This window comes from Vigna unguiculata, chromosome 10, assembly GCF_037176805.1.
Source record: "Vigna unguiculata cultivar grain cowpea cultivar isolate G323 ecotype 2 chromosome 10, ASM3717680v1, whole genome shotgun sequence".
In the NCBI taxonomy this organism is placed as follows: Eukaryota; Viridiplantae; Streptophyta; class Magnoliopsida; order Fabales; family Fabaceae; genus Vigna; species Vigna unguiculata.
This window is the reverse complement of record NC_140801.1, coordinates 5,750,244-5,822,332: the sequence shown is the minus strand read 5'-3', so window position 1 is coordinate 5,822,332 and position 72,089 is coordinate 5,750,244. Positions and strand designations below refer to the sequence as shown.

The following is a 72,089-nucleotide window of genomic DNA, read 5'->3' as shown; positions in this document are numbered from 1 at the left end:
GCTGCTATACCAGAGGAGGCTGTAGCTAAAATAATTTGACCGTTGCTCCTACAATGTGCAATTAAAGTACGATAAAGAAATGTTTTGCCGGTTCCGCCTGGTCCATCCACAAAAAAGACTTGACTTTGATTACGGTTGATTACATCTAAAATGGTATTGAAGGCAATGAGTTGGCATGATTCAATCTGTGTACATTGTCAACATCTTCATTAGGTATCTGTATTGATAATTCTTCTTGTATAATTCTTGGTACTGAAGTAGTTGCCAATGCATCATAAGATAAAGGTGGCAAATCAAAATCCTTGATTGTTTTACCATGCTGAATTAAAAGGTCATTTAAATCCCTCAATAACATAGGAATCAAGTTCTCATTGACAGAAGTGTTGGTTGAAGTATAATCTTCTAGCATATAGGTGTGGAAGTGATTCCAAAGGCTTCTAACATCAGTTGGTTCACAAAAAAGTAATATGGTCACAAATAGTCTTCGTAAAGCATATGGCATTTGTAAAGTTGATGCTTCAACTAAGCATTCATGAATACTATTGTCACTTTCTAAAAATCCCCATTTCTCAGCCGCCTTTTTGAATGTGTGACAATATGTTTCATTTGGTGATAATAGATATTCCCAACTGGTTGGTCCTCTTATGTGAGAAAGCAAAACCCGCAAGAAGAACTTATCTCCTTCAGAAGGAGATACAGTATACATTTCGCCGATAACTTTCTTGTTTGACCTTCTTGGATACCACTCCTTATGTCTATTATTCCAACAATAATGCTCTGGAATTTCCCGATACAAAAATGTTCTAGATTGGGGATCTCTTTGATTGAGTGCAAAAAATTGTGTGAGCATGGTTTTGGAGTTGTTATCATCATTCAACACGTCATTGATGTTTTGGTGCTTATAAAATCACACTTGTTGTCGATTTGGTAAATGAATTTGCAATCTTTCAACAGCTGGATTCATTCGATAGATTGTAAATCTGAAGATTTTCCATAAAGCCTCAGGAGCACAAATCCATCTAGCATCGAGATATTGCTGGACTTCATCTATAATTGGTCCTCTATGAATCTCCATTGCTACTCGATCCGGTCCTTTGTAAACATACTTATACAAATATTTAATACTTTTGATGCTGCTGCAGACCTCAACATTTATATGACAGTCGTATTTTAAGAGTAACCAAGGATTATAAGGAACCACCCATCTATTGTCAACAGTCACATTTCTATTTATGGAAATTGGTTCATCAAAACGTCTTCTATATTGTGGATATGAATCATTACCTTGTTGTGTTTCTTCCAAGAAATCCTTGGGAAATCTCTTTTGGCATTGATTGTGCTTCATACATGGTGATCTAGGATTGAGAGTTCCGCAAGGACCATGTATCATGTGTTTCAACACAGCTTCATGTAATTGTGGTTCTTCTGCCTTATTTGGTATTTCTGCCCACACAATGCTATCATAATCTTGTGGATCACGTAACTTATCATTATTATCTAAGATCAATAGCATATGTACATGCGGCAACCCACGTTTTTGAAATTCAGTAACATACATATAACTATTAACTTTTCCGAGGACTCCTTTATTAACAACATCTTCCTTCAATTGCTCAAATTTTGCTCGAAAGATTCTTGTGAGCAAGTCAGGGCGATCTTGTGGAGTTTGTTGATTTTGTAGTTCAGAAGAAATTTCACTCCAAGATGGATTGCATGTCATTGTAAGAAAAATATCAGGTTTTCCATTGTGAGCAACAATTGCCATACCATCTTGATATCGTTGTGTCAAGTCTCGACGACTACCAATAAATGACGATGGTAATATTGTCCTCTTTCCAACAGTATCTTCAAAGAAATGAAAGAGTGAATGATATAATTAGATGTAATAAATGTTGTTTTAAATATATTTACCTGCGTGAGTTTGTCCTTCATGCAAAGCATCCTGCAAACCTTGGTACACTTCAGCACGAATGTTGTTTTGATGATTACGAATCCATCGTAACCTTCCGGTCTCAATCTTAACGTAGTTATCTACAACATATTGTTGTAAAAGTCGTCCCGCTTGTAATATTACAGACTGATCATTTGGACGAATCTACATTAAATAATCACGTGTTTCTAAAATATGTTAGCCTTCTTAATATTACATAATTTAATGAAACTGGGATAATTATGATAGAAGTTACCTGAAGCATGAAACTATAATATTCTCGGCAAGAGATACTTTGGCCATTATGATTTTTTATGTTGGTGTCCCAGCCATATGTTCCAAATGGAAATAATAAAGGATATTGTAAAGGATCATAATATCCTACGGTTTCTTGTATGTTTATTAAATTTCCATCATGACCTACAACTTTAATATCTCGGCCACGTGCCATTGATTCTGTGTCTGCAGTAACAATAATAGCTGCTACTTGAGATGCAGTTGGAAGATTATACTGTGGTTGATTCGCAGGACGCTCTTTAATGAGTAAAGAACATATTTGAATATTTGGTTCTTGAGCAAGTTGTCGAAATACATGCACAAAAGGATTACACCGGTGTAATATTTGTTGCAATTTATGAACAATAGTTTGATGAAGTTGAGGGTTTTCCAACATCCTATTTTGTAATTCATGTTCAGTGTCATAAATGTACAACTGCAAAAACCGGGGTCTGGACCCATCATTTGGATAAAATCCTCCTATCCTATGATAGATTGCACCTTTAGCACGAAAACTATATATACCACTACCATTTGCTACTATAGTTTCATCCATATGAACACCAAGAGAAGTGAATGAGAAGACATGATTGTAACTTCTTATATGTTGTCTAAAATGTCTACTTTCAGATGTTTGATCTGAAAATATTTGAAGAAGCTCATGTGGAGGAGGAACACGTGGAAGTAAGACTTTCCCACCAGAGCAACACATATCGCGCGATTCATGATAAAATAATCGTGCATGACAATGTGGACATGTAGTTGGTGTAGACAATTGAAATTTGAGCATCGGAACCGTATTTAAAAAATTTCTAGCACTATTATGTGTTCGGGGGAATCCATGTAGCATATCTACATTATTGTGATAAATTGGAGGAATAGTAAATAATGTAGTATTATAAATTGCAAAAGTATGAAAAGTGCATTCTTAAAGCACAACATGTATTAATTATGGTAGGAAAAAGATACAAATAAGGTTCAATGGTACCAAAATTAGTATTAACTATTGATGGAAATAATTTACTAACCATGTTGAAGGGCACTGACGTGTGTATTACTTTGTCCTGCTTCATTATGATTACATCCTTCCAATCTTTGTCTAGGAAAACCATAACCTGTGTGGTATTAAATCAATTAAAAAAAGTGCATAATAAAAAACCAATATCACTGTAATAAATAAAGAGAAAATTAAAAACCATGATAGTTGGTAATAAAGTATAATCATATCTTGATACATAGAGAAAAAAAAGGAAGTAATTGCGAAAATTAATGATACTTAAAGGTGTTTTATTTTTCAACATCGTAATAAATTATATCAAAATCATAATTACAAATCCTATAATAGTAAATAAATAGAATGAAAATATTTTTGAAATGGAATGTAAACAACATAAATTAACTATTGATGAATAAAGTTGTCTAACCATGTTCAGTGCCAGTAATGTGTGTATTACTTGGCCCTGCTTCATTATCATTACGACCTGGAAACCTGTCAGTAATGTGTGTATTACTTGGTCCTGCTTCATTATCATTACGTCTTGGAAACCTGTCAGTAATGTGCGTATTACTTGGTCCTGCTTCACTATGATTACGTCCTGGAAACCTTTGTGGGGCAAAACCATAACCTAATATTTAAAAAATAAGATAAATTGTATTTGAATCAAATATATACTTTACAGGAAAGAACTAAAAAGAATGTAAGCATACTCAGAAGGATTTTCTCGGCTAATGACATACAGTAGTGATGAGGTGGGTTTAAACCTAAACAAAGAAGTTGTATTATACTTTTTTGTATAGGGTTAGATATAATTTTACATTTAAGCGTAAGTAAATGTAATTATTTATGAAGTATTTTTAAGATTGTTAGAATACATTATTGTTTATATATGTCTTTTACTGTTGTACATAATACAAATATAGTGTACTAACCACAATCTATGTTACTGACAGGTGAAGTACTTGACAATGCTTCATATACATTATATTCTTCAAACCTTTGCGGTGCATGAGGAGAACCTGTTATGTGAAAGCATGAAGCATAATAAATATAAATATGTAAATATTTCATAAAATGGTAAGTAAATAACATGGATTAAATATTGATGAATAAAATTGACTGACCATGTAGAGTTTCAGTAATGTGTGTATTACTTGGTTCTTCGTCATTATCATTACGTCCTGCAAACCTTTGTGGAACCAAACCATAACCTAATATTTAAAAGATAAGTTAAATTTTATTTAAATCGAATATATAGTTTACATACAATAGTGATGGGGAAAAATGTGATGTTAGCTGCATTAGTTACGGACCGAGCCATTTGTCGAATAGATGTCATTCTCAATCGGGGAGCTCTGTTTGGCATTTGGACAATGTTGGTTGTGTTTTCAGGATTATTTTTCCTTCTTTTAGACTGTTCAATAAGTCTTTGTTGGGGGGTCATTCTACGTCTTCTATTTGCAGCATTTATTCTCCATCTTTGTCTTTGTTGTTCTGATGTTGATTTGTTAGAAGGAATATTTTCCATTTAGGTATGTTGTCTATTTAAACAAAAAATAATAAATAATAAATCCAAAATTAATATAAATTTAAAAATGTATTATTTGGAAGAAAGTAATGAATGAAAAGAAGGACAATGAAAGTAGTGCATAATATGTACAACAAATAAAACTAAAAGAAGATAATGATATAGGAAGAAATACCTAAATGTGTGAGTAGAAAGACTACAAAATTTGATTTGATGTAACAAAAATTTTAAAAACTTATAATAAAAATTATTTATGTAATAAACTTAAAAAATTATTAAAAAAATAGAAATAGTTATCAAGTAAACTTATAAAATGATTAAAAATGACCCTTACAAAAAAATTAGGAAACCAAAATAATTACACATCATAATTAGAAAATCAAAAGATGAATTAAGCCAAAAATTATTAATATTAATCTTGTAAACTTATAAAGTGATTAAAAAATAAAACTACTTATAATGAAAATTTAATGAAAATTATTTATGTTGTAAACTTAAAAAATAATGTAAAATTTAAAAAAATATTTCTGTTGTAAAGTTATAAATATTTCTGTTGTAAAATAATGCAAAACGGTTACAAATACCGATAAGGAAAAGTATTTCTGTTGTAAAGTTATAAAATAATTTAAAATAAAAATAAATTTATAATGAGATTTGGTGCACCTGTTGGATTTCTCTTCCAGATTAAATGCTTGAACCGGTGGAAAGGCTTGAAACCATTAAAAGAACACTGTGCGAACAGTATGCAAATTGTACATCAATCACTATGCAAATTGCACATTTCTTCTCAGACTCATGCTCTCCTATAAAACTTATTAAATTCATAAAAAAGATAAACAAACTCTAACAATAAAAAATATCCCTCACGGTCTCACAATTTTCCGTCTTCTTAACGGAATCTATCATAAAACAACCATAAAGAAGATGCTCACAGAAAATTAATGATGAAATTATAAGTATTTTTGTTAAAAGATTTAAATTTAATTTCTCATTGTTCTCAAGAGAAATTTTCCCAGACTTGTCCCAACATCTAAAAGTGATAATCATGTCAATACACAGATTAAATCGATGCATTTTTGTTATTTTGGCTTACTGTGCTCTGGTTTGTTTGATTAACTAAGCGTATTATATGTTTTTTTTTGGTAGAAAAGGATGTAGTCTTCCATTTCCTAAGAGTCTTTGCACCTTTCACCAACTTTACTCCTTCCTTCCTACATTTTCGAGGGTTCCTACATGATTCTTACATCAAGGGTTCTTGATGGAATTTTCTTGAAACATCAGAAACAATAAAAATACATCAACAGGGAATACTCATAAATTGGACAATTATACATTCAATAATAATCATCGACAAAGTGGAAAATGGAAAATACCGTTATTGTTTTCTCCAATGAAGTCCAATGAAGATAAATAACATCGACAAAGTGAGTGTGAAAACAAAGACAATAAGCAAGGCAAAACAACTTCACGAAAGGAATAGAAATGATGTGGTTACAGAGAAAAACAAACTGTAAAATAACGGTTACTTTTGAAATAATTTTAAAAATAATAAATAATAAATAATTTATTATATTATTAAAAAGGGTAAAATAGGAATTAAAGAAAGTGGACACAGAAAGGGGAATCCCCTTTATATATTGTTATAGATGCTTCATTTTGACTATAACCACCCTTCGTCCTATTTTCTTCATTTAAAAGGTTATCATTGACCACGTAAAAAATCAATTTGCCATTAGAAGCAAAGTTACTCAAAGATACCATCAAATTAGTCTCCCAACTCTCTAATAATGAGCTAAGCAACAATGCTAGTATCTCATCATCTAATACAATCTCTGTTCTACTACACCCACTCATTTAATCTTTTTCATAAGATGTAAGCAAGAGTATCACTTGATACATCATTTGTGTGATCACACCAATAGTCTTTTTATTTATCTTCTTCAATCTCCCTCAAATTTAACTATTGGTTTAACACCCTATTTCTTAGTAGGATCATAAAGGTCTTTGCAAAATAAAAAACCTTCCATGCAGAATTTCCATATTGAATAATTTGTAGAATCCTATTTAATTGTGGTTCCAACACCATCATTGTCATTTGCAAAACTTTATTTCAGGACTTGGAGTAGTCGACATTATTGCCAACCATTGAAAATTTATTGTAATAATTTTGCAGTAGTGTTCTTTTCTAAGAATAACTATTCCAAAGGTGCTAAGAATATGGAATAAAGATACTTTTTTAGTTAAAGAAGAAGTTCAAAAACATAGAGTATCAATATAATATATTAGCACCGATCTTATTGTTGACCCGTTGACAAAAAGGATTGTCGCCCAAATTATTTGTTGGTCATGTAAATAATATGAGCATTATGTCTACTAGTGAATGTTAAATGTTGAATGTTATAATGTTATTAATACTTACGTGACACTTTAAGGTCTTTGATGTATAATAAGTTTATGAAATTTGTGTCTTCTTCTTTATGTTTATGCATGCAAATTATGATGAAGAAAACAAATTAGGTTATTTTTATTGTTATTCAAATGATATTATGTTTGAACCCATTATGGAATTCACATTCTAAAGTCATATTGTGGAGAAAGGGACATACAGTAGTACATGAAAGGGAACACGTTAATTGAATGATGTGCAATTGTCATGACTCTTGTTATTTCTATATATTTAATTAGGAATATTGATGGAACCAATTTATGTAAAGTCTTTTAATGCACATTATGCTTATGTATTAAATCACATAATGTTATGAGATCATATGAGTCAAATAAGAAACTATTAGAGTTAATTGATGAATTAATTTTATTATGTGACTCATTAAAAATATTATGATGGGCCCAAATGTGATTTAATAAGATATTAGACCCAAATCCTATTATGGGAAGTTATAATAAAATAAAATAGACATAAAATAAAAATCAACTTGATAGACGTTGGGTTCCCTTAGGGTGTTGTCTTTAACCATAAGGTTCCAAGTGTGAGAGGAGAAAGAAAGACAAAGAGATAGATTGGAAAAGGGATGTTCCCACTAGTGCAAAATTTACTTTTTAACTCTCCTTATAGGCTTCGATTATAGCGAAATCGAAGCTATAAGGAGGCGGTGACATTTTTGCAATTTTGTCTAACTTTTTTGCATTGTCGTTTCTCGCTGCCAGTGAGTTCGAAAAATGGTTTCCTTTCGCGCTTTTTTTTTTTTTTTTGCGTTTTGGTTTGTGTGTGTTGCTTTGGTTTTTCCTTTTGTTATGAATTATAGTAGTTTGAGTTTTCTTACTGTTAGGTACTCTTGCATTGTTGAATTTTGAGTTCTCACGTTGTGCATCCTCTTTGGTTTCGGTTCTCAATTGTTATTCAACTTTCACGCTCCTAGGTTCCGTTCTAATTTGTTATTATTTGCGGTTAATTATATGTTTAAATATGTTGTTTGATTTTCTTATAGTGTGAGTTAGCCTTAGTTTCCTGTTTGAGATTCAATACGAAAATTATGTATTGTCCCCGAGTATTTATTTTGAATAAGCTACATTTTTTTTAAATTAATATAAAGGCATACAATACTAATAATTTAAATTTATTGAATCTTAAATTGTCCAATTGGACAGTTTAAGGAGATTAATAACTTGTAATAGTTTATTAGTGCATATATATTTTAAAATACATATCTTAAAATTCAGGAATATTTGTCAACTATGTTTTGTATTGATCTTCGGGTGCATATTTGATTGTGGTTGATAATCACTTTCATTTCGTGTATCCTGAAGACCAATGCGAAATGCTGTCAAAATTTCGTTAAATTTAAGATATGTATTTTAAAAGTAAGATGTACCAATAAAATAAAGAGAGTGAATCTTCTTAAATGGGATAAGGTCACACCTTGATTACACAAGCCACATGAGCATTGATTCAAAGATTACTAAAATTGTTCACGTAATTTCAATATATATACGTATGGATCGAGATTGGATTAATTTACCACGCATCAGTGCTGAGTATGAGAACGTAGTAGAAGAATTTATACAATTTGCACAACATTATGAGGGTAGAAGTGATGATAAGGTGAAGTTTAGATGTCTTTGTGTCAACTGTTTGAATAGGAGAAAGTTGAATGCAACTCAAGTTAGGGAACATCTTATTTATGATGGTTTCCTTAGAAGTTATACAATATGGACATGGCACGACGAGTTAATAGACTTTCCAACTATCACCTAGACTACCTAATTAAAGTTCAATTCTAGAATAATTTTTCTCCAATTAATCACAATCAAATTGCCACCTAGCAGATCAAATAAACCAAAATTTCTCAGCTAGGCACAACATTTGTAAAACCAAAGAGCAATTAGAAAAAAACATAATTAATAAGTAAGTAAATCTACAACAGTTCAGACAAAGTAACAAACATGTGAGAAATTAAAGTTATACAAAGCCAAAAAGAATTTATGTGCAGTAGGTTTCCATAAATTTGCCAAAATAGGGAATAGAGAACTCCATAAATCTGCCAAAATCACTTTATAAATCTTCAAACAAGTTAAAAACAAGTTGATTAAATTATGTGCAGTAGAATTTAATCAAGCCTTGCTATAAATCTGCTCCAAGTCCATAAATTTGCACCAAGCCCTAAGTCCATAAATATGCCTCAAACCCCAAGTCCATAAATCTACCCTAAGTCCATCTCAAACACTAACAATTTAAATGCATGACAACCCTAATAAACCCCTGCACTAAACACTACCAGGCAGGATTGTGAACCATTCCCATTGCACTATAGAAAAATCGCGAAAAGGACAAGCATAACCATAGAAACTCTTAGCAGCACCCACGTGAAACAAAATTGAATTTGACTACTCAAACAAAAGACCAGAAAAATTGCAAAAAGGACAAACACAACCATAGAAACTCTTGGCAGCACAAACGTGAAACAAAATTGAATTTGACTACTCAAACCAAAGACAGAACAGAACGTGAAACAAAAAATAGTTGCAGAATGTGAAAACATTGATTTTAACTTAGTGTAACTACCTTTAGACAAACCAATCATGTGGGAAAACCCAAAAGGACACGTGCACAAATTTGTAAACACCAATACACAAATTTAACTATGTTCATGTAGTAAGAGTAAAAGAGAAAAAGAAAGCCCACTCATTTCAAGAAAGAAATACATTCACAACCAACTACTCATTACATTAAGGCTACCAAGTGTTATTTGTGAATCACAAAACATCATCATTTTACAACTCAACTCAACAAATGCATAAAAACTAGAGCATTGCATAATCTGAAGTGGGTGACCATGATGAAGATTAGCCAAAAATAACCATAACAGAACCTATATGTTTTAGCAGCCTATAGAAACCAGATGCAACCATAACAATTCGTTCATAAACAGCCAAACAACCATTAGACAAGAAACACAAGCTAAACACGTGGTACAATCTCAAAATTTAAGAATAGAACACAAATTTGGTAGGGGGTGCATTCTCAGACATTGCCACTTACCTTCCTCAATGGCGCAACCACAAATGTAGCAGCCTCTCTCACAACCTCGGTCATCCACCTACCGATGACATTATCGACGAATCAGTGATCTACTATTTATTTGTTGGTAAATTCAACATTTACATCTGTTGTAAATCCATCATTAAAGATAAATTTCCGAAGGCATTTACTCCATCGGTAAATATCTACCGATAATACTTAGTTTTTTTGTAATGAAAGGTACGCATTGTCATTAGTGCATAATCTGATATTTGACTTTGAAAGCTTGTGCCAACTTGATCGTCATAACCTTTTCTACAGGTAATCCCCCATGTTCTGTCAAATATCGGGTGACAAAGACATGATAAATAATCCTGAGGAGTATCCATCCGAGAAGTTTGAAAATTGTGGTAAAATAAGGTTTAGATCCCGTAATGATTTAACATTGTCAGTTAGGATTATTCCACGTGCTTACATCAAAATAGAGAAAATTAAGCTATAAAATTAAATTTCCATGATTAAACTATAAAATTAGATTGGACTATCCTCACACAAAGTTCTCATGCCTAAATGAAAATAGAGAAAATAACTCATAAGAATTAAAAACACTTATTTTGGATATTTTGTGAGTTTTAATTTATTTTAATTTGTGCTTTTAGTTCTTATTTTTCAAATGATTGAAAGCTTAGTTGTCTCCCATAAAGGCAACATAATTGAAAAGTTATTCCTTTCAATCAAGACAGCGTATGGAGTCAACTTCTCATTTCATGTTGAAGAAACTTCTTTCTTCTACAAGAGTTTAATAGACACTTAATATCTTTTTAAGGTATAAATACATATTTGGTACCCAAACTTTTTCGGAAAGTTCAATTTGGTACCCGAACTTTAGGAATGTTCAATTTGGTACCCCAATTTTCTAAAGAGATTCAATTTGGTCCTCTCTGTTAAGTTGGAGTTAACACCGTGTCCGTACAGGACACGTGTCAAGCCATGAATTTTTTTTTTAATTTTTTTTATCAAAAAAATTAATTTTTTTTTCAAAAAATTTAAAAACTGCCACGTGTCAGTTTATCATTGTGCCACGTGGAAGCTTACAATCATGACACGTGGTAGTGTAATAGCTGTTTTCAATTTAGTATCCCAATTTAAATTTTTGGTTCAATTTAGTACCCCAATTTTTTAAAATCATCCAATTTCGTCATCTTCCATTTGAGACCAAATTAGTAAATTAGCTTAATTACAATCTATATATACATGTTACAATAACTTTTTCTAATATATACATCAAATCATTTCACCTAAATACTTAAATTATTTTATTTTTTACATTTTAACCTTTGTAATTTTTTATACATGAAATTTTTTACACTTGTAAAAAATAAAATAATTTGAATATTTAGGTGTAGTGATTTGATGTATAAATTCAAAACAATTATTTTAACATGTTTATATAAGTTATAATTAAGCTTATTTACTAATTTGGTCTCAAATAGGAAAGGACGAAATTGGATCATTTTAAAAAATTTGGGTACTAAATTGAACCAAAAATTTAAATTAGGGTACTAAATTGAAAACAACTATTACACTGCCACATGTCATGATTGTAAGTTGCCACGTGGCACGATGATAAACTGACACGTGATAGTTTTTAAATTTTTTGAAAAAAAATTAATTTTTTTGAAAAAAAAAATAAAAAAAAAATAAAAATTTCATGGCTTGACATGTGTCCTATACGGACACGGTGTTAACTCCAACTTAACTGAGAGAACCAAATTGAATCTCTTTAGAAAATTGGGGTACCAAATTGAACATTCCTAAAGTTCGGATACCAAATTAAATTTTCCGAAAAAGTTTGGGTACCAAATGTGTATTTATACTTTTTTTTAATCTCGACATTACTTTATTGCAAAGTTTAAAACATTTTTGCTTTTAATATATCAATCTAAAATATCATTTAATCAATTTAATCAATTGTAAGATTTATAAAAGTGATAGAAATGGAGAACCGAAATTTTTACTGTAAATAATTTTTATTACTAGTAATTAAAAATTCTCACCACCTTAATTTTGTAGACACTAACCATTCTAGATACACAAGTATTGTTTTGTTATAGTTAATAATTACTACTACACCATAATTGTATTATAGGTGTAGGACACGCCAACCAAAAACCCGTAAATAACAACACAACCTAATATATAGCGACATAACATAAATATGTACTCATAAGATTAAAAAAATTGGGTACTTCCCAAATCAATAAAAGGGTAGGACGCTAACTATATATTCTGCATGTAGGCAAAACTAGTCAACCATTCGGAACCATCAGCCAAGAAAGAGAGAAAATACGAATGTTCGACCAAATACACAAATGGATACCAAGCAAACAGATGAAAAAAATGTAATATGCCGGTATGTTGGCGAACCTTAGGCAAAAATAGAACATAACTTAATGAAGTATGTCCAAAGGAAACTAGGCCTACAACGCAGGCCTAGTTAAGTCTGGTCAAACCCAATCAGGCTTAGTCAAAGGCAATTAAACCTAGTTAAAGCCCAAACACTTAGGCCCACAATTAATTGATAATACGCTACAAGAACAATTAATTCTCTATAAATAAAGGTGGACCCAAGTAATTAGGGGTACACAATTCATTAACATCATAATATGAGTTTTGACTTTGAGAATTTTTTGTTAACTTGATTTCGGAGCCCTTTTCTACATGTACACCCCCTAGTTCCGTAGGGGGTTCCATAGTATGCAAAGAAACCGATAACGAAAACTTAACAGACACCATTGTAGATTATCCGTCCAAGGAATCCTAAGATTGTGGTAAGGTTTAAGCCTTCATGCAAGAAAAATAATCTCACATTTTTTTTGTGATATTTTGTAATAGCTTTAAATATGTACCGTCAAAAAAATCTCTCTAAATAAAATAAAATTTATTTTTAAAAGATAAAAAAAATGAAACTTAAACTGATAGAAAAGTAAATAATTTTCTCACCGATCGAATACTTGATGAACACATCATATCCAACGAATAATTAAAATATTTGTAAACAATAAAAAGAAAATATCGGTCGAAAATTCAGAAAACGAAATTGAATAATCTTTTTAACTTACGAAAAATTTTACTGTTTTAAATTTTTTTATCTCAATTTTAAAAAATATTTTGGAACATATATTATTATTACTAAATAATAGACTTTATTAAATGATGAATTTCATGGTTTATGAAGAATATTTTATAGTATAAAAATAATATATTTGCTGAATAATCAAATAGCCAATTCGCATATCTATTGTAGAAACACATCTGTCATAAAAATCTGGATGTTGTTAGTGAAGAATATTATGTTTTGCCACAAATTATGGCGAAATATATTCCGTCACAAAAGTAAATTATGAAAAATAAAATGTTTGCATGTTTCCCCAATTTGAGCGATTATTTTGCTACCCTAGTCTTTTTCAGGTTAATTAGTGATACATTTATTCTCTCAATCAAGTAGCAAGGAGACAATTGAGAAATATTTATTAATTTCATGAATAAATTAAGAAACCTAATTCTTCAAATCATATTATAATATATATTATTCGTACAAGTAATAAAAATACTGTGAAAATGTATAAAATAATTTCTAAATATCAATTGAAAAATCATCACCGAATCCCTTACGAATCTTTAAATTCAATAAATTATAAATCCTAAATTTTTTAATTGAAATTAAAATGTCAGTACAGTAAAATAACGGTGAGGTCATTGAACAATGTTCTACGTCACAAAAATAAATCACGCTAGTCACTATTTCGTTAACGGAGTTAAAAAAAATATCTAATTGAATAAAATTAAGAAAAGAAATGATCAAATTGAAAACAATTTCAAAAATAGGACTAAACTAAAAAAAACTTTACCAAAATTAGGATCAAATGACTATTTAAGCCAAAAAAAACTCCATATAATTTTGTTAATTATCATGATCTAATATTAGTAGTCTAGATAGAATAAGTTAAACTTGGAGGAAATTTGTGCACACACATCTTTAACATTATTAAAAGACTCAATTTTAATTTGTGTGGGTCAGATTTTTCTCATTTATTTGAATCTTTATAGCAATAGGAACTTCATGACCAAAACCTCACTGATCTTAACATACATATTTGGAAAAGGGTGTATATATGGAAGTTCAAATATCATCTGCTTTCATTTTTTAAATGGAATTTATATAATCATATATATTTATTGAATAAAAGTATTTACATTCATAGATAGGAGTTTATTTATCATCTACTAAAAAAAAGTGTAGTTAAATATGAGTAATAAAAGTACCTAAATTTCCTCGATAAATATCTTGATAGTTAAGCGTTAATTACGCTGTGTTGACCAGACCTGAGAATAGAGCTAGACCATGGCCCCCTTCTTTAAAACCTGGACATAAAATTCACAAACTTTTCGGTTTCAATTCAACTTATGCGGACAACTGAAGAAGAACAGAACAAAATTGAAAGTTAGACTTTTTCATTTTTCATTTTATCTTTTCAAACGAAAAGACGTTGGATAAGACGTTGGTCTTCAAAATATTTTTATCTTTTTTGTCTTGAAAATTTTTTTATTTTATATTTTTCTCGTGCCAAGTTAATAGTCAGTGTAACATTAGAGATAAAAATACAAAATACAAAATGCAATATTATAGAGACAATAAGAAAATAACTACTAGGAAGAATAAGAAAATGAAAAAAACATATTTTGAAGAACGAACAAAAACTTATTTCAACATTATGAATAATAATTATATTTTTGTTTGCATTTAGTTTGATGAAAATAAATAACCTACCAGGCTTTGGTCTATATAATGTAACACACTCTTTGACACTTGATCAAAATTTTCATTCACTTGAATTGAAACTCGTAGTGTTTCAACATGTTCCGCACTCTCCCTCTTCTTTTTCTTTTCTCTGTTACTGCAACACTTCTTCTTCCAAGTTGCAGGGGTCATATCAATTTCAACGCTTTGTTCTTGCTTAAATGTAAGTCTTGTTATAATATCTTTTTAATTAGACTTAAGCATTTTTTGTAGAAGCATGCAACCATATATATCAGAAAGGACATTGTCCGTTTTCATAGTTTATAGTTGAGTGGTTGTTTATTGTGTTTTGTTTTGTTCTTTTTTTTATGTAATTAAGTTTTAATTTTATTGAAGACTTCATAGTGACTATAAATAAGACTAACTAATAATATATTAATTGAGCGTAAATTTTATGTTAAATTAAATATAAAAGGTTTACTTTAATATTAGACTAATTATTTGGTTACTTGTTGCAGGTAAAAGGCAAGGGAACAGAAACTGGATTACAGTAAAAATTGTCAACGATGGCTGGTGCCATGTCTTCAGAACAAGCAATGATAATAAAAGTATGTTTTGTGCCATTTTCTCTTTCTTATTTTTAATCTTCTGAAGATTGTTGTTGAAAATCTCATCTGGTAATTAAAATAATGCTTAAATATACTTTTTCTTATTGTAATTTCATTTACGTAAGACTTGAATGTATTTTTATTATGATAATGTTGTCGTTAAATATCAACTAAAATTAGAATTAAATAATAATTAATTAATATATTGATCAAGTTATTATTAAAATTTTTTATATTATATAAGAATTTGTTTGTAAATTTGTTAAAAAAATTTCTAAGAAAAAATCTTTTTTTGTTATTTTTTTTTAAGAATTGACAAGTAATTTTTTTTGTTAATTATTTTTTTAAAATTATAAAATTCGTAAGTATTTTTTACAAAAATTATTGCGAAAAGTGTTTTGTATAAAATATTTTAAAAGAAATTGGTAACAATTTCTTACAAAAATTTTTTCATAACAAAATTTATAAATATTTTTTAAAAAAAATTAAAACAAAATTAGTAGAAAATATGAAATTTTTTAGTAGTGAGTTAAAAAAAATTTTATAAACTAAAATTTAATATTTAAAATAGTTTTTATTATTAATGAAAATTTTTAATTACTTTTAAATTTAAGTTTAAATTAGTATCTAATATTATCAAATTTTTATTTATTATTATTAAATTTAAATAAATAAGAGGGTAAATTTACTAGCTTGTGTTGAGCATATTATGGGAAATCTACATTTATAATATACACGTACATAAAAAACTGTTGAACAGGCTCCTGCTGTAGAGGTCGAAGTTGTTATGACATCACAACATTGTCATCAACTCTCTCCACTTCATCACAACAAAAATTATTAGCATCATTACCTCAATCAAAAGCTTCTTCATCCTTACCACTTAGCTCATTACCTATAATTTCATCTTCTAATCCTTTTTTGTTATCATCATCACGCAAAATTTTCCCTTTATCACCATCATCAATACCTAAATCTCAACATAAACCATCACTTTTGTCACTACCATTGTCATCACCATTAATCTTTTTGTCACAAAATTGTAAATCTATAATTTTATCAACTAATCCTTTTTTATCAACATCACCATCATCAATACCTAAACCAATACGAGCACCAATTTTTTTGACATCACCATCACCACAACAATTATTACCATTGTCATCACCCCTAACTTTCTTATCACAAACTCCTACAACTCTAACTTTATCATCTTACCCTTCTCATTCACCTTCACCCATTATTTTCTCGACTAGCCCTTCTCAATCATCATTAGTACCTAAACTAACACCAACTTTTCTATCACCATCGTTACCACGACGATTATCATCATTGCCATCACCACTAACTTTTTTATCACAAACTCTTGCACCCATAATTTCATCTTCTAACCATTTGTTACCATCACCAACACCGAAATTAACACCATCACCCATTATTTTAACTCCTGGACCTTCTTTGTCGCCACCATCAATATTTAAACGGGTATCTGTACCAATTTTTTTATTCCCATCACCACCCTCACCACAATTGTTACCATTGTCATCTTCATTACCTTTTTTATCACAAACTCCTACACTTGTAATTTTAGCGTCTAACCCTTCTTTGTCACCATCATCAACACCAACCCCATCACCCATTGATGTATCACCTACCCCTTCCTTATTGCCACCATCACCCAATATAATTTTGTCACCTTCTCCTTCTTCGTCATCACCACCGTCACCATCACCATCGTCTTCGTCATCACCATCACCATCACCATCGTTGTCACCAATACCAAAATCAACACCTCCTAGGTCATCTTTATCCCCATCATCAACATTAAAACCATCAACATCAGGTTAGTAATTATATCTTCCTTTTCAAATATCTATTACTTTTATTTATCCTATAGTAAATTAAGTTCTGGCATTGATGTAACATTATATACCCATTGTAAAGCCACATGACTTATAATCATAGATAAGAGAATTTCATTTCATAAGCATGTTTGCTTGTGCATAAATGGCTATGATTAAAATGAATATATTTGATCCAGTTCTTTTTTCTCTACTAAAGTTGTACTTTATAAGTGATAGTATTTTGAGGTTGTGAAAGAAATAGTTGATGGGATAGAAAAAATTGTGAAGATAGTAGAATGTGGAAGTAGTAGTTGAAAGTAGTATGTTATCTAGTTGTGACTAGTATGTTAGATTTTGTCTTACTTGTTGTCTTACATCAAATGGTTGAGTACATGGGTATTTATAGACCCATAGACTATTCTAAAAAGTGCTAGCCACAACTTGTGCGAAATGCTCTAGAATTTTTCCTATATACAATATTCTTGATATTTTCCTCCTATCTTAGTCTTTTCTACTTTGTTCTAGAACTTTCATTACATTTCAATACTTTTTATCTTAGGATTTTCTATATTTTTCTAGAATTCACATTACACTTTAATACTCCTCATTGATGCAAATTCAGTAACTCCAAGCATAGCGCGTAGTAGTTTAAACCTTCGTCTTGGTAACACCTTTGTAAAAATATCTACAATTTGGTCTTCCGTTGTGCAATACTCGAGTGAGATCTTCATATTTGTTTGTACTTCTCTGATGAATTGATATTTAATTGCTATGTGTTTTGTTCTACTATGATCCACTAGGTTCTTCGTCATTACGATAATTGATTTATTATCATAGTTGATTGTAGTAGGTCCACTTTGTTTTTCTCCTATATCTTTGAATATCTTTCGAAGCTATATAGCTTGACTCATTGCTTCAACAGCAGCCACGTATTCTACTTCAACTATTGATTGTGCCACGGTTGTTTGCTTCTTTGATGCCTAAGAGAATATTCCCGATTCAAGCAGAAAGCATAGCCTAAGGTGCTCTTCATGTCATCTATTGACCCTACCCAATCACTATTAGTGTAACCGATCATCCTTGAGTTAGTCATGGTTTTGTACCATATTCTAAACTCCTTTGTGCCTTATAGATATCTTAAAATTAGTTTTCCTACTCCATAATGAATAAGACTTGGCTTTTGCATGAAACTTTATAGAAGACTTGTAGCATACATAATGTCTGGTTGTGCGGTTGTGACATACAAGAGACTTTTAATCAAACTCATGTAGCGTGATGCATCTATTTCTTATGCCCCATCATCTTTTTGTAGCTTCTTTTTTACCACTAATGGAGTAGCGACAAGTTTACAATCATACATCTTAAACCTGTTCAATAGGGCTTCAATATATTTCTTTTGAGAGATAAATTTACCTTCTCTTTGTTGTTTCACCTTTATACCAAGGAAATAGTTCATCAACCCAAAATCGATCATCTTAAATGTCTTCATCATGTCATCTATAAATTATGTCATCATCTTCATATTGTTTCCTATATAGAAAAGATCATCTACATATAAAGAGATAATGAGGTGATACTGACCTTGTGTCTTAATATATAGTGTTGGCTCACTTCTACTAATCCTGAATCCTTGATCGATGAAGTATTGATCAATTTGGCTATACCATGCTCGAGGATCTTGCTTTAGGCCGTATAAGGCTTTTTTTAGTCTTAGTTCTTTGCCTTCATTGCCTTTGTTGATGAAGCCTTGTGGTTGTTCAACATAAATCTCTTCTTTGAGCACTCCATTTAGAAAAGTTGATTTGACATCTAGTTGGTAGATGTTCCATCCTTTTTGTGCTACAAGGGCTCTTAGAGCTCTTATTCTATCTAGTTGTGCGACTGGAGCAAATGTCTCATTGTAGTTGATTCCTAGTTGTTATGAGTAGCCTTTTGTGACCAATCTGGCCTTGTGCTTTTGTATAGTTCCATCAGGATTGAACTTTGTTTTATATACCCATTTTACTCCGATGATGTTTTTTTCCTAAGGATAGTTTACGAGCTCCCTAATGTTATTATTCTCAATCTTTTTAACCTCTTCTTTCATAGCCTCGACCCATACTTCTTGCTCTGATTCTTCTTCAAAGTAGTTAGGCTCAATCATGGCCATATTGTAGGTTTCGTATATGTCTACCAAAGATCTTACTTGTCTTGAAGTGGACTCTAGTGAAGAATCTTTTAGTTGTTGTTGTGGAGGTGGAGAAAGCGTAGTTGAAGTTCGCCTTTTCTTGAGTTTTTTCTTAAGATTGTTGCGCTGGAACTAAAGTGTTACTTTTAACAACTTTTTCTTCTTCCCAATTCCAAGAAGCATTTTCATCAACTTCAACATCTCGACTAATGACGATTTTTTTTGTTTGTAGGCTGTAAACTCGATAGCCTTTTGATTGTGTGCTATATCCCAAGAATATTTTGTCTCATTTGATCAGGAACATGTATGTAGCAGATAGATCCAAATACTCTTAGGTGTTTAGCTGATGGTTTTCGTCCACTCCATGCTTCAATAAGAGTCTTGTCTTAGACTGCCTTACTTGGACATCTATTTAAAATGTAAATTGCGGTGTAGATTACTTTAGCCCAAAAGGTGTTAGGCATACTTTTCTCTTTTACCATTGATCTTGCCATCTCCATGAGTGTGCGATTCTTTCTTTCTGACACACCATTTTGTTGTGGAGTATATGTGATTGTGACTTGTCCCTATATGCCTTCATTTTCGCAGAATTTATTAAACTCCCGAGATCTTTACTCCTTTCCACGATTACTTCTAAGTACTTGTATCTGTTTCTCACTTTGCTTCTCGATAAGGGCCTTGAATTTCTTGAATATTCCAAAGACTTCTGACTTTGCCTTTAAGAAATAAACCCATGTCATTCTAGAGAAGTCATCAATGAAGAAGACGAAATACCTATTGTTGTGATGTGAAGGTATTCTCATTGGTCCGCAAACATTAGTATCGATCAACTCTAGTAAGTCTTTTGCTCTCCATGCTTTGTCCGTCGAGAATGGTAATCGATGTTGTTTATAGAGGAGATATCCTTCGAATGATTGAATATTCTCCATCAAGCATGAGAGATATCTCATCATTTTAAGGCTTGTGTGTTGAAGTGGCCAAATTTCTTATGCCAAAGCCATGAGTCATTAACTTTTGCCTTCATGGCAATATTAGTTCCAAGTTTGAAGCTTATAGGAAAGCTTCTATATATTTTCTCCCCTTTAACTTGGCCAATTTCTATCATTTTAGTGTCATAAGTTTTGCATGTATCTTTCTCAAAGAAAGGAGAATATCCATTATCCATCATTTGGCAAATACTTAAAAAGTTCTCTTTGAGATTGGGAACTAGTAAAACTTCCTTGATGAATTTTATACATTTCTTTGTCTCCACCATGAAAATTCCTTTGCCTAGAGGTTGCACTATGGTGTTATTTCCAACCAAACTTTGACATTGATAAATTTATCAATGTCTTTGAACATGCTTTGATCTTTGCCCATGTGATTACTGCATCCACTATCCAAGCACCAACTTCCTCCTCCACTAGGAGATTCTTTATTAGCATTGAGTAACACTACAAGAAAAACTGATATTACCGACGGTCAAAATCTGTCGCTAAATCAACATTACCGACGGATTATCGACGGTAAAAAATATGTCAGTAAAACTCGTCGGTAAAATTTTATCGACGGAAATCATGTTCCATCATTAATTACCCTTGAAAAAGGCCGTCGATAATTATCAAAAAATCCGTTAGTAAATAACATGCATTGTTCATCTTCTTCCTCTTCCTTTTTTCACTTTTTTTCGTTTTCTATTTCTTCGTCGTCATCGTCCTCGCCATCGCCGCTGCCTTCTTCTTCTCCTTCTTCTCCTTCTTCCTCCTTCTCTTCTTCTTCTTTTTCTCCTTCTTTTTCTCCTTCTCCTTCTTCTTCTTCTTCTTCTTTTACTTCTTATTCTCATTCTTCTTCTACTTATTCTCATTCTTCTTCTACTTCTTATTCTCCTTCTTCTTCTCCTTCTTGTCGGTAAAGTTTGCTTGATGCTTACTTTTATGGCAACAATACTTGTCTACGTGACCAAATTTCTTGCAGTATTATTGACACTGAGGTTTTCCATGATGTTTGTAACATCCCAGCCGGTTATTACGGGTTTAAATAATAAAATAAAATAAGAAAATAAAATCTCATTAATATAAATCCTTTTTCCCAAAAATGCGATAAATTTCAAACTTTTATTTAGTAATAAATGTTCTTAAAATCTCTATTATAACTCAATATAAAATCCATAATAAAATCCAAGTATAATAATGTCAATTATTACAACTTATTATAAAACATAATAAACTCTGTGTAAAAATCTCGATCCTAGTCTAGCCCCGCTCTGACTCTAAGCCTCACCAGATCCACCTATAACATCATCTGCTTACCGCACATACGATCATCGTCATACACAAGGAGATATGGTGAGCTAACAGAATAAACATATATATATATATATATATATATATATAACACATTTATATATATCACACATACACACCAAAGGAATTCCTTCCTTTGATTCCATATCACATGGCCACAACCATATTAATCGTGTTCTACGCCTTCTAGTGAGTACCTCAAAGTGTCTTGCTGCCATACCTATCGACCACAACCAATAGAGCACGTGCGAGACACCATGCTACGGATCACACACTGTAATGTTAGGTGGAGTTCCCAAATACGAACATAGTTCGTAACATCTCAAGACTACCAAACTTGTCAACTAATTATTGAGGAAGACAATCTATCTGGACCCATCCATACTGGCCACAACCAGCACACTCATACAGGCAACACTCGCCAACCCAAGCTCAACTCAAGAGTCCCTCGTATTCATCCACCATCCCGAGCTCAACTCAAGGGACACCATTCCGAGCCACAACTCAAGGAATGCCACATGCTTAACCCCTATCTTGAGCTCAACTCAAGGGATACGTTCTGAGCCACTACTCAAGGAACACCAGTAAGTCGACCTTTAAGATATCCTATGAGCCTTGTAGATCACGAGGTGCCAAGCGCTACCCGCTTCCAGACCGCTTAGTGGGGGACACGTACCGCCAAACACGTAGCGCCTCTGAAAAACCATCACTGCAGTCATCGCCTGGCGGAGCTACCCTTACCTCCAGGCACACGCGTTCCATGGATCCTCTGCTATTGTAGCTATCGCCTGACGGGTCCTACGCCACCGTCAGGCGCCACACCAGTAATTGTGCAGTACTGGTTTTTAACTCTAGTTCAGGCACACTTGCACACCCCCTCTCCATTTACCACTTATCCAACTTACCTTCAACTTAGTTACCTATAAATAATCATAATCCGAGTTAGCATAAATTCTTTCATACCTTTGCATCGTCTCACCTTTGTCACATAGACAATTCCAAATATTCATCTTTATCATTGTTTACTTAGTAATACACTGCCTTTACCCGTACAATACACTACCTCACAGATTTAACATTCTCATAAACTATTATATATCTTAAGTACACTTATTCCATACTCCATTAGGAACTCTAACTCATAATTGTACCATATTTCTCCACACGTAGTACATTTAAATCATTCGTACTCCATGCTTTCTTAAGACAACCTATACAATTTGATATACCTTCAAGTTGTACCCCAAAAGCTATATTCCCTCAAACTTCAACCCATCTCATGCATTACCATTACATCTTAAAGCATCCTCATTACAGTATCTCCAATTTAACATATTTTTCCTTTATTCTATTTTACTTGAACTTCCAAGTGCACTATTATCACCTAGCGGCAAGCCTCAAGCCGCCAGGCGATGCATCATTTCTGGCAGTTCCAGAACTGGTTTCGCACTCTGCACGAGTTCTAACTCCAATAAACCCTCCTGGTTCATCAATTTTCCACTCAATGTCACTTCCATCATGTACTTATGATTAATAGTCCTATGTTAAACCTCCAAATACACAAAATTTCCTTATTTTTAATTACATAAATTAATCAATACGAAAAATCCCAAATTCTCGAACCCTAACATCATATTTACGAATTTTTCACTTAATTAGCTCCCAATCACCTAGATTTCAAGGTTATATGATGCCTAACCATTCATAAACAATTAGAACATGATTTCCCCCGATTAGAATCCTCCCAGAACATGAAAAACATAAAATTTGAGTTAATTCAACTCGCATCGCCTAGCGGGTGTTCATCACCGCCAGACAGTTCATCAACGAAACCCATAAATGGGTTATAGGCTTTCTTCGCCTGGCGGTACAAGGCTTCACCGTCAAGCGGTTCCTTGCAGGAATATAGAAACACCAAAACAAGATGTGTCGCTTGGTGGCTATGCATAGCCTGCCAGGCAGTTTCTAGAATATCTCCAGAAACACAACAATTCAAGCAGAAACAGAGAATATTCATGCATTTCATACTATATATCATGCAATTATTCACGCACATAAACAATAAGGAGTAAAACACCTCTAACTTGGATCCTTTTGCTAAAAAAATGGAAATTTGGAGAGTTCCCTTGATCACTAATGATCTCCCTTGGATTCCCTTCCAATTCAGTCCTCTATTCACGCACACACCACAGTTCCTCTCTGAAAACTCACTCCTCATAATGCTCTACAATGGAAAACTTAGAAAACCCTCTTTCTCTCCACTAATTGGCTTTTTAATTGAGACTTAATCTAGGTTAATGGCATAAAACGAAAATGGTTTAATGTTGGTGTTTATTGCCATTCATTGGTTCATTATGGCTTGTTTTTCAGCCTCTGTTGCCCATTCAGCTAGGCTTTTCTCTAACTTTTCACATTCATGCCAAATATAAAATTGGCAAAAAGAAAGCTTAATTTGGTCTCACCAAGGTTCCAACTCATACCATACCAATGTCAAATCAATGCACAACCATTTAACCAATTCATGTTTCATGATGACTGTCAACACCCAATTTCGTCCGGCTAAATAAATAATAGAATAAATAATAATAATTTGTTTTTTTCAAAAAAGGCATAAAAAAATAAAAAAAAATAAATAAAAAAATAAAAAAGTTTTCTCTTTGGTTTTTATTGCTTTGTCTAAATAATAATAATAACAGGATAATAATAATAATAATAAATAAATAAATAAAAAGAAAAAAAAACTTTGTTTTAATCTTGTATGTATTTTCTTTTGAGGCTTTGTTTCTATTTTAGCCCAAAATATTCTATATACCCACACCGTTTTTCTTGCAACTAATGGTAGCCCAAAATTTAGTTTTCGCACCCCCATTCTATGCTTTGTCGTTTCTGCTCCAGATTAAGAAGTTAGTCTAATAATTAAAAACAGAATGTGCTCTAATATTTAGAATTATTTACTCTGATTTTGTGCTCTGATTTTTATGACATCTCCTTTTCCAGATGAGGAAAATATTAATATGTTTCTCAAGAATATCTTTTTTGTAACTATAATTAATTTGTCCTGATCACGTTTGATCTTGTGCTCTGATTTTATGACGCTTTTTTTTCCAGATAGAGAAAGTAGTAATATAATTCAAAAAAAATATCTCTTTTACTAATTAAAATTTATTTTGTTGATCACGTTTGATTTTGTGCTCTCTTTTTTTTATATGATTTGATTCTCATTTTGTAATAATTTTAAGACCAGTTCTTGCCTTTTAAAACTCGTTGTAATTAAAGCAGACCTTTATTACGAGATTACATTAGATTTATAATGTTGTGTATATAAACTCATCAGAAAAAGAAGAAGGAAAGAATTTTTCTCTCTCAAAAATTTCTAGAGCCCTATCTCACTCTAAGCACACATTCTCTTTTAACCCTCACACATACAAAAACCCACTCACCATCAATCGTCACCCCCACGTGCTTCTTAGTGTTCCAACGCAACTATTGTAAGTCTGACCTCCCGTCCAGGTTCGCAAAATTATTATTTTTTTATTGTGTTATGCAATATTTCTCGAGATGTGTTTTTTATCTTGGTTGAATTTGATGTTTTCAGTATCTCTTTTGATATAAAAAAATTACTGTCATGCTTTTTGGGGTTCATTAGTTTTATAATTAAGGTTTTGTTGATGGCTTTGGATTGTGAACATATGCATGAATAAGTGAGAGATATCATGTTTTGACATTGTATGAATATGTTGTGCCATATTTTTTTTCATGTTAAGGTTTGTAAACTTTTTCATATTAAAATAATATGTTTAATCCTAAACGTTATTTCTTAATCTTTTATTTATTTATTTTTCTAATGTTTTCATAAATTGTGGATACGAAATAGTCCAATTTTGTTGGGTATCAATGTCTTATTTCGAAAGTTTTAAAAGGAAGTAATAACAAATAAATAATTTAAATACCCTCTTAACTTTTAAAATGCATAAGTGCTCGTATGACCGCTCGCGTCGACTTAGTGCTTAATACCTTCGCTTTTCTATAAGATTGCTAAAAAATACAAAATTTTCAAATATTAAAAAAGGAGTGATATCAACATCTTCGAACAAATTGTTTTCAAAAAGTCTTTTTTCATAAAGAACTACGTGACCCTGATTCTCCATTATGAATGGAGATACGTAGGAGCAAGGAGTAATCCTTGTCGGGCCCAAAAAACAAAAAAAATCTTTTTTGTTTCCTTTGTTTTTCTTTGTCATCTTTATTTTATTTATTTTTTATTATTGTTCATTTATTAATTTATTAATTTATTTTTTTTTATTTCGTTTTATTTATTTATATTTTATTTTATTTTTAAAAAAAAAATAAGTATTTAAAGGAGACCACATCAATTTGTATTTTAGTTAAAGGTACCGTCTTAGGATGGGCGTTGTAGGGTGCTAATACCTTCCCTACGCGTAATTAACTCCCGTACCCCCAATCTCTGTTTTTGTAGACCTTGCTCTTTTTTTATGGTTTTCCATAGTTTCCTATAATAACTATGGTGGCGACTCCAAACTTTTTTTTTACAAATTTGTTGTTTTTTGGGTTCGTCATCCCGTCGCGATTTCGGTTGTGACAGATGGCGACTCCACTGGGGACTTTAGAGAGTTAGGCCATTTAATTAAATACATAAAATTGATGTGGTTGTTTCAATTTTTTTTTTTTTTTTTTTTTTTTTTTTTTTTTTTCTCTCTTTTCTTTTTCATTCTTTTTTTTTTCGTCTTATATTTATTTGTTTTATTTTATTTTATTTTATTTCTCATTATTTATTATTAATATTATTACTATGTATATTTTTGTTAATTTTGGATGATTTTTATTTTTATTTTTTTTTATTTATTATTCATTTTACTTTATTCTTATGCTTGAATTTTGAATCCTAGGATAGATGACTTTATATATATATATTTGTCTATGTTCTTTTTCTCTGTTTGTCTGCAGGAAGGGGGTGGGTATGCATTATGCTCCCTTCACACACACACTATGTACATGACATGAGTGGGGCCCTATACCCGGGCCTGAGTAACTTTAGAAGTAGAGGGGATTGTGTAGCAGTGTCACAGTGGATGTACTTCCCAAGTGGTCATTGTGAGAACCCCAGCTAGGGTTTGTTTGCTTCATTGGTACTCCCACCTCTTGTTGTTTACCAACTGTCGTGGGAAATGCCATGAAGTGGGCCATAGCTCTAGTGACCTTGATATTTAGGTATTAGGAAACCATCCTGGTAAGCGCATGTTTTTTACCTTAGATCCGTTAGGCACCAAACCCAATGGATAAGGCACAAAGGGAGATTTTTTTTTTTTTTTCGTTCCATTTTATCTATTATTATTAGTATCTTTTTTTTTTTTTTTAATTGTTTATCTATTATTATTATTATTTTTATTATTATTATTATTATTTTTTTTTTTATTTTATTTTTTTGGGTTTTTCTTTCTTTCCTTTTGATTTTTGATTAGTAATAAAATCATGCATAACATATTATTGCATCCATGTATTTATCATGTCATCATCATATTTATTTAATTTTAGGTCCGAAATTATAAAGCTATGATTAAGTTTCAAAAGAAAAGACAAATTAACATGGAATTTGGAGTTGGGGGACAGTTAGATTTTGATGCTTTGAAGAAAAAATTATCCTTTAGGGTTATAGAAGAGATGAAGAGCACGATATCTAGGGCTAAAGATTAAGTTTTCTTGCTAACACATTGATTTATGAGCTTTCTATAGGATTGGGTTTGTGTGGACTTTTTTCCATGTCAATTTCTATTTACTCACAACTTTATAATTTCTTAATAAAATAAATGATTTGCATTATGTTTTTCCTTCCTTTTCTTCTTCTTATTTTTTTTAATAAAAATAATAGAGCAAAAATAATAAAAACAAATACGGCAAGGCCAAGGCACCCTTACAGGACGCAAGCAAATAGTAAAAACATGGAGAACTGGGAAACCGCACAAGAGACAATAAAAGCAGATATCAGTCAACTAAAGGATCAAGTAGGTCAAATCTTGGAGGCCTTGAAGTCCTTAAAGGCCTCAGGAGAAGCTTCATCAGCAAAGGGTGAGAAAAGCACTCACGACGTTATTATTTCTTTTCCAACGTATGGATTGCCATCGAGTTACACCCCACCTGTTGGAGATTATTCAGAGGCTGAACATGTTTCCTTCTCATTCCCAATCAATACTCCAAGGAATGAAGGAACTACCTTTGCAGAACCACGAGTGACTGTAATACCTAAGCCTTTAAACACAACTGTCGATGATGACTCTTTGGGCAAGATTACACCACACCCTACTATGCAAGCTGTGTCCGTTGATGTTGAGGGAACCAAAACTAAGTTAGAAATTTTAGAAGAACGACTACGAGCTATTGAGGGAGGTGGAAACTATGGGTTTGGCGATATTGTCGGTTTAAGCCTAGTTCGTGATGTCAAAATACCTCACAAGTTTAAAGTTCCGGAGTTTGAAAAGTACCAGGGTACCACATGCCCTAGAAGCCATCTAACCATGTATTGTCGAAAGATGACTGCCTATGCTTATGATGACAAATTGCTAATCCACTTCTTCTAAGATAGTTTGGCTGGGGTAGCATTGAATTGGTATACACACTTGGAAGCGTCTCACATTCGTTCTTGGATGGATTTGGTAGACGCCTTTTTGAAACAGTACAAGTATAACATGGATATTGCGCCAGATCGGTTGCAATTACAAAACATGACCAAAAGGGATGCTGAATCATTTAAGGAGTATGCACAACGATGGAGAGAGCTTGCTGCTCAGGTGGAGCCTCCTCTTCATGATAAGGAAATGGTGGCAATGTTTGTGAGCACGTTACAACCACCATTCTATGAACACATGGTAGGGAACGTATCTTCAATTTTCGCTGATATCATCATCATAGGTGAAAGGATAGAGATTGGGCTAAAAAATGGAAAAATTACATATAGCCCGCTTGCGGCTACAACTCCTAAAAAGCCTGATTTCAGTCTTGGGAAGAAGATGGAAGTAGAGGTACACGCAACATCAACAATACCTAGGTGGGAAAATCAGACTCCCGCTTACCAAGCACAATCTCCACAGCAGGGATCCTATCAATCACAACACGCCTCAAATAATACTTGGAAAACTGAGGCTAACACAAATCCCAACCAGTCTTTGGGGCAAATCACTAGTCCTAGAAGGAATCAAGAAAAGAATTATATTCATTTCACTCCTATTCCTGTGACTTACACGAAGTTATTGCCGGATCTACTCCGTAATGCTTTGGTAGCTATCTGCCCGATGAAGCCTTTGGAGCCACCATACCCTAAGTTTTTTGATGTAAATGCCACATGTGATTATCACGGGGGAGCCATTGGTCACTCTACTGAGAAATGTTTGTCTTACAAACACAAAGTGCAAGCTTTAATCGACTCAGGGTGGTTAAAATTTCAAGAGAATAAACCCAACATTAAGACCAATCCCCTATCTGGGCAGGATAATGCTTCAATAAATGCTATTGATCTTGAGGGACGCCAGTTGGTGAAGAATGTGAGCGAAATTAAGAGTTCACGAAGGTTTATTTTTTAGGCACTACTAACAGTAGGATTATTGGAAGGTGAATATAACTTAAGGGACGCATGCGGGTTCCATCCAGGTGCTGAACATTCCATCGAGGCGTGCAAAAAGTTTGAAAATTTTCTACAAAATTTGATCGACAAGAACTTCGTGCAAGTATGTTGTGGGGACAAAGAGGACAAGAGGAGACTGGTAGAAGAAAAGAATGAGCTAGGCTTGGCTCACATAGAAGGACGAGAACGAAAGAAAGGGAAGATTTGCATCAGTGACATCAAAGAGAGCTTCCGCAGTGTTAGATGGATTAACGCTTGTCAGATATCACCCATCGAGGATGGAAATGGATTGGAAAGCTTAGACTTTGTGCGATCCTGTCCTCCAGACATATAGTTGAATAATTGAGAGATAACGAATTACCCGTGATGTTTAATTTGGAGAAAATGTTTTTTTAGTTTATCCTATTGCTTTACCTGGAGGGACTTTACGTGATGTTTTTTTTTAGTGTGACAATACAAAACATTTATAATTTGTTTTTGATCGTTTTTATTTTATTTATTCGTTTTATAAACTTAAATGATGCAAATATGATGATGAATGTTTTAAAAATATTAATGTCGATATTCCTAATTTTGAGCACTCTGTTGATAATATGGAAGATGATAATGAGGATGATTGAGAACCGTCCCCTTATTATCTAAAGATGAATGGGGCAATTGAGGCTGCTAATAAAAATACAAAGAAGATTATATAAAAGATGTTGGTCATGTATAAGGATTTGCATGAGATGCTTCCTTTTGCTTTGCATGGATATTGTACGTCAATACATACTTCAACTGGGGCAACACCTTTCTCTCTAGTATATGGAATGGAAGCAAGCAGTACTCCTTTTTGAGGTGGAAATCTCACCCTTGCGAGTATTAATGGAAACCCAATTAGAAGAAGCATAATGGGTTCAAGCTAGACTTGACCAACTTAACCTCATTGTGGAAAAAAGGTTAACTACGGTGTCTTACGGACAATTATACCAAAGAAGAATGAAAAAAAGTTTGGCAAAAAGGTGCATCTCATAGAGTTCCATGAAGGCGATCTAGTTTTGATAAAAATCTTAGCTATACAAAAGGACCATAGAGGCAAATGGACTCCAAATTATGAAGGCCCGTATGTGGTGAAGAAAGCATTCTCTAGTGGGGCGCTAATTCTCATAAGGATGGATGGGGAGGAGTTACCGTTGCCAGTCAACTCTGATGCGGTTAAAAAATTTTATGCATGATGATTCCATAATAGAGGATGCAACTAAGGATATCGACATTGTTTTCAAGATTTTTGTATTTCATTTTATTTGATAAAAAATATATCATTTGGGTTTTCATAAATGTGTTGTAAAAGTGTCACACTGAGTTGGTAATTAAAAATATTTGGTAAAAATGTATATTTGTGTAAAGAAAACATCACGGGTGTATTCGCTAGAGGCATACTAGCTCCTAAAGGGTGTCGTGGTGGCCAAAAGAAATACAATGTAAATATAAAAAAATGAGGAAAGGAAAGGAAGGAAAAGTACGGGTTTTGTGCATCCATGCATTCATGCACCCTCATCACATCATACCATTTTTATCATCAAAACATATTTTGAAAAGTTCGGAAAGGAAAATAAGGGCCCACAGGGGCAGGTTTTCAGTTGGGCTCACTTTACTTCTTTTTTAAAAGGCATTCACGTTGTGTTTGTCTAAGTTTAAATCGATATTCAGGTTCTCCTTTAGATGTAGACCCTCTCCTCGGGATTGGTCTAATCTTTTCAAAAAGAAATCATATTTGCAAAAAGTATATGCTTTTGGATCAGGGCCCTCTACATAGTAATGGTCGCCGAATCCTTTGGATGTAGACCTTCTCCTCGGGATTGGTCTAATCTTTCTCAAAAAGTTTTAGTTTACAAAAAGTTTATGCTTTTGGATCAGGGCCCTCTACATAGTAATGGTCGTCAAATCCTTTGGATGTAGACCTTCTCCTCGGGATTGGTCTAATCTTTCTCAAAAAGTTTTAGTTTACAAAAAGTTTATGTTTTTGGATCGAGGCCCTCTACATGGTAATGGTCTCCGAATCCTTTAGATGTAGACCCTCTCATCGGGATTGGTCTAATCTTTCTCAAAAAGTTTTAGTTTACAAAGAGTTTTTGTTTTTGGATCGAGGCCCTCTACGTGGTAATGGTCGCCGAATCCTTTAGATGTAGACCCTCTCCTCGGGATTGGTCTAATCTTTTCAAAAAGAAATTATATTGGCAAAAAGTTTATTTGTTTTTGGGGATCGAGGCCCTCTACGTGGTAATGGTCATCGAATCCTTTAGATGTAGACCCTCTCCTCAGGATTGGTCTAATCTTTTCAAAAAGAATTTATATCGGCAAAAAGTATATGTTTTGGTATCGGGCCCTCTACTTGGTAATGGTCACCGAATCAGTTGGATGTAGACCCTCTCCTCGAGATTGGTCTAATCTTTCTCAAAAAGTTTTAGTTTGCAAAAAGTTTATGACTTTCTAGATCAAGGCTCTCTACGTGGTAATGGTCTTTGAATCCTTTGGAATTGTGGTTGTCGGTTTGTGACCTTTGTTTTCATGTTTCACCTATGTTTCTTTTGAAACCGGACGAAATTAGTGTCTTTATCTTTACTTATATTTCTTTGAGAATATGAAAATGTAAAATTCTCATATTATCAAGCAAAATCTAAGTAAAGAGGGGCAGCTGTCAACACCCAATTTCGTCCGGCTAAATAAATAATAGAATAAATAATAATAATTTGTTTTTTTCAAAAAAGGCATAAAAAAATAAAAAAAAATAAATAAAAAAATAAAAAAGTTTTCTCTTTGGTTTTTATTGCTTTGTCTAAATAATAATAATAACAGGATAATAATAATAATAATAAATAAATAAATAAAAAGAAAAAAAAACTTTGTTTTAATCTTGTATGTATTTTCTTTTGAGGCTTTGTTTCTATTTTAGCCCAAAATATTCTATATACCCACACCGTTTTTCTTGCAACTAATGGTAGCCCAAAATTTAGTTTTCGCACCCCCATTCTATGCTTTGTCGTTTCTGCTCCAGATTAAGAAGTTAGTCTAATAATTAAAAACAGAATGTGCTCTAATATTTAGAATTATTTACTCTGATTTTGTGCTCTGATTTTTATGACATCTCCTTTTCCAGATGAGGAAAATATTAATATGTTTCTCAAGAATATCTTTTTTGTAACTATAATTAATTTGTCCTGATCACGTTTGATCTTGTGCTCTGATTTTATGACGCTTTTTTTTCCAGATAGAGAAAGTAGTAATATAATTCAAAAAAAATATCTCTTTTACTAATTAAAATTTATTTTGTTGATCACGTTTGATTTTGTGCTCTCTTTTTTTTATATGATTTGATTCTCATTTTGTAATAATTTTAAGACCAGTTCTTGCCTTTTAAAACTCGTTGTAATTAAAGCAGACCTTTATTACGAGATTACATTAGATTTATAATGTTGTGTATATAAACTCATCAGAAAAAGAAGAAGGAAAGAATTTTTCTCTCTCAAAAATTTCTAGAGCCCTATCTCACTCTAAGCACACATTCTCTTTTAACCCTCACACATACAAAAACCCACTCACCATCAATCGTCACCCCCACGTGCTTCTTAGTGTTCCAACGCAACTATTGTAAGTCTGACCTCCCGTCCAGGTTCGCAAAATTATTATTTTTTTATTGTGTTATGCAATATTTCTCGAGATGTGTTTTTTATCTTGGTTGAATTTGATGTTTTCAGTATCTCTTTTGATATAAAAAAATTACTGTCATGCTTTTTGGGGTTCATTAGTTTTATAATTAAGGTTTTGTTGATGGCTTTGGATTGTGAACATATGCATGAATAAGTGAGAGATATCATGTTTTGACATTGTATGAATATGTTGTGCCATATTTTTTTTCATGTTAAGGTTTGTAAACTTTTTCATATTAAAATAATATGTTTAATCCTAAACGTTATTTCTTAATCTTTTATTTATTTATTTTTCTAATGTTTTCATAAATTGTGGATACGAAATAGTCCAATTTTGTTGGGTATCAATGTCTTATTTCGAAAGTTTTAAAAGGAAGTAATAACAAATAAATAATTTAAATACCCTCTTAACTTTTAAAATGCATAAGTGCTCGTATGACCGCTCGCGTCGACTTAGTGCTTAATACCTTCGCTTTTCTATAAGATTGCTAAAAAATACAAAATTTTCAAATATTAAAAAAGGAGTGATATCAACATCTTCGAACAAATTGTTTTCAAAAAGTCTTTTTTCATAAAGAACTACGTGACCCTGATTCTCCATTATGAATGGAGATACGTAGGAGCAAGGAGTAATCCTTGTCGGGCCCAAAAAACAAAAAAAATCTTTTTTGTTTCCTTTGTTTTTCTTTGTCATCTTTATTTTATTTATTTTTTATTATTGTTCATTTATTAATTTATTAATTTATTTTTTTTTATTTCGTTTTATTTATTTATATTTTATTTTATTTTTAAAAAAAAAATAAGTATTTAAAGGAGACCACATCAATTTGTATTTTAGTTAAAGGTACCGTCTTAGGATGGGCGTTGTAGGGTGCTAATACCTTCCCTACGCGTAATTAACTCCCGTACCCCCAATCTCTGTTTTTGTAGACCTTGCTCTTTTTTTATGGTTTTCCATAGTTTCCTATAATAACTATGGTGGCGACTCCAAACTTTTTTTTTACAAATTTGTTGTTTTTTGGGTTCGTCATCCCGTCGCGATTTCGGTTGTGACAATGACTAATATAATTCTATGATTATATTATCACTCAACATGATCAAGCATATTATAAAAAATGATAATAAATCAAATAACACACAATTAGCATACATAAGACTTAAACCCAACTCTTCTCACATAAATTAAGTACTCTCAACCATTTGAGCTAGTACTTTTTCACGTCATACACGTTAGAATTAAATGTCATAAAGGCTCCCACTACCCGTATTTATTAATTAATTATTTAATTAATTAAATTCCACGGGCCTTACAATGTCAACAATCTTTTTCCAAGTGACTTATCTTTTTATAGATGTGACATGAAGAGTCATAAAGAAACTTCTAGAATTTTCTTTATTTCTAGAATTTTCGCTTCTACTTTTATTTCCTTCATATTCTTTATTTTGAGACAATAATTTTAGTTTTGGTTGAAAGGAATTTTTGACTGAGTCTTCTTCATGCCTTTTCAATCTTTGTTCATAAGCTTTAAGAGAGCTCATTAGTGGTTACTAATAATGTAACCAAATCTTTTTGTTTGTTCAATCGCGGTTGCGATTGCATCATATTTTTGGGGAATGGAAATTACAATTTTCTCAACGATTTTTTTTGTCAAGAATAGGTTTCCTTCAAGGTTTCATCTAACTAACTATTTCCTTTATTCTAGAATAATAGTTTTTAATGGTCTCAGATACTTTTGGGGAATAGAAAATACAATTTTCTCAATGATTTTTTTGTGAAGAATAGTTTCCCGTTAGGCTTTCATCTGACTAACTATTTCCTTTATTCTAGAATAGTAGTCTTTAATGGTCTCAAATTCTTTAATTCTTATTAATTCAAACTCTCATCTTAGATAATGAAGCTTAACATTGCGTACCTCATCATTTCCTTGAAACTATTCTTGTATTGTGTTCCAATCTTACTTTGCACTTATGGCACCTATTATTCTGTGAAAGATTATGTCATCAACTGCATGTTGAAAAGCAAATAAAGCCCTTGAACCTTCTGCTTTCTTTCCTTAAAATCCTTCTTTTGAGCTGCAGTAAGAGTGAAAGTGTCTTTTGGAATAATCAACCCCTCCTCTATAATGTCCTATAAGTCTTGAGAGTGAAAGAATGTTTCCATTTTGACACTCCAAAAATCATAATTTTCTCTTATGAAAATAGGTACTAGAATTGATGATGTTTGATTAGTAATGGCCATGGGTTGAGAAAATATTTTGGAAGTAGCATAGAATGGAGTTATATCTTTTTCTGAAGTAGTTGAAAAATTTATCTACGCCAGTAGATGACCGAACGTAACTCTAGTACCACTGAGATAGTATTTTGAGGTTGTGAAAAATAGTTGATGAGATAGAGAAAATTGTGGAGATAGTATAATGTAGAAGTAGTAGTTGGAAATAGTATGTTATCTAGTTGTGAGTGGTGTATTAGATGTTGTCTTACTTCTTGTCTTACATCAAATGGTTGAGTGCATGGGTATTTATAGACCCATAAACTATTCTAGAAAATACTAGCCACAACTTGTGTGAAATATTCTAGATTTTTGCCTATGTAGAATGTTCGTGATATTTTCTTCTTATCTTAGGCTTTTCTACTTTGTTCTAGAATTTCATTACATTTTAATATTTTTATCTTAAGATTTTCTAGATTTTTCTAAAATTTGCATTACAATTTATAATAATAAGACACTAAGTATGAAAAAAAGCAAGACAAAGTATATATTTTGTCACCCATTTTCAATTTCAAGTTATTGTTGTCAAATACGATATTTTCCAGGAAGACTTCACTCACAACAATGTGATGACTTTGGTTTTTTCTCCAACTTATTGGTGCAGGTAACCACCGATTTTGGAAATGGAAAGTCATTTTAGGTAATTTTATCTTTTTATATCCCTAAATTCCACCATTATAGTACATCTATTACAAAATCGTAATACTTGATCATGTCATCTCCTTTATTGATGAATCCAACACATATATTTTGTTAATTAAAAAACTAGAAAAATAATTTAAGAAATTCTATCCTTTAGAATAAGCTTTTTAGTTCTTAAAAAAATAAACAATTTGTTTGAAAATTGTTTTGTTAAAATAGTTTTCAAAAACTGTTTTTTTTTTTAAAAGCTAAAATATAAAAGCTGATTAAATGTTTTCTTCGTTTTTAGTTTTGTTTTTCCTCAATCTGTGGTCTAAACTTGCTCTATTCCTCTCAAAATTTAAAGAACGAGACAGAATTCTCCTCACTTTTAGATCTCTTTTTTATTTTTTTCATCTATAAAACAGTTTTTAAATTCGTTATCATACAATTTTTTTCCATTCTCAAAGACAGTTGTTCAAAATTGATTATAAAACAGTTTTGAAAAGCTAAATAAGAAACAAAAATCAAGCAAGATTCTTAACGTGCCAGTATCAAATTGTAACAAAAATCTTTGCGTTACTAGGTAAAAGAATAGGCATATAATTTATGGTCAAACATATTCACAAAAAACTTTTGTTCTTAATGCAGAAACACAAAAATGCACAAACAAATACAAATCATCGTAACTATAAACTTTTACTTTCATGTATACTTAGAGAGGAAAGGAGAGGGGAGAGTGACCAAGTATGGAAAGATGAGAATGACCGAAGAAGATAATAAAAAGAATGAGTTATCCAGATGATTGCGGATGACAAACAAATATTTAAGCATCTAAACTATTCAAAAGATTATCGAACAACATTATAATCTTTAAAAAAATCAAAATGTGAATTTATATAATTAAAAATTGTAAATAATTATAATAAAAATTTATAAAAGTAATAAAAAAACTAATAAAGTATTGTTGGTAAGTTATGAGTCAATTCATCTTCAATCCGACTCGAACCAACTAGTTAAATGAGATGAGTTCTTCAACCCACGTATAAGAAAGAAAAACTAAATGTTTTTCAATCCAATCCTCATCACCGGTTCAAGTTAGGTTGGCTTATAAATTAAAATTAATTTTGACATTTCTATATAAAGAAAATAAGGATGAGAAGATTTATATAAAAATTAAATGAAAAAAATTGTGAACAAGGAGATTTTTGTTTTCTTTAAATCTAGTTCTTTAGATTAAAAATAATCTATCATTTCCATTAGTTATTCTAAAGACACACAAATTCATAAATATAAATTAGTATTTGCTTAGCATACGCTTAATAATTTGCTTAGCATACACACAAATTAGTATTTGCCATTCATAAATCTGTATAAAATAATTTTTCTTATTAAAAGTATTAGGTGTAATCATGAAATTTATATATATGACAGTGACATAATTAGTTATTTATTAAAAAGATAAGTTATTTTATACTTTCTAACTTTTGTAAAAAATTTACATTTTTGCGTCACAGAGTCAATTAAGCTGACTCTATTGTCGTCCAACATTAAGTATACTCTAATAAAATTGATTAATCCGACATTAATCCAATACTCACACAAATATTTATTTGTTAAAAAGACTTTAAAATAATTTTGTTTTTTAATTTTTTTAACTTAACTATTTACTCGCATTAGAAATGCTAAACGAACTCCAATAATATTTGAAAACTAATTTTATCTTTTCTTGGAATTAATTCATAAGAAATAACATTATATTATGCCTCTTATTAATTTAGGTTTAGATTCTTGAATTCATATTAATTAAATTCGTAAAAAGTGAATTCCCAAGTTAAATGAGTGTTGATTATTTCTTAACTCTAAAATCCCCTTCTTTATATGTTAACAGGTGTTATATGTGCAATATTGGGAGGATTCATGATATGCATCATAATTTTTTATTTTCGATACAAGTCATTAACTCCACTGGTAAATCTTTGTTGGACTACAAAGAGTGACCTAAATATTGAAGAATTCTTGAAAGATCACGGATCTGTAGCATTGAAAAGATACACATTTTCAGAAGTGAAGAAAATGACTAATTCCTTCAAAGTTAAACTTGGTCAAGGTGGATTTGGTGCAGTATACAAAGGAAAACTACCAACCGGATGCCCTGTGGCTGTAAAATTATTAAACGTGTCTAAAAGAAATGGTGAAGAGTTCATCAATGAGGTTGCTAGCATCAGTAGAACCTCTCATGTTAATATTGTCACACTTCAAGGATTTTGTTTGGAAGGTCGAAAGAAAGCTCTCATTTATGAGTTCATGGCTAATGGTTCCTTAGACAAGTTAATCTACAACAGCGGGCCAGAATCCATTGCATCATTGAGTTGGGAGAATTTGTATCAGATCTCAATAGGGATAGCTCGAGGGTTGGAGTACTTGCATAGGGGATGTAATACTCGAATTTTACATTTTGACATAAAACCACATAATATTCTTTTGGATGAGAATTTTTGTCCTAAGATATCAGATTTTGGGCTAGCAAAACTTTGTCCCAGGAAAGAAAGCATTATTTCCTTGTCAGATACTAGAGGAACAATGGGATATGTGGCTCCAGAAATGTGCAATAGACATTTTGGTGGAGTTTCCCATAAGTCTGATGTTTACAGCTATGGGATGATGTTGCTAGAAATGGTAGGAGGGAGGAAGAACATTAATGCTGAAGCTAGTCACACAAGTGAGATATACTTCCCATATCTGGTATATAGGAGGCTTGAGGAAGACAACAATGTAAGACCAGATCAAGTGATGACCATAGAAGAAAATGAGATTGTTAGGAGAATGACCATAGTGGGATTATGGTGTATTCAAACGTTTCCCAATGATAGACCTACAATGAGTGGAGTGGTGGAAATGTTGGAAGGCAACATCAATTCTTTGGAAATGCCACCAAAACCTTTGTTTTCTTCTCCTGCTAGATCAGTTTCATGCTCTTTCTCTGGAATTTGATTTTATTGTATTTTCGTAAAGTTTTTCTAGATTCATTGTAAAATGGATCATTAAACATATATCTCTAGTTATTTTTAGTCATTCTCGAAAGCAAATGCATCTTGTATCTATGTGTTAATCTTCCACCATATTGATTGCAAAACTAGATCAACTGTGTATGATAACTTTCTTGTACTCTGCTCAAAGTAGAAAAGAGAAAAGTTTCATGTAGGCTTGGAATGATGACTCTAAACTAATAGCAAGATTTTCAGGGAGAAAGAGGAAAAGTCTATTATTATTTCCCTTTGAATGATTTCCTTCTTCTGAACTTTTTCTCTTTCCCTCTTTCAAGAGAAAGGCCGAAAGAGGAAAAGACTATTCATTCCACCCTCATTATTGAGCTATCACTATTTGTCGGTTCTTTGAAAAAATGTTTTGCCTTTTGTTCAATTTTTCCTAAGAATATTGTGAGTAACATAAGGAGACGGTATTTAAACTGTGGATGGCAGAAAGTTTAATTCAGTTAAGCAGAAATCAAAGTTCGGATGAGACTGGTGGCAACTACTTTAATGAACTAGTATAAAGGTTATATATATTCGGAAAAGCTCTACATATTACCAATACAAGTTTTTAAATCTAATTAATGATTTAGCCACAGTTGCATTGGGCATGAAGATCCAAAACCAAGTTCATATAATTAATGAACTGTCTTGATAAAGTTTTCCATCTGTTTTATAGCAGGGGAGAATGTTAAACATCAAGTTGCATTAATATTTAGCAAAAAATCCTAAAATCCCCTAGTGTGGCATAGGGCAGACCAAGGGTGTCAAATCCAAGGAAATCTGTTCTAAGTAGCTATTTGTGTGAGTTTTAACTATGCAAAGATTGGGGATATTTACAATGTAAAAGTGCTACCAATTATTAGAACAACTAATACTATCCTAAAGAATGAAATAAACACAATGCATGAGACTAAAATTAGTGAAGAACATGTAAACAAAAATGATGTGACAGAATGCTTGTATTCAGAGTGTGTAAAAATGCAAAGTCTACATGAAACTTGTTATGGTATCGTAGCATGCGGAACCACAAGATCGTCACAATTGGAAATTAAAGAGAAGTAAGTAAAAGAGCAAGAGAAATAACACACAAGGATTTACGTGGAAAACCTCTTTTAAATGTAAGAGGAAAAACCACGGGACGATAATGAACAAAGTTCCACTATGAAAAGAAGAGTACAAAGCTCTTGAATGGGAACAAGAATCCTCACCAAAATACACTCAGGTGTATATTACAAAATGTGTCTCTGTAAATGTTTTTCTATATTTTTTTCAAGTCATGAAGATATTATTTATAGGCTTCAAAACTAAACCAGTTAATAGGTCATATGAAGAGTCTTCAGAAACTGCACTAGTAAATAGGCCATATGAAGAGTCTTCAAAACTGAAGCAGTAAATAGGCCATATGAAGAGTCTTCAAATATGAACCAGTAAATAGGCCATATGAAGAGTCTTCAAAATTGAACTAGTAAATAATTAATGATTAGTGCTTAAGTAACGTGTGGTATTAGAAATTGAATGAGAACCACATATTCTAACAATCTCCACCTTGGTTCGAATTCTACAAGTGTTCATCGTCCGATAAAGCCCCAAAGGGCATTCAAATGCTGTATAGACCAACCAAGTCCAAACAATGTCCAAACTTGGTAACTGGAAGCGACTTGGTAAGCATGTCTGCTGGATTCTCAGAAGTGTGAATCTTTTCAACCATAATTTCTCCAACAACAACAACATCTCTAATAAAATGATGTTTTATATTGATGTGTTTGGTCTTGTCGTGATAACGATCATTCTTGGTTAAATGAATAGCACTTTGGCTATCACAAAACACAGTAAGAACTTTCTGTGTTAGACCAAGTTCATTTACCAAACCTCGGAGCCAAATAGCCTCCTTCACTCCCTCTGTGGCTGAAATATACTCTGCTTTGGTTGTAGATAATGCAACAATAGATTGAAGTGTTGCTTTCCAACTGATAGCACTATTACAGAGGGTAAAGATGTAACCTGAGAAAGATCTCTTCTATCAAGATCACCAGCATAATCTGAGTCAACATATCCTACAACATTATCAGTTGTAGCCAATTTTTTGAAAATACCAAGCAACCATGAGAAGTACCTTTTAGAGACCGAAAAATCCATTTTACAGCACTCCAGTGTTTCTTGCCGGGATTATGCATATACTGGCTTACCATGCTAACAACATATGCAAGGTCTGGCCTGGTGCATATCATGGCATACATAAGACTTCCAATAGCATTAGCATAAGGAACATGTGACATGTACTCCATATCTTCCTTTGTATCTCGACAAATACCTGAGAATAACTTGAAATGTGCAGCAAGTGGAGTAGAAACAGGTTTACAATCATTCATATTAAACCTATCAAGTACTTTCTCAATATACCTTTGTTGAGATAAAAACAATTTACCATCTTGACAGTCCCTGCGAATCTCCATACCAAGAATTTTCTTTGCTGCACCTAATTCTTTCATTTCAAATTCATTGCTTAGTTGGGTTTTTAATTTCCTGATAGAAAACTTGTCACGTGATGCAATTAACATATCATCAGCATTTAGTAACAAGTATATGAAAGATCCATCTTGGAATGTTTGAAAATAAATACAGTCATCAAATTAACTCCTGCAGTAACCTTGCCCAATCATGAAAGAATCAAACCTCTTGTACCATTGCCTAAGTGCTTGCTTGAGGCCATATAAGGATTTCTTCAAACGACAAACAAAATGCTCCTTTCCAGGAACAATAAATCCCTCTGGTTGTTCCATGTAAATTTCTTCTTCCAGCTTTCCTTGTAAAAAAGATGTCTTTACATCTAGCTGCTCTAACTCCAAATCAAACAGAGCAACAAAAGCAAGCAAAACACGAATGGAGGTATGACGAACAACAGGTGAGAATATCTCATTAAAGTCAATACCTTCCTTTTGATTAAAGCTTTTAACGACTAGTCGTGCTTTGCATCTTGCATTTTCAACCCCAGGAATGCCATCTTTCTTCTTATAAATCCATTTACACTTTAATGGCCGTTTGTCTTTAGGTAGTTTTGTCAGAGTCCAAGTATTGTTTTTATAAAGACTCTGAATTTCTTCATTCATAGCACCTAGCCATTGAGAAGACTCAACACAAGAAACAACTTCAGTGTAGCTGATAGACTCAACACCATCATTTACCTCTTGTGCAATTGATAATGCATAGGCAGTTAAATAATCATTAGTGTATCTGGCTGGCTTTATGATTTGTCTTCTAGCTCTGTCCCAAGCAATACAATAATCATCTCCTTGTTGTTGAATAGGAGAAGTGGTTCTATCATCAGATTCACCATCATCATGATGATTATCAATATTGGAATCATTTGTAGAGGAAGATGGGACATCAATACTAGGAACTTCAGATTTGAATTCAAACTACACCTTCTCATTAGTACCTTGTATAGTACCTGTATTGGTAGAAGAAGACACAAAAGACTATTTTCCAAAAGATAATAATGCATCCTCATTAAAAATTACATCTCTGCTAAGAATTAGCTTTTGAGACTTTGATTCAGAGCACCATAAACGATACCCCTTAGATTTAGATGCATAACCTAAAAATATGCACTCAATAGCTCTTAGAGCTAATTTTCCATTATTAATATGTGCATATGCAGGACATCCAAAAATTCTTAAATTAGAATAAGCAACAGGATTACCTGACCAAATCTCTTTTGGAACTTTGAAGTCAAGTGCTGAATGTGGAGAATGGTTGACCAAGTAGCATGCAGTAGATACTGCCTCGGTCCAAAGGTCATGTTGATTCCATAGCCTAACATTTGAGAGCATACAACGAGCTCTCTCAAGTAGAGTCCTGTTCATTCGTTCTGCAACACCATTTTGTTGGGGATTCCTTGGAATGGTTTTGTGTCTAGCAATACCATGATTTGTGCAGAACTCATTAAAGTCACCACTACAAAACTCTAATCCATTATCTATTCTGAGCTTCTTTACTTTCTTCCCTGTCTGGGTTTCAACCAGAGTTTTCCACTTCTTGAATGTGGGAAAAGTCTCATTTTTATGTCACAAAAAATAAACCCAGACCTTACGAGAAAAGTCATCAATGATAGTCATCATATAATGACGTCCTCCATAGGAAGGAACTTTAGAAGGCCCCCAAAGATCAGAGTGAATATAATCAAGAATACCTTTTGTATTGTGAGTTGCTGTAGAGAAACTAACCTTTTTTTGTTTCCCAAAAGCACAATGTTTGCAAAACTCCAACTTACCAATGACATACTTACCAAGATATCCTTGCTTGCTTAGAAGATGCATGCCTTTTTCACTCACATGACCTAGGCGCATGTGCCATAATTTAGTGACATCATTTTCAGCCATAGAAGATGATACAGCTACTGAACCTGTCACAACAGTCCCTTGCAGGACATATAAGCTTCCAATTCGGTTAGCTTTCAAGAGAACAAGAGAACCTTTTGATACCTTTAGAACTCCACCTTCAGCTGAGTACTTGCACCCAAGAGGTTCAAGAGTGCCAAGTGAAATTAAGTTTCGCTTTAATTCGGGTTTATAGTGAACATCAGACAAAGTCTTGACGACACCATCATTAGTCTTGATCTGAATTGTACCTATTCCTGCAATCTTGCCTTGGGCATCATTACCATCAAGACAACACCACAATCAACAGATTCAAAAGTAGTGAATAGGTCCTTATAGGGACACATATGAAAAGTACATCTAGAATCAAGGATCCACTCTGTTTTACTCCTCTTATTAGAAGAGACAACAGACAAAGTAATGTCACCGTCAGAGTCAGCTTCAATATTGGCAGCTTCAGGGGATTGTGTGGCTTTTCCTTTTTCTTGTTTTTCTTGTTTTTTCTTCAAGATAAAACAATCAGAAATATCGTATCCAGGTTTCTTGCAATAGCGACAGAATTTGTTGGATTTGCGTCCCCTAGACTTGGATCTGAACTTTTTGTCACTTGTACTCCATCTTTCTTGAGTTCTACCTCTGACACTTAAACCCTCACCCTTGTCCACAAAATGAACTTCAAGATCAAATTTTTCTTTGGACAATAAATTAGATTTAACATCTTCAAAGGATAAGGTATCATTATTTCCATACAACATAATTTCTTTGAAGTGTTTGTAGGTAGAAGGTAGAGAGACAACCAACAAAACAACTTTATCTTCATCATCAATTTTAATATCAATATTTTCCAGATCCAAGAGGATAGAATTAAACTCATTAAGATGAGATTGAATAGGAGTACCTTCAACCATTCTAATGGTATATAAGCGTTCTTTGAGACGAAGCTTGTTTGCAAGGCTCTTGGTCATGTATAAAGGCTTTAACTTTAGCCATAATGCAGCAGTGGTTGTTTCATTTGCTACTTCACGGAGAACCTCCTTTGATAAAGAGAGTTGGATTAATGATAGCGCCTTTTCATCAAACACCTCCCACTGCTCATCAGTCATGGAAGCTGGCTTATTTTCTATTCCATCAAAAGCCTTCTTTAACCCACTCTGGGTTACAACGGCCCTCATTTGGACTCGCCAAATAGAAAAGCTAATCTTGCCATCAAACTTCCCAATGTCAAATTTTGCAGACATTTTGAAATTTCCAACTAAGAGCTCTGATACCACTTGTTATGGTATCGTAGCATGCGGAAGCACAGGATCGTGACAATTGGAAATTAAAGAGAAGTAAAAGAGCAAGAGAAATAACACACAAGGATTTACGTGGAAAACCTCTTTTGAATGTAAGAGGAAAAACCACAGGACGATAATGAACAAAGTTCCACTATGAAAAGAAGAGTACAAAGCTCTTGAATGGGAACAAGAATCCTCACCAAAATACACTCAGGTGTATATTACAAAATGTGTCTCTGTAAATGTTTTTCTATATTTTTTTCAAGTCATGGAGATGTTATTTATAGGCTTCAAAACTGAACCAGTTAATAGGCCATATGAAGAGTCTTTAGAAACTACACTAGTAAATAGGTCATATGAAGAGTCTTCAAAACTGAAGCAGTAAATAGGCCATACGAAGAGTCTTCAAAACTGAACCAGTAAATAGACCATATGAAGAGTCTTAAAAATTGAACCAGTAAATAGGCCATATGAAGAGTCTTCAAAACTTAAGCGGTAAATAATTAATAATTAGTGCTTAAGTAACTTGTGGTATTAGGAATTGAATGAGAACCCCATATTCGAACAAAAACTGATTTAGAATGATTAGAATTAACTCATGAACGATTAAAATGTCATGAATTGATGAATGAAACATGTTCTGAAATTTAGAATTTAGAAAACTAAGTGAAACCATGAAATATGAAAGTCTTGAATGAAACTATGAAATGCAGAAACTGTTTGAAAAAATGTCTATAAGAACGAAAATCAGAACTTAAGCGGTACTAATGATTGTAACTTGTTTGGATGATCAAAACAATACATAAAATATGAATTAAGCACTACTAAACAACTCTAGAATATCAAATTCAAAATTAAAACTAAATCTGAACAACAACTATTCTAAGACAATGTATTCTCGTTCTTGACAGCAGTTATGCATTACGAACAGAGATTGATTTCTATGAATGCTATGGTTTGAATCACAAAATGAACGTGCAAACAAGTCTAAAGCAATATGAATTGAATATTAGAAACGAAAATTACTACAGAGAATAGGTGCAAAATCAAAATCCAAAAATAGAAAAATCACCTACACTAGAAAACCTAACTTCTAAGTTTCGGAAAATGGATTCAAGCATCGAAAACAGAATATACGTGGATCAAACCAGTGTTGGTCTGTTATTGGCGAAGGAAAATGGAATTACCGAATAAAACTTATTTAACTACCTATTAATTGAAAGAATATGAATTAAAATGTTGTTTATGAGTTGGAGGTTTTGAAATGGCATGAGTAGGAAAACAGTGAAGCAAAGTCAAAAACAGAATCAAGAGTAAAGTAGAAGAAATTGGAATAGAATTTGAAAATTTTGAAAAGTTACTCTATAAACTCAGTTTTGATTCGTAAGTAGTTCAAATATGAAATTCTTAGATAATAAAGATCCTTTAGATCAATTAACCACGTCAGAAATTGAAATTAAAGAAAGTGCTAGATTGAAAACATACGAACAAACCTAAGGTGTATGTTTCTCAATTCAGAAAAGTTCAAGCAAAAGAGAAAATGGAGAAGAATGAGATGAAGAGAACAAATCTGAATTTTACTGATCGAACTACTGGAACAGCAGAGAAAAGATTTGGAACTCACCATACATCTGCCATTCCTTCGAAATTACAGAGAACTCCCATGAACATTGTAAAATTTCCTACCCAGTATTCTAAAACTTGTTTCTGAACAACTTCAGTTCATTCTTCATTCTTCAGTGGTAGGTGCAGTTTGCTTACACTTTGATGTATCTTCTCAGCCTTGAAAAACAGCTAACAACAGATCATTCTCACTTCACCAGATTTCAATGCACCGAGACTAGGAATCCAAGTAGCATGCTCAAATACACTGCACAAACCTTAAAACAAAACACTATACTCAAATCTCAAGCTGAAATCTTCAAATTATACAACAAAATTAGAACCAAGCTGAAATTCATTTTTCAAAAGAGCTAGAAATTTACAAAATTAAAACTCTACCAAAAATCTGTCTAAACACTACAAATTGACATGTTTTTGGAATTACCATGGGCAATAATTACCTTCTTTGCAGCTACTGCGCATTGCCAAGCTCAAATCATTAAAGAATTTTGGAGTTGATTCCTGTGCTAGAGACTCTTCTTCTCTTTAACCATTTGCAAGTCTATAAATTTTGTTGAATTGTCATGCAGGGAGGAATGGTTTTATGCAAGTGATATAGCTACCGAATTACCTTTTCACGAAAAGTTTATAGAAAAGTTTGAGATAATAATTCTGATATATTTTTATTCATGGAGAAATATAATTTATATATATATATATATATATATATATATATATATATATATATATATATAATTCCTATAATTCATATTCTCTTAACATAATTATATCTACATAAATAGTTGATTTCTAGCAATCATAATATTTAATTGTCTAATTAATCAAATAGAATATTTGATCTATCTTAATACCTCCACTCAAGTTGGTGTATGGATATCACACGTTTTGAACTTGAATAATGACTCATTAAATGGCATACTTGCTACTCCTTTAGTAAGGACATAAGCTAATTACAATTCAGACCTTACAAAGGGAAAAAGAAAATTATTCCAGCTTCAAGGTTCTCTTTAATGAAATGTCTATCAATCTCCACATGTTTTGTTCTATCATGTTGGACAGAATTATGTGCAATTGCTATAGCCGATGTATTGTCACAATATAAATTCATAGGTTGCTTATGATAGAATATTTTGTACCTACAAAATTCCACATATCCCAACTGTCATGCCTCTAAACTCTATACTTTAGCATTTGATCTTGCTATTACCGCTTGTCTTTTACTCTTCCAAGTTACAAGGTTTCCCCCAATAAATCTAAAGTATCTAGAGGTAAACCTTCTTTCATTTTTTGAACCTGCCCAGTCATCATCAGTGTATCATTCTACCTCTAGGTTTCCATATTTGAGAAGAAAATTCCTTTTTCTGGAGTAGACTTCAAATACCTCAAAATCCTCTCAACAACATTCATATGAGGCTTGGTGGGTCTTGCATAAATTGACTAACAACATTCACTGCTTAGGTAATATTTGGACGTGTATGAGACAAGGAAATTAGTTTTCCCACTAGACTTTGATATTTCTTTCTATCTATGCTAGCCAAATTTGAGCATTGAGAAAGCATATGTTTTTGCTCAATTGGAGTGTTAACTGGTATACACCTAAGCAACCTAGTTTCATATAGTAAATATAGAATATGCTTTATTTGACTAAGAAGAATACCATCTTTTGATCTAGTAACTTCAATACCCAAAAAATATTTGAGGTTTCCAAGTTATTTCATTTCAAATCAGATGCAAGATATTTTTACAAATTAGAAATCTCATAATGGTCAACTTTTGTAACTATCATATAATCTACATAAATAATCAAGGTTGTAATTTTACCTTTTCTTTTCTTAAAAAATAAGGTATGGTCACAATTATTTGCCCTATAGCAAAACACCTTTATAGATTTAGTGAATCTTCCTGATAATCGGCATTATCATGTTTTTATTTTATTATTTTTATATGTTATTGTTATTTTATTTTTGGATTTTATTTGATACTTGAGGTTTTATCAAATAAAAGTGGAAAAAATAAATGTGTGGATTATATTTTACAAAAATGTGGAAATCTTAGAGATTTTGGAAGATTATCAACAAAATGAGTGAAATATTGAATTGTCAAAGAGTATCAACAATACTAGATATCTACAAAGTTGATTACTTAACTTACAAGTCAAAAAAATTGAAGAATACTTTAAAGATATGGAATCTCAAAAGACATGCAAGTGTACGAAGAAATAGAGAAAAAAAAGAGGAAGAGAAGGACAATGTGTAACATATCCAGTAAAACTCTGTATAAATTCCAAGATAGCCTGCGCTTTGGTTCTATGCCTCACCAGATTCACCTACAACATCATCTACTCCCATGTAACGCAATACACGATTGATAACGTTCTCGTCAAGCGATCAAATTAATACTACTTATCTATAACAACTTCAGTATTGTTAAGAAAGTAGTCAACAAAATAGAAAGGGTAAAGTAACCCAAAGTCATCTCCAAACGAACACAAAATAGAAAAGAGCAACTACCCTTACCTGGAAATCCTTGCTCCAATTGAGTTCCATAGCCCTTCTTTCACACTCCTTCGTTTACCCTTGCTTCTACTAACCCCAAGGAATTCCCTTATCTTTGATTTCTCCACGCACCAAGAGTCTCTCCACTCTCACTCTCAATTTAATTAAATTAATAAAAATAATGAAATTAATTATTGTAAGGGTTAATGGCCATCAATTTTTTAACTTGATGGTTTTTAAGGCCTTCTTATTTGTCCCACTAACGACTGAGGTTTCTGACCCTTCCCATCCATGCCAAAAAGAATTTTGGCAAAAAGGAGACTGTTTCGCAAAAGTCAAGGTTCCAACACACAACCACCCAATTTCAATTCAAATGCAAAACTAATTCAACCAATTCATGTTTCGTGATAATTCCTACACCTCTAGGAATACAATATCACGCACCAAGGTAAAATATATCACTAAAATAAAAAGCAATTAAATTATCATACGCAACTAGACTCGAACCCAAGTCATCTCAACATAGCTAAGTACTCTTAACCACTTAAGCTAGCACTTTTCCACATCATAAAAACCAGTATTAAATGTCATAAATACTCCAACTACCCATATTTATTAAATAATTATTTATTTAATTATTTAAATTCATCGGGCCTTACATTCATCTTCACATAATTTGTCAAACTCGCGAGGTGTGTACTCCTTGCCACGATCACCTCTAAGTACTTTTGTTTGTTTTCCATTTTTCTTCTCGAGAAGGGCTTTGAATTTCTTGAATATTCCAAAGACTTTTGACTTTGCCTTTAAGAAATAGACTCATGTCATTCTAGAGACGTCATCAACGAAGAGGATGAAATATCTGATGTTGTGGTGTGAAGGTGTCCATCAATCCACAAACATTGGTAACGATCAACTCTAGTAAGTATTTTTCTCTCCATGCTTTGCTTGTTAAGAATGGTAATCGATGTTGTTTGCCAAGGAGACATCCTTCACATGATTCATTATTCTTCTTTAAGCATTGGAGATTTCTCATCATATTTTTTTGATATAAAAACTTTAAGGCATTTGTGTTAAAAGGACCAAATCTCCTATATGCCAAAGCCATGAGTCAACAACTTCTACCTTCTTAGCACTATTAGTTCCCGGTTTGAAGCTTACGGAAAAACATCTATTTCTTTTCTCCATTTTACTTCACCAACTTTTAACCTTCTACTATTATAACTTTTGATTGTATTTCTCAAAGTGAAAGGAATAACCATTCTTCATCATTTGACCAAAACCTAAAAGACTTTCTTCAAGATTGGGAATTAGTACAACGTCCTTGATGAATTTTGTACCTTTCTTTGTCTCTCCCATGACAATTCCTTTTCCTTAAGACTCCACTATGGTTTCGTTTCCCAATCGGACTTTGACATTGACAGATTTATCAATGTCTTTAAAGATACTTTGATCTTTTGCAGTGTGATTGCAATAATGACATATTGACTTATTGCAATAATGACATATTGGCTTTCCACAATGCTAACAGTTTGTGCATTACTTGACTTATTGCAAATGCTACACAAAGGATATATTTATTGTTCTTTTCTCCTTCTTCTTTATTTTTGGATTGTAATTTGAGCTTTGAATTGAATGCATTTTCAACCAAATATGTATTAGCACGACTATCTAATCTTGCTTTGTGCACTCCAAGGGAGACCAACTAATTTATTTATCAATAGAGAAGATGGATCCGAGAATGCTTCTATGGAAGCTATGGTGGAATCATATTTTTCTATAAGTGATAAGAATATTTTTCTACCATATTTTTCCTTTATTTCTTTTCATGTACTTTCATTTTATTAACTACTTTTATCCTTCCATAGTATTATTCGATGGTCTCGGGTTCCTTCATTCTAACAGTCTCAGATTATTTTCTTAGATAGTGTAGTTTGAGAAGGTGTACCTATTCATCGTCTTCAAATTATTCTTCCAAAATATATCGTTTTTTTTTGCAGTTTTTGCATCCATCTTTTTGGTGATATATAGTTTCTCCCATGGCTTATTGAAGAACAAACAATGCTTAGGCATCCTTTTGTTCATGATCTTTTCTCGCTCCCCCTCAAACAAAGTGATAATATTATCTAGTTTTGTATAACTAGATTAAACAATACACAAATTTTTTTACATAAAATATGTCTTTAGTTTGAGTTTGCAATGGTCGAAGGTTTCATTAGTAAAAACTGGTAGGGAGATGGAAGAAGACTGAATATTGTTAGAAGTCATTGGGTTAAGAGAAAAAAACTATCTTTTTTGGAAGAATATAAAGAAGGTTTCAAAAGTAATAAGATAATTTTTTCCACGTCCAGTAGATGACCAAGTAGCTATGCTACCACTATAAATATTTGGAAGTTGTGGGAGGAATAGATGATGGGATAAAGAAAATGTGGAGAAAGTTTTTAAAATTATACTGAGTAGAATGTGAAAGTAGTAGTTGGAAGAAATATATTTTGTAATTGTCTTATGTTATATGTTAGTGTACATATGTATATGTATTTATGAATGAAAATGAGTCCCTTGAACTTTTTAATTGGCATGTACCTTTATCGAAGCAAAGTGAAGAAAAGTCTTGAATATAGAGATGGCAAATAAACCCGCTCCGTGGTTATTGTCCGAACCCGTTCCCATTTTTATGGGGAATTCCCGCATTGATTGGGTATGAGTATAGGGAATCCCCGACTTTTTCAATTGGGTATGAGGATGAGTATGGGAATGTATATATCCCCGCCATATTTCCCTCTCTATTTAAATTATTAAAATATTCGCAATTAATTAAGTAACTATATATATATATATATATATATATATATATATATATATATATATATATATATATATATATACTTTCCATTTTTTTGTTTCTTCTAATTATTTGGTTTGCCATGAAACTTATTTGCATCTCAAATATATTTTTCACCTTATAACTTTTATGTAATTATGTTAAAATGATGTATGTCAATTAAAAAAAATTTATGCCTCACATTTGAATCTTTCTATTATTTTAAATATTTTATTTATTGTATATTTTCCTTTCACATGAGAATGTTTAATATTCTGAATTTAAATATTTAATAGTATAAACCTTCACTTACTAGATAATATAAAAAAAAATATTTACTAATTATTATTAGTTTTTGTTTAATTTGAAGAACTCTTTTGTTTCGCTAAAATAATTTTTGTTACTTCTCAACCATTGAATATATATGTTGGTATTTGAAAAGTTTTCTTAGATCTCTAAGATATTTTTCATTTTATCATACCCTTAATTATACATTTATTTTTTTTGTGCGATTTCTTTCAATAGTCTCTTAAATTGTTCACAAGACTCGCATTTGTTAGTTTTATAATATTATTATTTGTTGTTTATTTTTGTCATGTAAAATACTATTTCGATATATTTAGATCTCTAAGATATTTTTCATTTTATCTTATCCTTAATTATACATTTATTTTTTTTTTGTGCGATTGTTTTCAATAGTCTCTCAAATTGTTCATAAGACTCACATTTGTTAGTTTTTTAATACTTTTATTTGTTATTTATTTTTATCATTTACTATTTTGATATATTTTATCTATTTTTTATTTTCTAACTCATTATCAATCATCCTATAATTGTTTTACTATAATTGTATAAATAACTTTTATTTACAACAATATAAAAATTTAATGTAATTGCCATGAATATCTTTTTATCACCATCCAACGAAGTCAAAAGATACAAGATCTATGTTAAAATTTTATTATTATGTTTATTATTTGTTCTTTGCATTATTTTGATCAAATGATGTATTATAACTTTTATTAGTGTATAAAAAAGAGATTCATTAGAATTTAGAAAATTAAAATAAACAAAATTTAAAATATATTTTAATTTGAATATTTGTTTTCCTTTTATATTTTTTTAAAAATATTTTAAAATTTTATCAACTAGGTTTCATTAAAAATGTTTTTATTTGGTATTGTAATCTAAAATGTAAACAACTATAATTTATTTCAAAGTATTTGAGATCAAAGAAACAACCATCCTCCTAATATTGAATATTTGATAATATTATGTTTTCTTTACCGTAATTTTTTATTATTTTATAAACATTAATTAAAATTAATATTGAAGTAGTAAGAAAACGGGTATGAGTATAGGTACAAGATTATACCCATTATTTAGTGAGGATGAGGATGAGACAAAAGTTTGATACCCGTTGGATTTGGGTATGGAGATGAGGATGGATTTTTCTACAAGAATGGGTATGAGATAGTGAAACATGTCCCTGCCCCTCCCTGTTGCCATCCCTGTTTCGATGTCATTGCAAGAAACAAAGTTGCTTATTTAGGTGTACTACTAGCACTTGATGTTCTTGATTCTTTTCTATATGGTAGGACAATCTAAGAGTGAGAAACTGTGTCGTCAAACCTAAAAATAATTCCTATCGGTCAAGTTCAAGAAAAATTAAAAATAAGTTTTGATGGTTGATGTGACACGGAAAACAATATATTTTTTTAAAATATTTTGTTGCTTAATTACTAGAGAGAGGCTACGTTACAAAATTACTAAATGGTCGTGCACAAGAATGTCAACAGGGTGGGAAGGGTACGGGTAGTAGTTCCCCCGTACCCTACCCGCTGAATAAATATTCGTCCCGTACTCGTATCTATATTCGTCGGGTATCCGTTATATGGGTACCCGCCTATTTTTTTTATATCCACAAATATTGACGGGTACCCACAGGTATTTATAAAATTATTTAAAAAACAAATATTTAATCATAAATTGAAATAAAATAAAATAAAATAAAATACATCACTGTCATAAATTTTAAATAAATTTCAAATAAACCTAAGTTCATCCAAGTCCAAATAATTATAAAAGTAAATATAAAATGACGTTCAACACAATGAAAATTATTTAATTAGTGCTTTAATCAACAAGCCCACTTTCTCCGATTGATTCCTGAAAAATAAACAAAATAAAAAAATAATAAACCTCAACTACCACGTGCTAAGTATTCTTATTTTGATTCCATCATTTGAAATCAAGCATACCATAAACGTTATTGTCTATATAGGGTTTGATGTATATGCCCAATTTCAAAGAAAGGAAAGAGAAGAATGTCAAGGGGTGTACCTGGAAAAAAATAACGTACCAATACTTGAAGCTAAAAGACTGAAGACAGAAGACAAGATATGTAGCTTAGAAAAAATTAGGTCAGAATGTTTTTTACTAATATATATATATATATATATATATATATATATATATATATATATATATATATATATATATATATATATATATATATATATATATATATGTGTGTGTGTGTGTGTGTGTGTGTGTGTGTGTGGGCGTGCGCGTGTGAGAGTATTTTTGCGAATTAAAGTTTAGTGGGTACGGGTATCCATGAGTATAGATAATATAATATCTGTACCCGCTCCGTTATCATGCGGGTAACTGATATCCATTTTTAATATTCATTTCCGTTACGATTTTTATCCGTAGATACATGCAGGTATGAATTTTTTTTTTTTACCTTCCTAATTGTGGACTATATGTTCATATTGGAATAACCAGTTCTCATTGAATGTGGCCACATAAAAGTTTAAAATAATTTCGTTATATAATATAGAAACCAGGAAAATAATATATAATGAAATAATTTTAAACTTTTTTATGATGATTCTGTTCTGACTGATATTGTGAAAGAATTTTTTATGTTGATTATCCAAAAAAACATTTATTAAGTTATCATGATCTATTATATATAAAGTTGTCAGCTAAAAATATTGTACACAATTTTTAGTTTCATTACCTATTAGTTGTACTTGTCTACATTCTTTTAAGATTATAATTGGACGTATATATCAAATGAATATTAATTTATAAGTGTAAATTTTAAGACAATTTAACAAAAAATAAAATAATTTGTAAGACAAGGACTATATTTGAAAAAATTAACTGAAAACGCAAAATAGAAAAAATTGGGTACTTTGTACATAACTGAAAAACCTTATTTTTTTATGTATCTATACGTATAATATTAAGAATAATCGATGACAATTTATGATGGGTATACGTAGATTGGTTGAAAAAGAAAACAGTACATTACTAAGTTGTAAACTTATATATCAACTAATATTTAATACATTTGATCAAGATTTGGAGTTAATGAGTTATATGTGATGGAGTCAATGGTAGTTATTTATAAATATACAAACTATTTTAGTAGGTGTCTATAAATATACATTCATTAAAAGAATGAAATATATATTTCATACAAACATGATGCAGAAAAAAATAGTAAATGAAAGTATCATAGATTTACATCCTTAAACATTTCTTTAATTGGGAGGCCAAATAAAGATTGATGTCTAGGATGTGTTTCAGCTTCTCTGCATTGTAAAAAAAAGTAAATATTATTGCTAATATATATGCAAATAACAAAAATATTATGTAGCAATTGAATTATGTATAGATAAAAAAAAACTTTATTTACCTTTGAAGCAGTCTTCTTAATTCTTTGTAGAAGACATGGTCCATAAGTTGTTGAGTTTTAAAGAACTAAAAAATATCATTGAATAATGTTATTTACTTATGAGTCATTAAATGTATATGTAATGGTATACAAATATTGAAGAAATAGTAATAACCTCATTGATGCATATATTTTGATAAACACAAAGATTGTTGTTGTAGCGAGTATGGATTGGTAATGATTTTTGTTGTTTCCTGGTAATGGAAAGAAGTTAAATAAAAAAGAATAAAGATTTTGTGTGGTATGATAGAAGAATAATGGAAGAAAGTAAATAATTTTAAATGTGCATAATACCTGCATGTCTTTTGAGAAAGTAATTCTCGTTTGATTAGATTTGAAAGTTGTGTTTTATCAGTTATCACAGTGGATCCCCAACCAATAGAATAAATTTCCAAATGATGAATCTACAATTGAAGAACAATATATGTAAACACGATGCACAATATAGTTGTATTGATATATGTAAACATGACATATTATAGTTGAAATGAATTAATTTGATTACCTTGTTGTCTATTGGCCTAACCAATGAGAGTGAATATTCATCCTTCCAAGTGTTCAACTGGTTTAAAAATTTTGCATTCTATGAAGAAAATGTCAACTATTGCAAGATTGGGAACTAAACTTTTAAAACTACACTTATTGCATATCACCTCTTGTTGTATAAAATTGTGGAAATGACTTACATGTATTTCTTCATTGAGGTGTAAGTTGTCCTTAGTTATTATCGTACCTGCAAGGTATAAAATAAATATGATGAATTTTATTATCGTAGTTGTAAATATAAGTATAATTAGGTAGAATATGAAAATATAGTCATTTTAATGACACAAATGAAGTAAAAAACGAACAATACCTAGTTTTGAGATAACAAAATTTCCTTATAAACAACATTCTTGGTAAAAATGTCTTCTTGTCCTTCAAGGTGTCCTTCTTTAATAAGGATTTTTGTGGAAGTTTGAGAAACACCTCTTGATAAAGCAACATATAACTGACCATGGCTAAAAACATGTCGTGGAAGGTAAATTCCAACGGTAGGTATAGTTTGTCCTTGTGATTTATTTATAGTAATTGCAAAACTCAATCTCACGGGGAATTGTTTCCTAATAAGCACAAAAGGAAGACCTGCACTCTCTGTTGTTTTATGTTTAATTCTTGGTTAAGAAAGCTCTTTTTTCCTGCATGGTGACTTGTCAATATTTCAACATCCAGCATGTTCATATAGAACCCACGACATAATAATCTTGTCCCATTACATAACCCAGATTTAGGGTCTATGTTTCGCAACAACATTAACGGTGATCCTTTTTTAACCTTTAAGTTATGTGGTGGCAAACCTCCTGGATAAATAGTGTGCAAGTACTCATGTTGGTATAAATGATATGTGTCTCCTTCAACCTCATCAAATGACAACAAATTACGTTCTTCTCCTGGAAATAGATCAATAATTATGTCATTAAGTTTTTCTACATCTTCATTTTTTGGAGTTAGTATGGCTCGTTCAGCCATATAAGATGCATCCCATGTATGAAATTGTAACTAAGGAAAAGTTTGGTGTATGAGGGTTCTCCTTCCCATGATATTGCTAGTTGTTGGGGTATTTTAACCATGTCATCAACTTGTGTTGGTTCAATACCATTTCCAATGCGTATGAGGTATTCAGCAAAATTGTGATCTTGTAATGATCTCATGTTTTGTTGTAAATGTAATATCTTTGTGTTACTCCATAAATGAGAGTTAATAGTGCAAGCATAAATCATTTGTGCTTTTGTACCTTTTTGAACAACTGGCAGTACCTGACGAAAATCACCTCCTAATATGATCACTTTCCCCCCAAATGGAGCATCAGAATCTAGAATGTCCTTTAATGTTCGATCTAGTGCCTCCAAAACATATCTGTTAATCATGGGTGCCTTGAAATAATTGCCTTTGCTATTTTTATTAGTTTTGCAAGATCTGATTGTTTACTTATAGAACAAAACGAACCGGAAACCTGTCAGTAATGTGCATATTACTTGGTCCTGCTTCATTATCATTACGTCCTGGAAACCTGTCAGTAATGTGCGTATTACTTGGTCCTGCTTCACTATCATTACGTCCTGGAAACCTTTGTGGGGCAAAACCATAACCTAATATTTAAAAAATAAGATAAATTATATTTGAATCAAATATATACTTTACATGAAAGAACTAAAAAGAATGTAAGCATACTCGGAAGGATTTTCTCGAGTAATGACATACAGTAGTGATGAGGTGGGTTTAAACCGAAACAAAGAAGTTGTATTATACTTTTTTGTATAGAGTTAGATATTATTCTACATTTAAGCATAAGTAAATGTAATTATTTATGAAGTATTTTTAAGATTGTTAGAATACATTATTGTTTATATATGTTTTTTACTGTTGTACATAATACAAATATAGTGTACTGACCACAATCTATGTTACTGACAGGTGAAGTACTTGACAATGCTTCATATACATTATATTCTTCAAACCTTTGCGGTGCATGAGGAGAACCTGTTATGTGAAAGCATGAAGCATAATAAATATAAATATGTAAATATTTCATAAAATGGTAAGTAAATAACATGGATTAAATATTGATGAATAAAATTGATTGACCATGTAGAGTTTCAGTAATGTGTGTATTATTTGGTTCTTCTTCATTATCATTACGTCCTGCAAACCTTTGTGGGACCAAACCATAACCTAATATTTAAAAGATAAGTTAAATTTTATTTAAATCGAATATATAGTTTACATACAATATATAGTTACAGACTTAGCCATTTGTCGAATAGATGTCATTTTCAATCGGGGAGCTCTGTTTGGCATTTGGACAAAGTTGGTTGTGTTTTCAGGATTATTTTTCCTTCTTTTAGATTGTTCAATAAGTCTTTGTTGGGGGGTCATTCTACGTCTTCTATTTGCAGCATTTATTCTCCATCTTTGTCTTTGTTGTTCTGATGTTGATTTGTTAGAAGGAATATTTTCCATTTAGGTATGTTGTCTATTTAAACAAAAAACAATAAATAATAAATCCAAAATTAATATAAATTTAAAAATGTATTACTTGGAAGAAAGTAATGAATGAAAAGAAGGACAATGAAAGTAGTGCATAATATGTACAACAAATAAAACTAAAAGAAGATAATGATATAGGAAGAAATACCTAAATGTGTGAGTAGAAAGACTACAAAATTTGATTTGATGTAACAATGAAGAGCAGCAATGCAGATGATGACAGACTAGTTAGCAAGTTACTGAAGAAAAAAAAATTGTAATTAAAAAAAGTAATTTGTCAGTTTTAAAATAATACAGGATGTAAAAAAGTTGCTAATTTCTAAAAAAAGTTGCTTAGTATTAGTATATTCTATGTTTTGTTTGGACATAAGGCTAGGGACATAGAGATTTGTACAATAATAAGAAGAAAATTATATTTTAAATTTCATATTAATACATGATTATACTGTTACAATTTATTACTTTAACACTAATCTTATTATCAAATGACCATTTACATTTTCTATTTGGTAAAATGATAAAATAAATAATACATGAAGGAAAAAAGATTTGTAATTAAAAAAAGTAATTTGTCAGTTTTAAAATAATACAGGATGTGAAAAAGTTGCTAATTTCTAAAAAAAATTGCTTAGTATTAGTATATTCTATGTTTTGTTTGGACATAAGGTTAAGGACATAGAGATTTGTACAATAATAAGAAGAAAATTACATTTTAAATTTCATATTAATACATGATTATACTGTTACAATTTATTACTTTAACACTAATCTTATTATCAAATGACCATTTACATTTTCTATTTGGTAAAATGATAAAATAAATAATACATGAAGGGGTAGTGTAATGTAAATGTAACTGTTCTATTACAAAACAATACATTGATTAATTTTTATTATTATAATTTTAAAAACCAATATCAAGTGTCATAAATTTTTACGTGATAAATATCGAAATAAATTGATAACCATATTACAGAGAGATTAATGGATATAAAATCTAGGCTGAATTAAAAAGTTTATAAAATATGTTTTAATTAAAACGTTAAGATGTATACTGGATAAACATAAATAAATCTAACATTAGTACCTTAAGTTTTTTTTATTCCAACCGTATTAAAATTGTTCAAGCATCTATTTTTAAAAATATTAAGTTTTATTGATTTCTATAAATAATCAAACTTAAAAACCGATGAAAACTATACTCTTCAGTATTCTCTGTCACAAAAATGAACTTTAAAACATATTGTGATAAATATGGTAGCTTTTTTTTGTCAAGTTTATATATAATATAAACAAACACACTCCTCTTATGTATAAAAATATTATTTTTATATTGAAAACATCTATAGTAACCCTGTTATTTCATTATGCATCTCTAGTAAATAAAGTTTGATATGTAGTTATTTCATAAAGTAAAAATAATGCATACCAATGACTTTTAATTGAAGTAATTTGATAAAATTAATTAAAAATAGATATAAGTTAAAAATATATATATAATTGTTACTGTTTTCTAAAATGATGTTTCTCTTCTTTTTCACTCCCGCCAAACATTATTCTATTACCATCTTCACTCATCTTCCATCTCCACAACGAAAAACTTTACACTGTTCCTTTGTACAGTGCTTGATAATTTAAGAATTAATTAACCTTCAAATTTCAAAGTTAAAATAATTTAATCTAAATATAAACTACAGCTTTTGTTTAGATAATTATCTTATAGTGGCCACGGTACTTTTTAAAATAAATTAGAATACATTGCGTTAATAATTTCTAAAATTTTGTTAATTTAATTCGAAAACAGATATGAAATATATTACAATGTTCCAGATATGAAGTATCCTTAAGTTGGCTTTGAATCTGGCATGTTTTGGAGGTTCCAAAAGTAAGTGCTTTTGTTGTTCCTTTGTTCATTCATCTCCTTTTCATGTTCGTTTCGTAATGTTTAACCTTCATTTTCACTGGCTACTTTGTTTCATGAATTTAATTTAACGTTTTGATGCGTCGTTGTGCAGAAGTGATGGTCAAACTTACTGAGTTTTGCGGTTCGTTCGTGATCTTGAAGTGTCAATTACCCAAGGGAGACTTGGAGACCCTGATTTCCATCACCAACGAAGAAGATCTCGCCAACATCTATAACATAAATGAAAAAAGGAAATTGAACAATACCGTTATTGTTTTGTTCAATGAAGTCCAATAAAAATAAATAACATCGACCAAGTAAGTGTAAAAACAAAGACAATAAGCAAGGTAAAACAACTTCACAAAAAGAATAGAAATGATGTGGTTGCAGAGAAAAACAAACTGTAAAATAACGGTTACTTTTGAAATAGTTTTAAAAATAATAAATAACTTATTATATTAAAAAGGGTAGAATAGGAATTAAAAAAAGTAAACACAAAAAAGGGAATCCCCTTTATATATTGTTATATATATATATATATATATATATATATATATTTAAATTATACATAAAACAAGTAGAATAACTGTAAATAACGAGAAATAAAATTAAACTTTGTTTCATTTAGGCTTGGTCAAAGGATGACTCTACGATGCTGACTATACTGAAATGAAAACAGTGGCTTCCTGCCAGATAACAAAGCAAAACACTTAAAATATCAACGGCAGTTATCTGTATTTCATAATGCAGTATTTGTTAGTGAAAAGATAAAATTGACAAAATGAACAACCAGAAACAGATTAAAATAAACATGAATTTCTTAACTGTAAGATTGAGAATTCTTTTAATCACTGGATTCTATTTCACCACGTTAAAATGATTTTTTCCTTTACACTACTTAATATTTTGAAAAGATTTTTTTATAATAAGTTGTTGAAGTGTCACTAGTGAAAGTAAATACAAGTCAAGCATCCTAAAAAAGCCAGGGTAAATCAAGCATCAAAATAATACGTCAAAATATGATTAGATAATTTCTTTTGTATATTCTAAAAACTTGAAATAAGATTATTATAGAAATCAACATTAAATTTGAAAAAAATATTTCAAAGCAGTCACGATATGCACTCTTGCATGGTCATGAACAATATGTTATATATTTATAATAATATTGCAAAAATAATAACGTGAGCAGGCCTCCCTCCTTTTTAGGATGGTGCATCGAGATCTCCTCTGATCCCACATCCACATTTTATGGGATATTATTTTCCACACTAGACTTCAGTTACAGAGCTTGGATTTGGATTTTTTCATCACCTATAAATAGGAGCTTAAATCATCTTCTAAGACAGAACCTTTCTCATCTCTCCTTTTCTTATTTCTTCCTTCTCTCTTTTCTTATATCCTGGGTTACTTATCTTGCTAGTTTCTACTATCTTCGGAATATATTCGAGATGTTCCTGTTGTACCCTGAGGGGTTTGCCCATATACTGCGGATAAATCCTTAAGGGCAGTGTTTTCTACACACCTCAGGAATTCCTTTTATTTATGGTTTTATCTATTTAATGCATATTTGCTAACACAATATTCAAGCATAAACAAATATTTCACGAGTTTTGCCATACTATACCAGCAAGCTAGACTTCAAAGTCAATATAAAGAATTACAATGACCTCTTTTAAATAGTATTTTATAGATATGTGTAAGGTGTAGAGGGAATGCAATTCTTATGATTTTAAAACTTAAAAGCGGGCTATCTGCATAATATAAAACACAACAATATCTTTTTTTTAAAAAGAAGATGCAAAGTTATAGTATGTATAATTTTAAAAATAAAATAATATAATTACAATAAAATTTCATAATTATTAGTGTAATATTTTGTTGATATGATTGAAAGTGGGTGTTGGTCTGATTAATTAATGGCTAAAGTAAAGAAGGTGTTCGGTAATGGTCTTAACACGCTTCCATGATTGAAAAAAAAAAAGTATTAATCTTCGCGTTCTTTCAATGGTTGTGTCGGCAAAGATGATGTATTACCATTATTGAATTCTCTTCTTCTAACAGTTGATCGCCTCATCAATTCCTTCCATAGAATTCATGTCTTCATCGTCGAAACTCCAACGGAGGTACGATGTGCTAATCAACTTTAATGGAGAAGACATCCACAGGAAATTTGTTTCTCATCTCGATTCAGCCCTCTCTACTGTTGGCTTCACCACCTTCCTTCACGAGGAGAACACAGTGAAGGGAATGAACATCCAAGAACCTATTCTCAATCTCTGTCGGGTAGCAATAGTTGTTTTCACCAAAACCTATTCTCAATCTTCTTGGTGTCTTAATCAGCTTCAACAAATCATTAAATGGAACGAAACTTATTGTCGACATGTTCTGCCCGTATATTACGAAATCCAGCCATCTGATGTGCGTCTTCAAAAGGGTGATTTTGGAAAAGCCCTGGAGGTAACTGCACAACAAACATTTTCCGGACACCACCAGGAGCGTGGCATGTCCAAGTGGAGCCAAGCACTCACCAAAGCTGCAAATTTCTTTGGATGGGATGAGAGCAATCACAGGTAACTCTCACTCACTCAATCAACCCTCTTTTAAGCTTAATTTAACTTTATTAATACATGAATTCTTCTATAATTGCGACTGAACATGAAGGAGCGATGCTGAACTAGTTGAGAAAATCGTTAAGAGCGTTCTTAATTTACCAATCTTGTCTGCTACTAAATTTCCAGTCGGATTACATTCCCGCGTGGAAAAAGTGATCGGAACTATCAAAAATAATTCCACCAAAGTTTGTATAATAGGGATATGTGGAGAGGGAGGATCTGGTAAAACCACCCTTGCCAGAGCCATCTACCATCAAATTCAGCTTAGATTCACGGAGAAAAGTTTCATTGAAGATATTGGACAAGTTGGCGGAATAAAAGGGGATCTTCGTTTACGAGAACAACTTCTTCTAGATATCCTAAAAACAAAGGTGGAGATACCTAGCGTTGATATGGGAAGAAGTATGATTCGGGAAAGACTTTCTGGGAAAAGGATGCTCATTGTACTTGACGACGTTCCTTACTGTAGTATATTATTAGACCTATGGGATCGATTTAAATGGTTGGGTGGAGGAACTGTAGTAATCATTACAACAAGAGATGAAAGCATCCTGACGATACCTCAAGGTTATTCTGTTTTTCGAACAAAGCTAATGAATGCAAAGGAGTCCCTTGAGCTTCTTAGTTGGCACGCATTTAGGGAAGCAAAACCAAAAGAAGAATACTATGGCCTTGCAAAAAGAGTAGTTCATAATTGTGGAGGACTACCTCTAGCACTTGAAGTCATTGGAAGTACTTTATTTGAAAGGACAAAATACATATGGCATAGTGTACTGTTTAAATTAGAGAAAATTCCCCGATACAATGTTATTGAGAAACTGAAAATAAGCTTCGACAGTTTAAGCAATCAGATGGAAAGATATATATTCCTTGATGTATGTTGTTTCTTTGTTGGTAAGGGCATAGCCTATGCGACGAAGATCCTAAATGGCTGTGGAGTAGAGGCTAATAATGGAATAAGAGTTTTGATTGAGCGTAGCCTTATAAAAGTTAAGAAGAACAACAAATGTGGAATGCATCCTTTACTACAAGAAATGGGAATAACACTTAGTCGTGAAATTTCACTAAAGGAACCTGGGGAAAACAGGCGACTATGGTTTCATAAAGATGAAAAATATGTAAGCACATACATTACATGTGATTTGAAACTTCTTTTGAAAGTGTTTGCTTTCTCATGTGAAATAAATTTGTTCTTTTCATCACAGGAGACAAAAGCCATGCACTGGTTGCCATTGAATCAAGATCAAGTACAACTGGCTGTAAATTCTGAGTACCTTTTCCAGAAACTGAGATGGATCAGTTTGCATGGGTTTTCTTCAGAATACCTACACAACAAATTTTATGTGCATGATGCAATAGCGATTGATTTGAAACACAGTCTTCTTCGACTCGTTTGGAAAGAACCCCAGGTTTTATTTTTAGCCATGCTTTATTAAACACAAAGTTTAATTAAAATAAATTAGTAACTTGCAACTATTTCAGTTTTTAATTCGACTCTAATATTTGACCAAAAAGCTATCTTGGTGTAGGTTTTGAGGTCGCTAAAAGTCCTTAACCTCAGTCACTGCAAGTACTTAACAACAACTCCTGACTTTACCGGACTACAAAATCTTGAACAACTCATTCTGAAATGTTGTCCAAGATTGCGCAAAGTACACCAATCTATTGGATGTCTCTGCAATCTTTTACTCCTAAATTTGAAAGACTGTACAAATCTAAGCAATCTCCCCAGAGGGATATACAAGTTGAAATCTTTAAAAACTCTCATTCTCTCTGGTTGTTCAAAGATTGACCTAATGGAAAAAGATACAGCGGAGATGGAATCCTTGATAACTCTGATCGCTGAAAATACAGCTGTAAAAGAACTACCTATTTCTATTGTAAGCTCAAAAAGCATTGGATACATATCCCTAGGTCGATTCGAGAGATTGTCACCAAATATTTTTCCTTCTGTTATTCGGTCTTGGATATCGCCAACAATGAATCCCATATCTTACATGCACTCGTTTTGCATGGATATAGAGGACAATAATTGGGATGATATTGCACCATTGCTTAGCACCCTTAGAAATCTTCGAAGTGTTTTGGTGTAATGTGACACCGAGTTTCGACTAGCTAAACAAGTAAAAGATATTCTGGTTGAATATTTTGCTAATATTACAGAATCAGGAATTTCAAAGCGTCACGTCAAGTCTTCTTTGATTGGTGTCGGAGGATACAATGCATTATTCAATACTGTCAGCCATAGCATATCTGAGGTTCTTTTCTATATTTTCCTTTGTTTATTACCTTCACTATCATTTTAGCTATTTATTAAGAGAACATTAAATAATCCTAATGAAGTATCTAACTAAAATTACAATGATAAATTTTAGCATTCTTCGCTTCTACTGTCACACAACCTCGTCAAGAAGCTTTTGAATTTAATAATCAACTAACCAAGTGATTTTGCTTTTATTTCCACACTTTCTTACTTCCGTTGCTTCATCATTGTATTTTCAATCATCGTAAATATACAAAAAAGAGTGGAAAACAAAAATGCATTCTAAATCCCTAACGACATGATGGTGATGTATACATAACATAACTATTAATCAGATAAGTTTTTATTAATTACCATTTGTATGTTTTTGATTATAAATGTCCACTTTGTAACTTTTAATTTTAAAATAATTATTACAAAAGACAATTTTTATGTTATGGTACAGGTTTTGACAGGCAGTGAGTCTGGTGATGTTTCTCTCCTACCTATTGGTGATCCTTATTGGTTGGGTCATACGGGTGAGGGACATTCTGTTTCTTTCACTGTGCCTCAAGATCGTGACATTAAGGGAATGATTCTGTGTGTTTTTTATTTATCAATCCCTAAAATCATCGAACCTGAATTTACTACTGTCTTAATTGTTAATTACACAAAGTGTAGATGCCACATACACAACCATGGCACAATAATTTCCTTTAATGATGAAGATTGGCATAGCATAATGTCGAATTTAGGATCTGGAGATAAAGTGGAGATTTTTGTGAATTTCGGTAATGGATTGGTGGTGAAGAAGACAACAGTGTATCTGATATGTGGTGAATCACAACACTTTGAAAGAAAGTCAGAGCCAAACAAAAATTCCCTGGTTAGATTCATAAAGAAAATTGTAAGGTGACTTGTCGAAAGTCATTTATCTTCTCATGAGATGACATTAGTTATGGAATTAACTCTAGTGTCCTTCATTGCTATTTGTTTTTTCCCATCCTTTCCTTTTTTTTCTTTAGAGTATATCTTATAGTTAAGAAGTTCGTTCATGTGTAGCTTACCCTGTTTTTCACCCTTCACGTTGTGCTTGACTTTACTTCACCTGTTTATTGTATTTGTTTTTCGTATTTAGTTTTGTCAATTGCTCTCCCTTTTAGCATATATTATCTAATTAAGAAATCCCCATAAAAAAAAAGAGGCTTGCATTATGAAATAAAGATAGATGTTAGTCGATAGGCAGTCTCTGTTTTCGTTCCAACTTTTATTAAATATTAAACGAAACATATTTTAGTTTAACTTCTCGCTTTTACACTTATTTTTATTTGTTTTATGATAATTTAAATGTATCATTCATTTTACTTTTAAAAGTTTCCTTATGGTTTTCAGTTGTAATTTTTCGATTTTCAGTTTTTAACTACTGTTTTCCAAATAGTCATGATATTACAAATTATTTTGATTTTGTTAAATATATTTTAATTTTACTCTTATAAATTATTATTCATTTAATAAGTTCAAATATAATCTTTCAGAAAAATTAAAAAAAAAAAAATCGTTTAGCCAATTATAACTAACATTAATACATAACATTTTTATTCATATTCGTCGAATGTAAAATTGACAAATGTTATTATAATTTAAAATGTTCACTATGTCGGTTATATAAATGTCCCTTTACAATGTCTATTCAAATTGAGAATTCTCACAAAAATAGCTTAAAAGTAATTTCATATTCACATACTTTCTAGAGGTTGGTTAAGATCTTAGCTAATGAAGAAACCAAGTTTTTTTTAAAAAAAAAAAATAGCTTGTATTAGTGGTTCCTAAACAAATTTATTTCAATACTCACTATACTTATCATAAAAAACAAGGATAAGAACATAGAAACACACTTTGTGTTTATAAAAATATGGATGTCGCTCATCTTGATATTGTTGTTTTTCTTAGCTAAACTAAATGGAAGTATTAAAAACTTTATTTTGTAAAATTGCATAAGAAGTTTTTATGTGACAGTACAAAAATATAGTTTTATATATTAAATTATTTTTATTATAATTTAATTGAAGGTGAATTCTCTATGGCATTATTACTACAAAAAATATGCATGCTTAATGTTGGTTATCTATAAGTAAGAATCAATATTTTCTTTTATATTATGAATTGTATATGTGAGATGAGTGTATAATGAATATTTATTATTATATATAGTAATTGTTATAAAAGGGTGAATGTATAATATTGATATATTCTAATATAGGATGACACATGAATAATGAATAGCATTATTAAACTTGAATTGGTATTATACAGGGAATATGCATGATAATTAAAAAGAAATATACATACATATATATATATATATATATATATATATATATATATGTGTGTGTGTGTGTGTGTGTGTGTGTCTCATGAGAGAAATAAAAATGTTGAATTTTATTAATTGGATATTTTTAAATGTTGAATACAAAAAGTCATCATTTGTGCGTTTACGTGCACAAATTAAATGAAAAAAAATATATGGTGCATTAATTGGTGGAAATTGAATTAAAGGATGTAACTAAATTTGTACAGTAGATTGACGTAACAAAGGGTAATGAAGTAACTTTTAAAATTAATAAAAAGGACCATGCATTCTTTGGGGTGCAGAAAATTTAGGTTTTGGAAGGTAATAAATTTGAACTTGATTAGTATTAAAATAAAATGGTTAAATTAAGATTGTATTAAATGATATATTAAAATAAAATACATTTTTTTTAGTAATGTGAAGAGTTTTGATATGGATTTGTGGTTCTTATTTTATTATAATATATATATATATATATATATATATATATATATATATATATATATATAAAGGTTCAAAGATTTTGGATATGATATTTTATACTTTTAGTTTTATTTGATATTATTTGAGAATATATGACTTGCGAAGTTGATTAATTTTGGTTGGTACCTGTAACAAATTGAGGTTATTAAGTTCATTAAAATTTAAAATTTAATATATATATATGTATATATATATATATATGTATATATATATATATGTATATACATATATATATATATATATATACATATACATATATACATATATATATATGTATATACATATATATATATGTATATACATATATATATGTATATATATATATATATATATATATATATATACATATATATATGTATATATATATATATATATGCTCATTTTGATATGCAGTAATATTGGATAGACTAAATATATTGTATTTTGCTGATAATGCAAGAATTAAACTCTCAAGATTATTAATTTATTTTTCTCATGTTTGGTTATTTGAGAAGTCAATATTAGCATTATTTTTATATAACAAATAATGTTTTAAAGGCTCTAGAAGAGCTACTACACTTCTACAAAGAAGTCTAATAGAAACTTATTAAGTTCTAAAGATATTTCTCTAAATAGATATCATATTGAGACAAACAATGAAGGAGATATGAAATATCTTTATATCAATGGACTTGGGTTGAAAAAACAATGTGTATTGGAGAAATTATCAATCTACTCTTATGGCTTGTACTACACATGTATTAGTACAATTGAAATGCATATCATTGTAAACCAGAAGTTTACAAATCAAAAAGGATTTCCTTGTTTGGCATGATCAATTGGGTCATCCTATATCTATCATGATGCGAAAAAATAGTTGAAAACTCTTGTGGACACCCACTTAGAGTCAAAAAAATTTCAATCCAATGATTTCTCATGTAATACATGTTTACAAGGAAAGTTGATAATAAGACCATCACCAGAAAACTTTAGAAATGAGTCAATCTCATCTTTTGGAATGAATACAGGGTGATTTTGTGGTCCAATGCACCCATCATGTGGATCATTTAGATATTTCATGGTTTAATTGATGCATCAAATAAATGGTCGCATGTTTGTTTATTATCAACTTGCAATCAAGCATTTGCAAAGTATTAGCACAATTAGTTAAGTTAAGAGATCACTTTCCCAGATTATCCATTTAAGAAAATTTGTCTTGATAATGTTGGTGAATTTACATCTTATGTTTTTCATGAGTATTGTATGTCAATGAGAATAGTTGTTGAACATCCAGTAGAACATATGTTCATGCTCAAAATGGACTTGTAGAATTATGAATAAAATGTCTAAAGTTGGTTGCAAGACCATTACTTATGAGAGCTAATCTTCCAATGACTACTTGGAGATATGTAATTTTACATGCTATAGGATTGATTCGCATCAAGCCAACAAGTTATCATAATTATTCTATTATGTAGTTGGTTTTTGGTTAGTAACCTAATTGTCTCATTTAACAATTATTGTATATGATCGAATTTCCCCACCAAAAGGGACTATGATGAGACTTTAGAGACGATTGAGAATATATGTTGGATAGGAGACATATTTATAGTTTGATTTATCAATTGTTATTTTTTATGAATACGTTTTTCCCACATTAGGGGGAGAAAGAAAACATTTGGATAAGGATATTGGTTGGAATGAATTATCATTATCTCTATTGATCCTCATACAAAAGAATGTGAACTCAAAATTTAAATGATAATTCATTCAATAATTAGTCAATCAATTATCAGATGTTTTTTTATTAACACAAATAAGGTAATTAAATCACATATACCAACTGCGAAATGCTCCAAATATAATTGACATTTATTCATAACACGATTGAAGCGTGGTAAGCCTATTGATTCCAAAGATAAAAATTCTCGAATGAGAAAATGAGCTAAAAAGACAAGATGGTCTAATCTAGAAGAACCTTGGTTCCAGAAGAACCACATGTACATGAAATTGTTGAAAATGATGAGATCTCAATAAATTATGTCATGAATAAGATACTATGGAACCAAAGTCAATGTTGACGATGTTTTAGCATATAATATAACGATGAATGTTATGAGTAACAATGAGGATCAAGATTGTCGACAAATAAATGATTGACCAAATGGAAAGATGAAATAGAAGCAAAATTAGATTTGCTTGTTAAATAAAAGGTTTTTGGACCTGTAGTCCGCACACCTGAAGGTGTAAAACTCATTGAGTACAAATGGATTTTTGCAAATAATATTATAAAGAATGATAATTATATGAAAATCCCTTAAGGATTTAATTTACCCAACAATACAAATTCTAAAGTGGATTATTCAATAAAATTGAACAAGTCCCTTTTATGGATTAAAGCAATCAAGATTTATAATTGTCCTTGTAAGTACTTGTTAAAAGAAAGGTACTTATCGTTGTATTTATGTAAAAATATCGAAAAATGAATTTGTCATAATAGTTTTTTATGCATATAACATAAACATTGTTGAAACTCCTAATGAGTTCACAAAGGCAATTGATTGCTTAAAGGAAGAATTTGAGATGAAAGATTTTGGAAGTACAAAGTTTTGTTTAAGATTACAAATGGAGTATTTAAATACACGTGTTTTTGTACATCAAGAGGTTTATATAATGAAGGTGCTTAAAAGGTTCTATATGCACAAGTTATACATTTTTACACTTCAATTGTGAGGTTGTTAAATGTTGATAAATGTCCTTTTTAGACTTAACAATGATGAAGAACTTCTTGGTTAAGAAATACCATATTTTTAATGTTATAAGAGCACTAATGTATTTTGCTTATTATACTCGATTTGATATAGTATTTGTTAAGCAAGATATATTATTCACCTACAATAAGACATTGAATTAGTGTAAAACATATAATTCGTTACCTTAAGGGTACTTTGAATATAGCGTTATTTTATCCAAATGATTCAAAATCAAATGAGTTATGTAGATGCAGGTTATTTATCTGATCCTCACAACAATTGATCACAAACAAGATATTTCTTCACAAGTTTGGGCTCCGACATCTTAAAGATGAAAGTTTACATGAGGGGGAGAAATAGAAGATGTGATGAATAATATTATATCGAAGAATGAAGAATGATGTACTCTTTTTCCTTAACTAGGTTTTAATCCCAAAGGGTTTTTCCTAATAAGGTTTTAACGAGGCACGTTCTCTGATCAATGGACACCTAAGGGGGAGTGTTATGAAATGTATAGATGTCCATTGAGTTGCTAGCAGTTACCTATGATTGATTGCTATTGATGTTATCATTAGTGTCGTAACCACTGAGTTGTATCCCTTGGATTGTCTTTTGTATCTATAAATAGGGACTTCTCCTATTGATAATGACACACAAAAATTAATCTCTACTCTCTATTTTCTTTCTCTAAATTATTTTATAACAATCAGGCTATATTTGAGACTATATATCTATAATTTGTCACCATTTGTTTACATTTGAACTATCTATTTATATTTTCAACCATTTTGTTGACAGTCATCAATTCCACATTCCACAACAGTTATTGTCGTTCTCTCGATGTCCCTTGTCTTGATTAGGGATGTCAAAAAAATCCGTACTCGCGGGTATTCACAGATAAAAACCCGCAACAGGTAAGAAACAAATATTAAAAATGGATACCCGCGGTATAGGTATCATAGTATTTTTACCCGTGGGTACTCGTACCCGCTAAACTTTAATTCACAAAAGTACCATTATATATATATATATATATATATATATATATATATATATATATATATTAGTAAAAAACATTCTGACCTAATTCTTTTCTAAGCTACACATCTTATCTTATCTTGTCTTCTGTCTTCATTCTTCCAGCTTCAAGTATTGGTACGTTGCTTCTTCTAAGTACACCCTTTGACATTCTTCTCTTTCCATTTTTTGAAATTGGGTATGTACATCAAACCCTATATAGACAA

At 31.2% G+C, this 72,089-nt stretch overlaps 1 protein-coding gene and 3 pseudogenes across 3 annotated transcripts; 2 read left to right on the top strand and 2 right to left on the bottom strand.

Moving 5' to 3' along the window:
- Positions 1-907: 907 nt before the first annotated feature.
- Positions 908-2,918, bottom strand: LOC146882045 (uncharacterized). The gene is made up of 3 exons (XM_085667252.1): positions 2,187-2,918; positions 1,912-2,095; positions 908-1,845 (listed from the first exon to the last, which is right to left on the bottom strand). Exons 1-3 carry the CDS (start codon positions 2,916-2,918, stop codon positions 908-910), a joined length of 1,854 nt encoding a protein of 617 aa, XP_085523378.1.
- Positions 2,919-36,104: 33,186 nt separating this feature from the next.
- LOC114165081 (LEAF RUST 10 DISEASE-RESISTANCE LOCUS RECEPTOR-LIKE PROTEIN KINASE-like 2.4 pseudogene) lies at positions 36,105-39,283 on the top strand (annotated as a pseudogene). Its single transcript, XR_014985019.1, has 2 exons — positions 36,105-36,137; positions 38,010-39,283. The product of XR_014985019.1 is annotated as an LEAF RUST 10 DISEASE-RESISTANCE LOCUS RECEPTOR-LIKE PROTEIN KINASE-like 2.4 pseudogene (transcript).
- Positions 39,284-56,349: 17,066 nt separating this feature from the next.
- On the bottom strand, positions 56,350-58,286 carry LOC146882044 (uncharacterized; annotated as a pseudogene).
- Positions 58,287-62,393: 4,107 nt separating this feature from the next.
- LOC114167063 (TMV resistance protein N-like) lies at positions 62,394-66,413 on the top strand (annotated as a pseudogene). Its single transcript, XR_014985476.1, has 4 exons — positions 62,394-62,996; positions 63,088-64,447; positions 64,568-65,296; positions 65,747-66,413. The product of XR_014985476.1 is annotated as a TMV resistance protein N-like (transcript).
- Positions 66,414-72,089: the final 5,676 nt, after the last annotated feature.

Coding starts and splice junctions, on each gene's coding strand:
- LOC146882045 (XM_085667252.1), bottom strand. CDS start 2,918: ATGTGTTGCTCTGGTGGGAAAGTCTTACTTCCACGTGTTCCTCCTCCA. Junction 2,096..2,186: donor ATTATAGTTTCATGCTTCAG/GTAACTTCTATC, acceptor TATTTAATGTAG/ATTCGTCCAAATGATCAGTC. Junction 1,846..1,911: donor TGAAGGACAAACTCACGCAG/GTAAATATATTT, acceptor ATTTCTTTGAAG/ATACTGTTGGAAAGAGGACA.